This window comes from Phoxinus phoxinus (assembly GCF_949152265.1).
Source record: "Phoxinus phoxinus genome assembly, chromosome: 13".
Lineage (NCBI taxonomy): Eukaryota > Metazoa > Chordata > Actinopteri > Cypriniformes > Leuciscidae > Phoxinus > Phoxinus phoxinus.
The window spans coordinates 10,254,600-10,314,979 of record NC_136888.1 but is presented as its reverse complement, the minus strand read 5'-3'; the positions used below and the strand labels follow the sequence as shown (position 1 = coordinate 10,314,979).

At 40.1% G+C, this 60,380-nt stretch overlaps 2 protein-coding genes across 2 annotated transcripts; one reads left to right on the top strand and one right to left on the bottom strand.

Moving 5' to 3' along the window:
- Window positions 1-4,800: 4,800 nt before the first annotated feature.
- LOC307009345 (uncharacterized protein) lies at window positions 4,801-8,213 on the bottom strand. The gene is made up of 2 exons (XM_079633028.1): window positions 5,276-8,213; window positions 4,801-5,222 (listed from the first exon to the last, which is right to left on the bottom strand). Exon 1 carries the CDS (start codon window positions 8,183-8,185, stop codon window positions 5,369-5,371), a length of 2,817 nt encoding a protein of 938 aa, XP_079489154.1. The 5' UTR covers window positions 8,186-8,213; the 3' UTR covers window positions 4,801-5,222; window positions 5,276-5,368.
- A 5,587-nt stretch (window positions 8,214-13,800) lies between these two features.
- On the top strand, window positions 13,801-59,679 carry stxbp5b (syntaxin binding protein 5b (tomosyn); the record flags this gene model as incomplete). The annotated part of the gene is made up of 29 exons (XM_079632144.1): window positions 13,801-14,416; window positions 17,019-17,116; window positions 32,912-32,993; window positions 33,180-33,280; window positions 34,502-34,636; window positions 34,789-34,852; window positions 34,952-35,035; window positions 37,542-37,665; window positions 38,664-38,742; window positions 39,008-39,162; window positions 39,573-39,645; window positions 39,720-39,867; window positions 40,528-40,595; window positions 40,745-40,785; window positions 40,957-41,177; window positions 43,531-43,718; window positions 44,579-44,704; window positions 45,153-45,304; window positions 45,951-46,034; window positions 46,213-46,275; window positions 50,926-50,982; window positions 51,066-51,113; window positions 52,089-52,133; window positions 53,455-53,568; window positions 54,577-54,816; window positions 56,084-56,441; window positions 56,531-56,696; window positions 57,850-57,961; window positions 59,450-59,679. Exons 1-29 carry the CDS (start codon window positions 14,270-14,272, stop codon window positions 59,677-59,679), a joined length of 3,603 nt encoding a protein of 1,200 aa, XP_079488270.1. The 5' UTR covers window positions 13,801-14,269.
- Between the last annotated feature and the right edge of the window lie 701 nt (window positions 59,680-60,380).

The window sequence follows — 60,380 nt, the reverse complement described above, 5'->3', positions numbered from 1 at the left end:
CCCAGACTCCTCGCCCTGCCGGCCCCGCCTCTGCGCCTCGCCCTGCCGGCCCCGCCTCTGCGCCTCGCCCTGCCGGCCCCGCCTCTGCGCCTCGCCCTGCCGGCCCCGCCTCTGCGCCTCGCCCCGCCGGCCCCGCCTCTGCGCCTCGCCCCGCCGGCCCCGCCTCTGCGCCTCGCCTTGCCGGCTCCGCCTCTTCGCCTCGTGTTACCTGCGCCTCTTCCTGTGGTGGTTTCCAGCCTGGAGGCTTTAGCCGTAGATTTCCCCAAGTATTTTTTTTGGGGGGGCCGTAGGTACCCTGTGAGGGCCATGGAGGCGACGCCTACATGGACCTTTGCACGTCCACCTTCGCCTGAGTTCATGTCACTGGTCCTGTCCAGCCCTGTGCTCCCCACGCCCTGGTCCCCTGTTAAGTGTGCTCTGCCCTGGTCCCCTGTTAAGTGTGCTCTGCCCTGGTCCCCTGTTAAGTGTGCTCTGCCCTGGTCCTGTGTCAAGTGTGCTCCACCCTGGCTCCCTTCTGAATGTTCTCCGCCCTGGTCGCCCACGCTCCATGGTCCAGGCCCGCCTTGGCTGTGTCCTGGTCCCGTTCCCCTGCACGGGCCTGGCCCTCCATCCCATCCCCCGTTGACCTCCCCCCGGAGCTCTTAAGAGCGTCTGGAAGCCGCTCCTTAGAGGGGGGGTTATGTGACAATCAGCGGCTGGAGTGCCCGCATGAGCCACTGGAGGGCACTCTCTTCCTGTTATTTTCCACCATGGACTCATTATTGTTTAATTATGTTCAGTTGTGTTTGATTACCTGTTATTGAGTTCCTTATTTAAACCTGAGTTTTCCCTGTGTCCTTTGCGAAGTCTTGTTACACTATAAGCGTACATCTCTGAGCATTATTCCTTGTTTTAGTATTCCGTGTTCCCCTGGACTCTTGACCCTTGCCTGTTATCTGGACCGTTTATGAACCTGTGCTGCCTGCCTCGACCTAAGCCTGTTTTGACCACGAGTTACCGGATTGCCCTTCGTTGAACTGTCTACTTGAGTGTATGTCTGCTTCCACTGCTTGTGTGTCAAGTTTAAATAAAGTGCTGCACATGGATCCGACCGCCTCATTCCGTACGTTACACATACCAACATTGCTTGTTACATTATTTAAACAAGTAGCAGAAAGAGGACATGGTTATCTCCATTGCTATAAGGTAAAATCTAATGGACAATTCTAGTAATCACCCAAAACTAGACAAGCATTTTTATCGTAATTTCCCAACATATTTTGGAAATTTTTAAAAACCTTTATCCTTTCTGCACCATTATTGGGTGCATTAACAAAACACACATGAAAAACCCATTAAATTAACATGAACAGCCAACATTCTCCAATTCATTTCTTGATATAACAGTCATACTAATTTTCTTTAAGAACAAAATAACACCCTTATTATTAGCCATACTTTTAAAAAAGCACTCCCCAGCACTCATTGTCTGTCTCATTATGTCACTATTTGTCTCTTGTAAGAAAATTATGTCCATATCCTTATTTTCAATATATTCTTTCAACACCGCTCTTCTTTCACCATCCCTTCCTCCATTAATGCTAATTGTTCCTATATCTTTAACACAGTCTCACCCCAAAACGTCACATACTGACGCGTCTTGACCATTCGGCAACATACGACGAAAAGGGTACCCTTTAACGTCCATATGTGACGATTCGGGAATGGTTGGGTTTAGGTATGCGGTAGGGTACCGCTAGAGGGCGCTGCTGGTGCGCTTATGTCTGCGTCTCATATGGACGTTAAAGGGTACCTTTTTCGTCGTATGTTGCCGAATGGTCAAGACGCGTCAGTATGTGACGTTTTGGGGTGAATACTCCCCATTGAAAGAAAGGAAAGATCAGGAAAGAAGACAGAGAAAACGCCCCAAGTGACTTCATCATAAAGGAGTTGTTAAACCTTTTTCTTCTCAATTTCATTAAGTTTTTTCTCTAACCTCAATAGTTTTTTCCAATCGTCGCATCCAAGAAGTCATTAACCTCGTTTACAGTAGGCCTACATCATTAATCTTCACCAATTTGAGAAAGAATAGGTTATAATATCTGATGCTTCTGAAAAGTTATCATCATCCTCCATGTCATCTTGTTAGTTAACTGGGGCAACAACAAAAAATCAGTGTTTTGTGCGTCATTTGTCAGAACCTTTGGTAACCATCTTCCTACACTCGAATTGTCTCTCTTTTCAGTGCAATTACCAACTACGCTGCCAGTTGAGTTTCTTTTCCTATGACTCTAGTGACTCTTAACAGATTGTCAGAGTCAACTGGAGGCAAGTTGAAGTGAACCCAAATGCAACTTACTTTACTTCAAAACATAGTCAAACATAAAACAAAGGCATGAAACTCAAAAACAAGAGCAGGAATGCCACTTCGGAGCGGTATTCGAGGCTAAGCGTATCCCATAATCGAAATCGCAATCGAAATGTTGAGGAAAACATTCCACTGTAGCCTAAGTTAAATTAATTAGATATTACATATAAATTAAGTTTTATGTAACAAAGTTCGGGAGGAGCATGTTCAGGTAATCATCCAATCAGCACAAGAAGGAGCCAGTATAAATAAAGCCTTTCCTTACCTCCTGTCTCATGACAAATTTCTCAGCATTAGACTCCACCTTCGTGCAGTCATGTCCGAGTTAGAGCTCTTCCCCTCCGATGATGAATCTTTCATCACGGAGACATCTCCACCGCAAAACGCAGATCCAGCGACTCTTTCTTCTCCAGCAGCCAACGACAACTTTGAGCCTCCATCCTTAGGCAGGGGACGTCAGCCTTCCAGATCCTCTCCGCATACTCCAAGACGCCGAAGACTCCCCTCTCCACCGACAGCGAGAAACTTCATCATCATCATCGTCTTCCTCAGCGGCTTCCCACCTTCCAGCTCCCCCAAACATCCCTCCCATAGGGATCTCTTTTCAGAAATTCAGGATGCTGGCGCCAGAAGCAGACCCCACTCCAACCCCAGTATCTCCTTATTCTCAGCTGATCTTCCCATAAACCATCCGCTAAAATCCCTCCTGGACACGTCCATCGAATCCATCCTCCAAGCCGTTTCTCCCAGAACCCTGCAAACATATTACACCGCATGGAAATCGTTCAAATCATTCCACCTCTCTCACAACCTGTCGTTTCCCAATTTTTCTCTTTTAACAGTTACTTCATTCATATCTCATCTTCATAGTATCAAAGGTCTCCAAGCCGGATCCATTAAAAGCTATCTAAGCGGCATTCAATTCTTCCATAAATTAATCCACGGTAAACCTACAGCCGCAATAAATAACTCCCAAACGTCCCTTCTAGTTAAGGGAATCCAAAGATCCCGCCCCACGCGCCCAGATACCAGACAACCAATCACAATCGATATACTCACCAGATGCATCTCATCACTCCGTCTTGGATACCACTCCATCAACACCGCCTATACATTAGAAGCTATGTTCATCCTAGCATTCTTCGGTTTCCTCCGCTGTTCCGAACTGACCATCACTTCCTTATTCGACCCAAACATCCATCCCACTATTTCAGACCTTCAGGTCGTAGATAATGAAACCATATAATTTTTCATTAAACAAAGCAAAACGGACAAAGATAAAAGAGGTCACTTCTTATATATTTTCAATCTACAAACTCCCATCCAACCGTACCATGCGCTTTTTAATTACCTGCAGTTCAAACGTTCCACGTCCAATTCCCCACTCGACCCACTTTTCACTAACGACTCCAATCATCCAGCTACGAGATTCTGGTTCCAAAAGCATCTTAAAGCAGTCCTCATAAAATCCGGCGTCTCAGCAGAGCATTTCTCTAGCCACTCATTCCGCACCGGAGCAGCTACCACAGCTGCACAAAAAGGTCTCTCCAAACAACAAATCAAAACCCTCGGTCGCTGGTCATCGAATGCATTCAAAACCTATATTAGATCCAGCCGTTTTTACATCAGAAATGCTCACCAAGCCCTAACTAATTAGTCAATTTATAATTATCACCTGCTGCGCCTCATTTCAGTTACATCCGCTACACCAAACCTTCCGATTACATCCGGGCTTGCACGCTCGCTTAATATTCATAGGGAACGTTTTCAATCATATGCAGACTCCCCCGTTCGCACGCAGCGATGACTCACCCGTTCGAAGGCCGGGTTCCGTCCCCCTTCCAAAACGCCGGTTGAGCCCTCCCGTTCGAATTGCAGTGAGAGTCTGCCCGTCTTAGTCGCCGCCGGACGTCCGCGCTCGTGTCGCCAGGTGGGCTCCCCATTCTTTGGGACGTGAGGGGTCTTTCCCGTGCCCCAGCTCCCCCCCCCCCCTTCGAAGCGCCGGTCGAGCCTTCCCGACCGAGTCCAGCGGGCGCCCTCCGTCCAACCTGGCGAGGCTTACCCGTCCGATGCCGTGAGCAGGGGCGTAATTTGTGGGGGGGGGTTGGGGGGGAGATAACCCCCCCAATATTTATACCATGATCACATGAAAACGTACTCGGTTACTAACGTAACCTCGGTTCTCTCTAGGAGAGGGAACGAGTACTGCGTCGAAAGAACGCTACGGGAAAGATATTTCTTTGTCGAGATTGAAGCCAAAAATTAATCCTTAATTTTGTAATATTGTAAAACGCTTTTCTGAAGCATACAACCTAGGCGGAGCAATACAGCTCACCCATTGGCTGCTCTGCCAGAAAAGCACAGCCTATGCGAGGCCAGGACGCTGACCAATGAGGACGCTTCGCGCCCTTCTGCGTCACCTCCCGCCCAAACAGGCGTGGCCTAGGCCTATAAATACGAGCATAGCTGTCTAACACGCCGATTTTCGTCAATGAAGCGACGCAGCGTGGACACGCACGGCATGAGACGCAGTACTCGTTCCCTCTCCTAGAGAGAACCGAGGTTACGTTAGTAACCGAGTACGTTCTCTTACGTAGAGTTCTCTCGTACTGCGTCGAAAGAACGCTACGGGAACCCCATGCAAACCGCCGTGCGTGTTCTTGGATCGACACAGACACCTAAGGGCGCGCGCGCCCTGGTATACAAGCGCCTACCCCAAGAAGTATAAGGAGAGCGGCTAAAATAGCATCATCCCTTATAGTAGTGCCTCTCAAGGCATAATAGCATATATATGTAAATATAGATATATATGAGGGGTAATAGCATGCTCATGGGACACATTGTCAGTGAGTGATGCTTAAAACATTGAAGTGACCTGGGCCGCAGCGCGGGGCAGGAGCACTTATACATATTAGACATTGAAGTGACCTGGGCCGCAGCGCGGGGCAGGAGCACTTGTACATATTACCATTGAAGTGACCTGGGCCGCAGTGCGGGGCAGGAACACTTATACATAGTCTTCTAGACCGAGAGCAGTTTAGCCTGCAACGCAGGAACCTCTAGGTTATAGAACCTAATAAATGTAGACGGGGAGGCCCAGCCTGCCGCCATACAGATATCTTGTAACGAGATTCCGCTATACCAAGCCCATGAGGAGGCCATGCCTCTCGTGGAATGTGCTCTGATGCCCAAAGGGCATTCCAAGCCTCCAGATGCGTAGGCTAGCGCAATGGCGTCCACTACCCATCGAGACAGACTCTGTTTCGTTGCGGCTCGTCCCTTGGAGCGCCCGCTGAACGAAACGAAGAGCTGCTCCGTCTGTCGAAAAACAGCGGAGCGGGACACGTAAGCTCTTAATGCCCTGACCGGGCAAAGGGAGCTATTTCCGTCCTCTGAGGCCGGCAGGGCCGACAGGGAGATGACCTGAGCCCTGAACGGTGTGTTGAGGGACTTAGGCACGTACCCATGCTTCGGTTTCAACACGACTATAGAGTCGTTTGGACCGAACTCCATACAAGAAGCTCTCACCGAGAGCGCTTGCAAGTCTCCCACACGCTTCACTGAAGCGAGAGCCAAAAGAAACACGGTCTTGAGAGACAGGTGTTTCATGTCAACTGAGTGAATAGGCTCGAAAGGGGCCCCTTTCATAGCGTTCAACACTGTAGAAAGGTCCCAAACGGGGACTGAAGGAGGCCTTGGAGGGTTTAACCTCCTGGCGCCTCTCAGGAAGCGGACCACCAGGTCGTTCCTGCCTAGTGAACGGCCAAGCGTTGGATTAACGAACGCTGATATGGCAGCCACATAGACTTTGAGCGTGGATGGGGTTCTTCCCTTATCCAATAGCTCTTGCAAGAAGGAGAGAATCTCCGGTTCTCCACACTGAAGTGGTGACAGACCTTGATCTGAACACCATCCAGAGAACACCGACCATTTGGAAGCGTAGAGCCGTCTAGTAGACGGAGCCCTAGCTTGTTCGATCGTGTCTAACACTCCTCTTGGGAGGTTAGCGGGTACCCGTTTATGGCCCATACGTGTAGGGACCAAAGCTCGGGGTGAGGATGCAAAATCGAGCCCTTGGCCTGTGAGAGGAGGTCTCTCCTCACTGGTATCGGCCACGGGGCAGTACTTTTCAGTTGCATCAAAGCTGGGAACCAGGTCTGATTCGTCCAGAATGGAGCAACTAGCAGTACTGAGCATCCGCTCTCCCTGATACGCTCCAGCACTTGAGGCAGGAGTGAGACAGGAGGAAAAGCATAGAGCGGGCGGCGGGGCCAGACTCTGGCCAGCGCGTTCGTGCTCTTCGAAAAGAATTCTGGGCAATGAGCGTTTTCCTGGTTTGCAAACAGGTCTATTTCCGCTCTGCCGAACGTTTTCCACAGCAGACGCACTGTCTGTGTGTGTAGGGACCACTCTCCAGTGGGAACGTTGTTCCGTGAGAGTCTGTCCGGGCCTACGTTCAAGTGGCCTGGCACGTGCATTGCTCTTAACGAGCGCAGGTTGTGCTGGGCCCACACCAGTATGCGTTCCGCTAACCTGAATAGGTTCCGGGATCTCACGCCACCCTGGCGGTTTATGTAGGCTACTACCGACATGTTGTCCGAGCGGACCAGGACGTGGTGTCCTTTTATCCGGGGACAGAAGCGCCTCAGCGCAAAGTCCACTGCCATCATTTCCAGGCAGTTTATGTGCGGTAGTTTGGCTCGCTCTGACCACTGGCCAAAGAGCGGACTGCCGTCGAGCAGTGCTCCCCAGCCTGAGGTGGACGCGTCCGTGGACACCACCTTCAGGCTCGAGGAAGTCCCCAGGCTTACACCTGACCGGTACCAGTCTGACGCTCTCCATGGTGTCAGGGCTGAAATGCATTCCTGAGTGACCTTGAGGCGATAGCGACCGTGTAGCCATGCTCGGCGCGGTACGCGCGCTCTCAACCAGAACTGTAGTGGGCGCATGCGCAGCAGGCCCAACTGCAGCACTGTTGAGGCTGAGGCCATGAGGCCCAGCATTTTCTGAAATCTCCTGAGTGGCACTATGTGGCCGCTGAGGAAGGATTTCGCCATTTGCAGGGTATTTCGCCTGCGCTGTGATGACAGCTGTGCTGTCATAGACAGTGAGTTCAGATCCAGTCCTAAAAAGGAGATCCTTTGACTGGGAAACAGTGAACTTTTCTCCCAATTGACCCTCAGACCTAAGCACTCGAGGTGATCGAGTATTAGTGTCTTGTGGTGAGCGAGTTCTGACGGCGATTGAGCCAGAATTAGCCAATCGTCCAAATAGTTCAGAATTCGAACGCCCCGGAGTCTCAGGGGTGCCAGCGCCGCGTCCATGCACACTGTAAATGTACGAGGTGCTAGGGATAGGCCGAATGGCAGGACTGTGTACTGATATGCCCGGCCCTCGAAGGCGAATCTCAAAAATCGCCTGTGACGTGACGCAATTTGTATGTGAAAATACGCGTCTTTCAGATCTATTGCCATAAACCAGTCTTCTCGGCGAATTTGCGCGAGGATACCTCTGGTCGTGAGCATTCTGAACTTCCGCTTTGCAAGCGTTTTGTTCAGACGCCTTAGATCTAAAATGGGTCTGAGACCCCCGTCTTTCTTCGGTACCAGGAAATATCTGCTGTACAGGCCCCCTTCGCTCTGAGCTTGAGATAAAGGCTCTATGGCCCCTTTGCTCAATAGCTTCGCTATTTCGGCTCGAAGTAGATGTGCTACTTCTGTTTTTACCGTGGTTTCGACTTTTCCCGTGAAACGGGGAGGGCGTCGATAAAACTGTAGCGAATAGCCTCTTTTTATAGTCTCTAGCACCCATTCTGAAACCCCGGGTAGTCCTTCCCATGCATCTGCACGTGTGACTAGGGGTTGAATGTAATCTGGGCTCTGGTCGCGAAATGGCGGCGACACGAGAGCAACCATGTGCTGTGACATGGACGCCGTGGCGTCTGAGGCGGGGGACATGTTTAACACAGTATGCGTCCCGCGCGCGCTCGACTCTCTGAGTTGAGAGAGAGCACGCGGGGCGAGCCCTACGGGGCTCGTTATGTTTGTGAATAAACGTGGGCGCTTGGTGGCGGGCACATTTATAACACCGGGGACACTGTGTTTGTGTACTGACTGACCGTTCGTTAGTTTCGTTTTTACAGAAACCGCGGAACGTGCAGTGTGTAGTGGTTGTGGGCACTGGACAGTGGGCACGCTCACTACACGTAAAGCACAATCGGTGTGAGCCGATTTTATGTGTGCAAACCCTGTGTTGAACGGGGCTGTGCTTGTGTGAATGAATGGGCACTGGGTGGGCATTGCAGTTACACACATTACACCATCGGCCTTGGCCGGAACACCAGAAATTAAACTCTTTTTTAGATTTATCTGGGTCGCCGTGAAAACGGCGTTTGTGTGCAGGCAAACGGGCTTTACGGCCGGTTTGTTGGCTGCTGAGTACACTGGTACAAACACGGAACTTAGGGCTGTACAAGCGGGAATCTTTGGTGGAAGTCCGGCCGCAGCGGGACCCGAACACCGTCTTTTTCCTAGCAGGGCTAGGATGGCGCTGAGGCCTCGGGCTTGATTGAGATCTTGGGCCGAGGACCACGCGGTGGCGGGCGGCGTCCGGCGGAGCGAGACCGTGGTCTCTCTCGGGCCTGTTGTTGCTGGGCCGGCGCGGCGGGCGCGGGGCGCTGCTGAGTTCGGGCAGGCGGCTGTTTAGGGCGGCCTGTTGCGGAACTGGAGCGCTTTGGCAGGAAATGTCTCATGGCCTGCGAAGTTTTCTGTACCTCGGCGAATCGGTCCGCGAAGTCCTTCACGGAGGATCCGAAGAGGCCAGCCGGTGAAATGGGGGCGTCGAGAAACGCAGAGCGCTCGGATTCCGCCATTTCAGAGAGAGTCAGCCATAAATGTCTCTCAGAAACAGTAGCTGTGGCCATAATCCTGCCGATGGCGTGTGCGGCGGACTTTGTAGCGCGAAGAGCTAGGTCTGTGGCGCTACGCAGGTCCGGAACACTGATCGCGCCCGGGCCTTCCTCGTCTAGCTTGCAGAGGAGGTTGGCCTGGTGGATTTGAAGCACCGCCATGGTGTGCAGCGCCGATGCAGCTTGTCCGGCGGCGGAATACACGCGACCGTTCAGAGCTGAAGACGTGCGGCAAGCTTTGGATGGTAGGACTCCCTTAGCCCGCCGTCCCGCAGAGGGTGGGCAAAGGTGAGTCGCTACCGCCTCCTCGACCGGAGGGAGAGCGTGGTAGCCTCTGTCTCGAGCACCGTCCACTACGGAGAATGCTGGCGAGGCAGAAGTACGTACTCTGGCTGAAAATGGCGCCTTCCATGATTTCGCTACCTCTTCGTGAAGCTCAGGAAGAAACGGTGCGTGTCTGGAGGGGGGCGCAGCGCGGTCTCCAGAGAGGAAGCGTCCATCCAGCCGGTTGAGTGCAGGTTGTTCGGGCGTCGACCAATCGAGGCCGAGGCTCGACACGGCCTGTGTGAGCAGACGCATCAGTTCCGCCTCGATGCTGATCTTCCCTCCTCTGCGCTCTCGAACAGCGGGGGAGGGGAGGTCCACAGAGCTCGCCCAACCCTCGCTCTCCGAAGCGAGAAGCGAACAGCAATCATCATCTCCCTCTGATACAGCTTGCTGGTCGTCATCCATAACGGACAAAGCGGCGTGCTGCGGCTGTTGTCCGTCGGTGAGCGACTCGAGCGAGACGTTGAGAGGAGCTAGCGGCGGCGGCGGCGAGCTCCTCGTGGAGGGAGGTTCCGGGACCCGCTGAGCACGGCGCTTTTTACGGCGCGGCGCTACAGGGGGCGGTTGAGCAGCTTCGGCGAAAGATGCAAGGCGAGTCCGCAGAGTCGCGATTGGCATCATGTCGCAGTGATGGCAGCCGCCATCACCGAGAGCGATAGCTGCATGTTCCTCGCCCAAGCAGGAAACACATAACTCGTGGTGGTCCCCGTCGATGAGCGCAGCTCGGCAGGAGCCGCAGGAAAAGCGAGACATCTTTATAAAGACGCTCGTGCTCTTTTGTGAGGAAAAAGCGTGTGACGCGGTAGGCGAACACACACACAAAACACACACAAAACTGAAAGGATATATCCACGCCGGAGAAGCGCAGCAGGGAACGGCGGCTGAAGGCGGCGAAGACCAGCGGCTTCAGGTAAGGGCTCGTCCTGCTGAGGTGCTTGTATCCAGACGGCTGTGGTGGCTCGAATCAATCCAGCGATGCGTGCAGCTTCGTTGAATTTAAGAAAATCGGCGTGTTAGACAGCTATGCTCGTATTTATAGGCCTAGGCCACGCCTGTTTGGGCGGGAGGTGACGCAGAAGGGCGCGAAGCGTCCTCATTGGTCAGCGTCCTGGCCTCGCATAGGCTGTGCTTTTCTGGCAGAGCAGCCAATGGGTGAGCTGTATTGCTCCGCCTAGGTTGTATGCTTCAGAAAAGCGTTTTACAATATTACAAAATTAAGGATTAATTTTTGGCTTCAATCTCGACAAAGAAATATCTTTCCCGTAGCGTTCTTTCGACGCAGTACGAGAGAACTCTACGTAAGAGAACCCCCCCAATGTTCAAACCAAATCTACGCCCTTGGCCGTGAGCATATATAAGTTCCCATCGGACGCCGCGAGAGCCCTCCTAGGTGAACGGTTAAACTCGTCCACAAATTCACGCTCGCATAATTCTTGCGTCAGCGAGCTGTCAGTTCAACTGCAGAATGGGCTTATCCGTCCGATGCCGTGAGCATCCAAGTTCCCGTCGGACGTTGCGAGAGCCTTCCCAGTCGAACAGGCAAGCTCGTTCCTTGGTAAATACATACCCTTCACTTTTTGGGGGGTTAAATTCTACGCTTGCTGTCCTTCGTTTATCTGGCATTTGGGGGAGTACTCTGGGGTCGGGCCGAATTCTGAGCTCGGAGCCCTTCCCCCGGACAGCAAGCCAAATACGCATTATAATATTACATCAGATTTCATTAACATGTAAACTCGTGAAATGAAGTTTTATGTAACAAAGTTCGGGAGGAGCATGTTCAGGTAATCATCCAATCAGCACAAGAAGGAGCCAGTATAAATAAAGCCTTTCCTTACCTCCTGTCTCATGACTAATTTCTCAGCATCCCACCTCCACCCCTTCACCCCTCATTCGGCTGGGTCCGTTCATAGATACCTATGATCTCTAAAGTTATGGGGGGAGTACTCTGGGGTCGGGCCGAATTCTGAGCTCGGAGCCCTCCCCCCGGACAGCAAGCCAAATACGCATTATAATATTACATCAGATTTCATTAACATGTAAACTCGTGAATTTGGTAGTAAAACATAAAGTGTTGTACATTTTATTGGTGCAAAGATGAGCCGGCTATAGTTTCTACAACATTTGCAACTGCTTTTTATCACTTAATTAGAAGCACCACAATTTTACGTTGTCTTCTGTTGTATACATAAGGACTACTGACCAGACATTTATAAGTTTATTTTAAAATGCAAAGTATTGAGAATCAAAATAAAGCTCTGTAAACACTTGCATTTTTGCAACACTATGTCTCAAGTGTCCCGTCGGGTAATCAAAAGTTCTACACACATTGCAGTCTTCATGCTTGAACAAGTGCAAAGACTGCAAGTTTGGGTATTTGGACAGGGCAAGTGACAGAGAGATTAAGCGTGTGAATTACCTCAGTCTGTAGCCTACGTCTACCAGTTGTGGGTTGTTGTGGTTCTTTTGTTGTTGTAGTCTGTAAGGACCTTTGAAATACCGGTGTTGTGCCGAATTCTGACCCCCGCCAAATTATTACCCCCCTAGTATTGGTAGGTTTAGGATTAGTTGTGGGGGAGGGGTTAGGATTAGGGGTGGGGTTAGGATTAGGCAATCAGGTACTGACTTCAACGAGGGGGGTAATAATTTGGCAGGGGGTCGAAATTTGGCACAACAAATCATTCGACGAAGTGATACAGAACTGTAATGCAGTCGAGACCAGCCTGGAACTACTTTAGCCTCAGTAGCCTACATTCATCAACCAATCAGAATCAAGCATTCAACCGTCTAACGTATAACTAATGTTAAAATGTAGGCAATGTTTTTAAATGTAACCGTCTCCCTTTAAATACTTTGGTCAGTTCAGGAATAATTTATGCAATTTCATTTTATTTTAAAGAATTAAAAGAGCAGTTTCATGTCTATCATTGTATTGTTCAACTGGTCATGAGTTTTTAGAAGGTAGCTAATTAGTAGCCTAATAAGTGCAATACTTTTTTAGAAAGGGCAATTAGTACAGTAATGTAATTACTCTGTTGAAGATGTAATTAGAAGCTAATTAATAACTTTTTTCCTGAGTAACTTACTCAACAATGTTCAATCACTGGTTATACTCACTCTTTATTGCCTTAATTGCCTTTTTTCAAAAGCATTTTGAGCTCAACCCCCCCCCCCCACACACACACACAAACACACACACAAACACACAAAACAAATGACACAAAACAAGAAAGAACAAAAACATCCATTATTTCATCCAAGAATAACTGCCAGATACAAACAACTCGGAAACGACAAAATCTCATATCTCAAATGAAATTTGTTGTAAATGTATGTATAAACATAACAAATGTGAAAAAAACTATATCGCTAAGTATACTGGCATAGGCCTATTAAACAATAGTCCAGTTGCACTACAATTTTCTATAGAGTAGGCCTATAGTTGCCATCAAACCTGAATTATATTTTTAAGAATTCTATCACACTAAAAACACAGAAAACCACAATCAAAAGACATTATTTATAATGTAGACTTTTTATTTGTATTTTTTTATTGTATAGGTACCTAGAGTGTTTTTTGCACATTTAGTGGGGGAAAATTGCCACATTGTTATCAGGGAAAGCTGCCATGTGTATAGCTTTATACAGTCAATTACATCTGTTGTCCAAACATGGATATTGTGGATATTATGAATGGATATTTCTATATGTTGCTGTTTCATGACTTGTTCTTTGCTTAATTTGTTAATTTTATTGTAGTAGGCTATACAAGGCTATAAACTAATGGCAGATTCCCATTGCGACAATTACTTCAATTTAAATAGACAATTAAAACATTTTTTTTTTTTTAAATATTGGTGCAAGTTTGGGTGGGGGTCTTTAAAAAAATGGTTTTCCTTTGTTTGTTTATTTTATGTATAACATACTTTTTTTATAATTTGTAAGACTTTTCAACTGTTTTCATTGAGCAGCATTATTTTTATTAAATATTTTTATATATTATGCTAATAATGATACCAACATAATATAGTATGTGTTTATTAATATTGTTTGCTAATAATAGCTAATTAATAAATCAAATTGTTCCATTATTATTTCATTACCATTCCTCGTGATTCAATCAAATTGTATTAGGCTATTATTTAAGTGGAATAAAACCGAGGAAAGCCATCCTCATCACGGTGGGTGATTGCTCTCATCTTCATCATAATCCTCATCTAATGTTGATACTGTTGACTTTGCTGAAGGTTATTTTAGATAACTGTCATAGACCAATCGCACTGATCCTGAGTCAGTGCGCCGCAGCGGCGCGTCTCCTGCACATCCGGGTGTCGCGTCGACAGCGCAGACTCGTCGCGGGGATTGCAGCGCTCTGCGTTTCCGCGTTAGCAGTGGGGGGAACCAGCCGAGGGGAGGGAACGGAACACAGCGAGATTGGCCAAATCTAACTGGATTACGCTGTCCGCGTCGCGATAAAGATGAAAAAGAAGTGACATTTCGACCCTCCGGCCTTGTTTAGGAAATGAGCGTGGGATTATGACATTCGCTCGGGCACGAGACGGGATGACAACACTGCCTGACATGTGAGACATCAACAACAGTGCGCTTGTGTGGCTGTCTCCGCCACCTTCGGTTAATGCTCGCTCTGTTCATGCACATTTTGCGTTCGTTTCGCATTTGCTGGAGGTAATATGAAGAAGTTTAATATCAGGAAGGTGTTGGACGGCTTGACTGCGTCCTCCTCTTCCTCCTCCGCTGCCGCGTCCCCTCCATCGGGAAGCAGGGAGAATGACATGATTCAGGAGACCCTGCAGTCAGAGCATTTCCAGCTCTGCAAGGTGGGATTAGTTACTGTGATCTCACACAGGAGGCTGAGTGTGTGTGTGTGTGTGTGTGTGTGTCTGTGACTGTGTGTGTGTGGATGTGAGTGGCGCCAACTCGCCTCAATATTCTAATGATATTATAATGCATTTAAAAGCTGCTCGCCAAGGGTCGATGGTTTTCAACTCGCATCACAGTCGGTTAAATCACACACACACACACACACTCGTTTTTTTTACCGTCACCGACTGGAATAACCACCCAGAGGTCGGTCCATCGAGATAAATCAATCATGTGACGTCCGAGGTGACTGTTGACTAATCGGCGTTCGGTGTTTAAGACAGAATTCATTTTCTCTGTAACGTTAATTACTTTTTCAACGAGAGCTAACTGATTCAAGTTAGTATGAGGAATGAGTCATTATAAATGACAGACTAATTTCTGTCATGCCGAAAGGCGTGTCAGTCTCGTCTGTCAAGAAATACCTGTGCTTAATATCTTGTCTTGTCTAGCAGTTTAATTCGGATTTTAGAACAGTGTGAATGCATGGCTTATCTTCTAATTCGCTGCCTGTTGAAAATCGTAGTACCCAAACTAATGATTAATATATTTTTAAATATTTTAAATTATAAAAAATATTACATATTGATATTAATATGATAATTTATAAAATACTATTTTTAAATAATAAATATTGTTATTTTAGTATTATTTGATTACCATTTATTTATGTATATTGATGTAATTGTAATATTATTGAGTGTCACAGTGGAGTGATCCACTGGTGGATCTAGTCATCTTCTAATGTTGCTTTCCTGAAGATTATTATGCAAGGAGAGAAACTGATTAGTATGATATATATTTGACAGACTAATTTATGTCAAACTTGTCTGTCAGGAAATACCTCTCTTTTTTTCTGGTGAAAGTAAAGACATACATAAATTAAGAAGAAAGCCTAAATATTACCGGTAAATGTCATGGATGAATATTTACTGAGTAATCCACTAGGCTATTTTGTATAGAGGGGTCAAAATTACCTAAAAGTAAAAAAAAAAAAAAAAAAAGTTTGTGAGTTATAATCTAAAAGTATATTATGAAGAAACTTCGGGTAAAAAGCAAAATAAGTGCTTTTTCCCATTTTTGAACTGTCACCATTGGCACATAATGCCAAAAATATGCCAAAAATATTGTTAAATTCAACAGATTTTACTGATAGACCAACCAATCTCAGTGTAAAAGAACGATGCTGCCATCTTTCTAAAGTCATTTTACACCCCTGTTCCAAATTTTAGGTGAAAATTGTCATTTTGACCCCCTCACAAAATAACTCCGTAAATATACATCCGTGACTTTTAATGTTTTGGCTTTCATCACTATTTGTGTTCTTCTTTCTTCAGGAAAAAAATATTAACAAAATCCAAAATTTGAGCTTGGGAAATTTCTGCAATTTTGACAGAATTACATTATTATAATACAATTATGACCTTGCAGAAACGCAAAATAATGAAATAAATATGAGAAAATATGATAACAAACTATTTAACAAAAATATGGATATTTAAAATGTTCTAATTATATTTAGCCATTTCAATTTTCATAAACTGTGAATATACTGTAATTGCAACTTTTTAACTTTTCAAATGTTATATGATGTTTGGTGCTTTTAGGAATTATTGCGTTGTGGCGACAGAACTTTCATAAAACGTTTAAAATTGAGTTCAAAACAATCCCGCACCCTGTTCAGACCCTGTTATACATGCACACAGTATTACTTTAACTTTAGTAAGCATTTGACTACTTTGAAGTTCTTATCGCTGATAAAAAGAAAGGCCTTGCTGACTTTTAAGGATTTGTGTTTTCTGAATTGTTATTCCTTGTTTGTATTCCTCCACATGGCTTATTGATATATTGTTCCTTTTTATTTTTCTTTGTTTACCTCATGTATATATTGACATTCTCAAAGTATGATTATGATGATCATGATGATTATGCACTGACCTATAAATGTTTCCGCATATGCAATGTTTAAATAACATTGTGTTTTATTTGCTCAAGTCTTTCAGAGATTCTTTTGAATTATTGACATGGAATGATGTTATCTATCTGAGTATCTGTCTGGCATACTGTTTTCCAAAGGAAAGATTAAGTTTGTCAAAAAAAAAAAAATTATTGTTATTTACTGACCTTCATGTATAGTATTTCCAATGGAACAGAAATTGATCTTTTACATTAACATGTCTGTAAACTAAAGCTCTAAAAAATATTGTAAAAGTTCTTCATATTCTAGTCTTCTGAGGCTGCATGATGGACAGATTGGATTACTGGTTATTTTCTGAAAATATCAGCCATAAATTTTATTATCCAATCCACATCTTTGAATTGGTGCATCGTGTTTGGTCACAGGGAAGGTTATCAGCAAAGAACAACTTGCATTTCTGTCAGTTTCTCATCAAAGTTGCTTCTAAAGACTTAGAATATACAGTAGTGCACTCGATAGACGTGGTTAACACAAGTTTAGATCAAAATGTGAATGAGAACTTGCCTTTTTGTGTGAACTATTCCTTTAAGAACTCCACTGTCATATTTGTAGTTTAATGCAAATCATGTTCTGCTTCACAGACACTGCGACATGGCTTTCCCTATCAACCCTCTTCCATGGCTTTTGACCCTGTTCAGAAAATCCTGGCTGTTGGCACACAGAGTGGAGCTCTAAGACTGTATCCTTTTTTATGAAGAGCTGACAACATAGCTAGCCTAACTCACTTAGAAGAAGAAAAAAGTGTCAAATGTGGATGCGTTGTTTGTGTGTATATCTAAACAAAGGCAGTCCTACCACCCTTCTGTGTTGGAAGTATTGTTGCACATAGTAATTGTGCGGCGTGTGCGGCTCCTTTATTCCTATCTTCCATGCAAACATTTGATTACATAAGTCGCAAAATACAAGTAACAACATCCTTTGGCAAATAAGCTTCTAAGAGCCTTGCTGTTCCACCAGGAGAAATGAATATTTACCCTAGAGAACCGTCATAGGAGCTACTGTCTCAGCAGAACTAAAGGAAAACTAAAGGAAAGACACCCAAGCCTGTGGGAAAATAGCTTGAACATGATCAAAACATGCCTGGAAATCAACATGCCTAGTGTTATTGATAGACTGATGTGTGTTACTCAGTGACCGATGTTGATGCCAATATCTAGAAGGCAGGGTGGCTGATATCAATATGACATTAAGGCAATAATTATATTTTATTTTGGTAAAACACCCTTGTAGTACAACTATGTGACTCATTGCTTTTATAATATAAACGGCAGTATTTTGTTTGAATTAAAAATGCATTTATTCTCAGTGCTGTTAGGATGTTTTTAAATGTTCACACTTTATTATTCAGACAAGTAGGCAGAGTTATTGGCCAATGCTGACATTCTCAGATACACATTGGCCTGGCTGATAAATTGTGCATATCTAGAGTGCCTCCTCCATTGCTTGACTAAAAATCGAAATAAACATATAAACATTGAGCATTTTAAGAGTTATGCTTTATATGCTCAGTCATCAGTGAGAAGTTCAGTTGGTTCCAGGCAGTAAAAATCAAAGAAGCCAGTTTCTCAGAGTCATGTATTCGAGCAGCCTCATTTCAAAGGCACATTTCCTAGAAGCAGGGTCTTTATCCCGAGAGAAGCTGCACTCTTTAATGATATCCACTGTGGCATGAGCAGCTCTGTTGCCATATGTTGCAGAGCTCGTCTCATCACTGGTGCTGCCAGAATGCCACCTCGCACGTGCTGGAAACATCGCCAGTCCTGCTGGGCACGTCTGTTAGACACACACACACACTCAGCCAAGCTGCTCCAGCTTATTACTGAGTGTTTTCATCTTCAGAATCAGATATACACATTTCTGTCAGAGGAAACATGGCTATAAAGTACAGCTGGGTGGTGCAATAGTCGAAATTGGTTTGCTGGTTAAGATTCTGCACGACTCTCGTGGGTTAATATGTATTTTAGCGTACATCTTATGTTTGGTAACTGGTCACATAATTTTTTGACCTTCACTTTTTTTTAAATCACTCTGCAGTGTGATACATTTAAACGTTTCTTGAGTTTGTAATTTAATATGTAGTCATTAAAACTGAATGCACTATAAAAAAACATTTGTTTAAAGGGGTGATTGATTATGATTTCACTTTTCTAACTTTAGTTACATTTACATTTAGTCATTTAGCAGACGCTTTTATCCAAAGCGACTTACAACTGAGGACTACAGCAAGCGAGTCATCGTGAAGAGGCAAAAATAACGCAAGAAGTGCTCAAAATACAAAGTTCTGGCATTGCTCAGAGTAGCATAAGCCAAACAAGGGAGGATTAAAGAGAAGGTTTTTTTTTTTATTATTTTATTTTTTTATTTGTATGTCAAGTGCTCACGGAAGAGATGAGTTTTCAGTTGTCTTTTGAATGTAGTTAGGGATTCTGCATTCCGGACGAGGGTAGGGAGATCATTCCACCAGCAAGGAACCGTGAATGAGAATGTTCTGGAGAGTGATTTTGTAGCTCTCTGTGATGGTACCACGAGCCGTCGCTCATTGACCGATCGCAGGCTTCTGGTAGGGATGTAGACTCGTAGGAGCGAGTGAAAGTAGGAGGGAGCTGAGCCTGTGGTCGACCTGTAAGCGAGCGTCAATGCCTTGAACTTGATGCGAGCAGCGAGTGGTAGCCAGTGCAGAGAGATGAACAGAGGTGTGACGTGGGCCCTTTTGGGCTCGTTGAAGACAAGACGGGCTGCAGCATTCTGGATCATGTGTAGTTTAGTTGCACATGATGGAAGACCGGCCAGAAAAGCATTGCAGTAATCAAGCCTAGAGATAACCAAGGCCTGGGCGAGAAGTTAGTGTGTAATGTTGCTGTTTGAGCATAAACAACATCTGCAAAGTTACAACGCTCAAAGTTCAAAGCAAAGGGAGATATTTGCTTTTAAAGAAATAGCTTTTTAAGGACTACAGCAAACGGCTGGTAGGGACTACACGACATTCCTCCCGGGTTAGTGACATCACCAACCCTAAAATTTACATAAAGCCCGCCCCCTGAACTCGATTTTTAGATTATTTATAGAAATGTCCTGTTGCATTCTACACGTTGTCACTTTTTGAGTCTCTCCATCATTGATTCAGTTGACATCATCTGACTCCGGTTTGAACATAAAAGGCTAAAAGTTTTTTACATTTCCAGTGCATGTCTGTGTGAGGTAAAAGGACTCAAGCTGTTGTAGCTCCGCCCTCTGTGCCGGGAGCAGCAGCTCATTTGCATTTAAACGGACAGACACAAAACGGTGCGTTTTTGCTCCCCCTCAAAAATTGACAACTTTAACATGCCATATAAAATATCTGTGGGGTATTTTGAGCTAAATCTTCACACACACACTCTGGGGACATCAAAGACTTATTTTACATCTTGTGAAAAGGGCATTGGGCTGCATAACGATTAATCGCAACTAATCGTTTGCAGAATAAAAGTTTTTGTTTACATCATATATGTGTGTGTACTGTGTATAATAATTATGTATTTATAAATACACAAACATGCATGTATAATTTTAAGAAAAAAATCTATTTATATATGAAATATTTATAATTATATATAATATAAATTATATTTAAATATAAAAATGTATATAAACATGTAAATATTTTTAAAATATATACATGCATGTGTGTGTATTTATAAATACATTATTATTTTAATTTACACAGTACACACACATATATGATGTAAACAAAAACTTTTATTCTGCAAACAATTAGTTGCGATTAATCGTTATGCAGCCCTACATTATACCACCCCTTTAAAGTAGTTCTCGGGTATAGCATGTACTTCCCAAATGTATTTCATGTCATCATCTATTTTTTTGAAATACAGCATTAACGTGAAAGTAAATAATGGGTTGCAGGACTGATTTCCTAAATTCTTCCGTGGTTGGTTACTTGTCAAAACAATACCCGCGTTACTCGACTACTCGTGGTTTTTGTTTCAGTTTTAAAAAAGACATTAAAAATACATGTTTATTAATTGACAGCCCAATGTTTGCCACAATTACGCCTCTTTCATGTATGGATTTTTTTTTTAAATAGCACGTTTCATTTTGTATTTAACTTTGGCAAAATAACACGTTGTACAGTAAACTGACACGCAAAAACGTTGACATCTGCTTCTTTGACGCCAAACAATATCTGCATACATATATGTATAACATTAATTTGAACAGTTAGCCTATTAACAGTTAGTGTATTATAAAAACAATAACTGATCTGCATCACTGATATCTTCACCAGCTTAAACAATCTTCTTCACCGATGCCATAGAAATATACAGAGCTACAGCAAAATCGAAAGTTCGAACACAAAAAGTTAAAGATTGCTGCACACTTATTTGCTCATTTGCGCTTTCTGGTGTATAAGCTCTATATAATATAAGTTATACCGCCCATCCCTACTAAGGTTGCACGGTTGCAAGGCCAGACTTGGTGTTGTCAGATTTTAATTTTGAGAGTAGGAGTGCACTGGTATTGTGCTTTTGTAACGGTGTGCAGTGGATTGCCCATGACTTCACTGTATCAATGGCATTTGGTCCTTGTGGAAAGTCATAGCCACCCACCTGGTCAGTCGTGTATAGTTGAGTTGAGTGGCTCAGTCATCATGCTCAGCTGTTGCCTGGATGTGTTAATGTGCAGCAAGAGGTGATGGGCTTACTGTCATTCAGTCGATTGGGCTATTTATCAAAAGACAGAATGTATCGATTTGCCTCATTGCCCCCAGCATTGGGGAACACCGCCACAGCTCAGCAGACACAAACTCAATGAGCTGTTTACTAACAGTAAATATCTAATTTTACATGATTGGTCCCTTGTGTCTCAATCTGTGTGTTCATATAGAAGCCTTGCAGGACATCCAGGGAGGTTGGTGGAGTTTTTTAATAAGTACTAGCAGTTTGTTTAAGATGCTTGGCGGCATAAAAACAGTGAAACGCTCTTTAATATGCAGTCTCGCCGCTGCTTGGTGGTGTTTTTACAAACTGCAGTGCTAAGGAGCAAATGTTTTTGAGGTTTTATGCATGAATAATTCACAAATTGATTCTTGTTAAACTCTTTTTGTTCTGCTTATGCTCTGTGATCTGATGAGGTTTTGTGCATGCTGAAACAGACTTTTTTTTAAACCAAAAGTTTAGTGTGTCTTAAACATGCAGTGGTTTATTAAGTTCTTTATGATACTTGTTTAGACCATAATGAAATCAGAATCTTCTGTGTTTAAGACACAAAAAGATTTGTTCAAAAAGTCATGAGTCAAGCATCACATTTGAAGGAATCCCTCCATAGAAACCCCACAAACCACTGTGGTTTACCAAATGAGGAAGTTGCCATCTTATGCTTTAGAATGCAACTTTCTTTCATCTTTTCTTATTTTGCAGCCGTGCTGCAAAGTCAGGTGATGCTGTCATAGGGTTAAAAAGCTTGTGACTAGATTACTAAGCCAGAACATTCCTCATATATGAGACCTAAAGAGTACATTGATTTGATATACTAGTTCTGTTTTTTATTTTAAGTGAGTAAACTATATAATTTAGTGTAGATTGTGCTGCAAAATGTGTTATTTTTTAATAAGCTGATGAATGTAGGATTAGTGTATGAATGGCGCAGTTTGTCTCTGTGTTTGTGTTTGTAAGGCCAAATGTTACTATTTATAGTCCATACTTAGATATTCAATATAATGTAAAATATTACACTTTTGTGTGTAACTTATTCTGCATGTTTGTGGTGCAGACATAAATGATATCTCAAATCAGGTGACTTCTTGTGAAAAGGAATCTTTACAAATTTGTGCAGGAGGTAAACATCCATCACTCATGTTTGTTTATTCAATATTATTCTTTTGGTAATGCTTTCATCTCCCAACAAGAATGTAGTAATCTCAGCTCTGTTTAACATAATTAAGTATATTTCACAGAACTTCCTACCAAGATTGGTGCAGAAAAACTTATCAGATTCCATCAATCTGGTTGTTCCTGGGCTCCAGACTAACAGTTGAGAGCAGTAGCACCGGCGCCACTAAGTTCTCCAGATGGTGGCACCAGCACCTGATCTGGTAGCGCTGGGGGGATTTTTAATCATACAGGTAAATTAATTATAAAAATACTATTGTTTTTGCATTAATAAAATTACATTTATTTCTTAAAAATTCACATTTGACAGTAAAGCACTGAGCTTGAGTTGAGATGCAGATAAAATTAACTTTGATTATCCCAGTAACATGTAAAATCCACATTTTTATAGGGAAAAATGTTGTAATAAATTGTTTGGGTCATCACAATAATTTTTTTATTTAAATTTAATAATATTTTTAGCTTTGAAATGCTGTGAAAAGTGTGAAGCACAAAATCACATTCAAAAGTTTGCATGGACCCTGAAATGAATAATCTAAAAACATGTGACTATTTCTGACACAATACCATGGTTACAGTTTCCGTTGCTACATTTAATCCATGCATGGTGAATGTTGGTGATTTGTGGACGGAAAAGCCTTCTATAACTTGTTTGTTCATGGCGTTTCTTTTGGTTTCCATGTCAGCTCTGTTTGATCTGATGTCTATGATTTATCACGGAATTCTGCGCTGAACTTGAATGCTTCTCTCTAGATCTCGCAGCGATGTATTAATACTAATTCAAAACGATTTTTCTCAGTGGATCTCCCAGCGCTGTCTGTGTAGTAACGGTGTTACGTGATCAAGATCGGCCCACGAGTAAACCTGTTCTGAGCTCACGCTGCGCTGTAATATTGCTGCCACTGCGAGCTGATGAACAGTTCTCGCTGTGGAGCTCAAACAAGAATTACGGATTTGTTCCACTTTCGTTTCATTGCCGTTTAATATTTTTCATATGCAACAGAAATGGCAGCTCTTATCGGTTGGCCAACTTGGTGGTCGTACTCTAACAAAATGTTGTTGCACTGACAAGAAAAAATGTCGCAAAATGCAACCATTTGGTCACAGTTTTGAGCCCTGTTGTTAGTTTTCTTGTAAGTTAATGTTTTTACCTGGTGGTTGACATTTTTTAAGTCCCCCTATAATCAATAATTGTATTCATTCAAACTCACCCAAATCACATATTGAATTTTTTTCCTGTGAAAAAATAAATTATTGATGCCTTAAAATAGCTTGAATGCAACTCTACACCCTTGCTTCATTTAGTATATGTGGATTACATGAATATGCAAATTAGCCCCGCCTCCACTCACTCACACCAGCTCAGAGGTTCACTCAGCCAACCTACTGAGGTAAACACTGCACAATGGTATCGCTCTTTACAACGATGGACACATAACGTAATTATTACGATTATGATTTTGCTTGACTATGTCATCAAACAGCTAATAATAATGTGTTGCTAATGTCACACAACCTATGTTCCCGTTCGCCATCTTAGTCTGCCTTCTAACAATCATCAGAAACGCTTTGAACAACTCAGTACATCAGTTGAGAAAAGCATATAGTTCATCATAACATTGTATCGTAATATACATTATACACCCACAGCCCACTATATTGCTAAATACCCAATTTTTCATATCAACAGAAAAATATACTGGGATAACCTGGCATCTCTTGAGACTCCCCTGCTAGAACACTGTTAATGATATGCTAAAGCCTGCCGGCACGTTGACGTGATTGGTTACAAGGTAGTTTTTGACGTCAGAAACACCAGCGAATTCAAACCGTGTTTTTGAGACTGTCTTTAATTCACTGTAGTTTTAAAGAGAAAATACTCAGTAATGGTGTTGACTAATGATTTTGCACATGGTTTGTCTTAAAGCTACAATATGTAAAAAAAAATGTTTTTGCCACTAGGGGTCGCTAACCTCTTACAATAAGTAGGTGTAGGTTTATGACGCAGTGACGAGCTGAATGCTGGGGCTTGCTGTCAAGCTAATGGATCTAATGATGTTAATGGATGAGTGAAAACATTCATGTTTTTTAACATTACAGTGGTATGAAGCAGGTCGCGATTGCTAATAATAGACAGATATCACACGCGAGTCCTGCGGATATAAAGGAAAAAGGATTAATTCTACCGAACTACCCGCAACTGCTGAATTACTACTCGCACAGGTCAGTTTATTTGACGAATTAAACTTGTGAGGTAACGCAGCGCGTTAAGTTTCGCTTGGTCTAACGTTACACTATCATACTAAACGGCATGTATTAAAAGTTATAATGTTATTCTATGTGTTAGTTTGTTTGCTCTATGAAACTAGCAGCTTACTAGTAAGCTAGATCAACATTAGAATAACATACAGATCATATTCTAACATTTCATCATGTTGAGATATATATACCATTGATTTGTTTTATGTACATTTGCTCACCTGTCTAATAAAGAATGTTCAAGAGCAGTGTCGCTGTCAAGTCGTGACTCGTGAAGCTCTGTCAAGTCCAAGTTTGTCACGGACGTGGAGCTCTCGGCATCTCGAAAACACCACGCTGACATTGAGCCTCATTTTAGTTCTCCTTTTTTGTCCCAAAGTCTGCTTGCCATGGTCCATAATGTTTGGACAGAATAAGAACAGCGTGCACGTCTGTCGCCATGGTTACGTCATGACTATGGCAATACGAGCGGAAACCGAGGATAGCGTGGATATTGCGTCATTGACAGGCGCCATTTTTTTTCTGGGACGGGCCATTATTTAAAATTGGAATTTCTCTGAAATAAAAAATCTTTGGAGACTTTTGGGATATTGTAAGTACACAACTGCAGGAAATATATCACACTGTGCAAGTGATTTTTGGATATTTTATTACAAAATTCTTACATATTGTACCTTTTAAAGCATATTAAAAACACCACATAGACATATAAACAACATTAATAACTTGTTTTTCACCACAGTGGAACGTTAAAAATCGGAATGAGGAAGTGCCACGCAAGAACTGTGTGCTGAAAACCGATATCATCTTCAGCTCTCTACATGCTTATTTACACAGCCAACGACGCCTTACAATTCATGCTCGAAGAATTTTTTATTAGGCTTCAGCACGGTATAAATTGAATTGATTAGTGCTATTTTTAGTATCATCAGCGCTGTTTCTGTGTTGATTGCCCCGTAATCTATGACCCTCTCCTCTCTGCTCTTCTTGTAGGCTGCTGTTGGCAGCATCCAACTCCAAGTGCTTTAAATAACGGCCATTTGAGACTCCTCCAGTTTGTTTAAGGCACCCAGGGCCCGTTTGATTACTGTTCTTAATCTTGTTTGGACAGATCCTATCTCTACTTTATCACTCTGAAACCTACTAATGGCTGAAGTTCGGCCTGGACAGGGAGGCAGAGTGCAAGCCGTGGAGTCAAATAGCTCCATAATTTTATGTTTTGTTTTTTTTCATTGCGCAAAGAGCTTGTCATTAGTGTGCTATGTGTATATCTGTTTTCAGAAGCATGTTGGAGAAGGATGCAAGATTCTTCTGTAGATTGGAGGATATTAGATATTATTATGTTTAATATCTATAGCAGTGTCCTAGCAACCATTCAGAGCATATTAACAGCCACCTAAAAATGCCATTATCTATCTGTCTCTGTCAATAATATGTGACCCTGGATCACAAAACCAGTCACAAGTCGCACGGGTATATTTGTGGCAATAGCCAACAATACATTGTATGGGTCAAAATTATAGAGTTTTCTTTTATGGCAAAAATCATTAGGATATTAAGTAAAGATCATGTTCCATGAATACATTTAGTAAATTTCGTACTGTAAATATATAAAACATTTATTTTTTTGAGTGAATGCAGCACAATCGCGAACATAAATGAACAACTTAAGGCGATTTTCTCAATGTTTGGATTTTTTTCACCCTCAGATTCCAGATTTTCAAATAGTTGTATCTCGGAAAGCTTATTTATTCAGTTTTCAGATGATGTATACATCTCAATTTATAAAAATTGACCAATGTGACTGGTTTTGTGGTCCAGGGTCACATATTAGCAACTGCCTATCAACACCTTAGCAACAAGAACACCTTAACACCTACCTAGCAACACCCTAGCAACCACTGAGAAAAATTCAGCAACAACCTATCAGCGTCCTTGCACTCTGAGGCGTATATAATCTCGTAAATGTAGCTTTCAGGCAAGACTTTGTTAAACCAACAATCAAAGTCAGTCTTGATGAACTTGCTTTCGCTTTCTAGTTAATAGATTGTGTTTTTCATTAAATATATTTAAGTCTCCTTTAATGAACTACTCAAGCGTACTTGGCTAGAGAGACAGAATTTTAATTATCCTCTGACAACAGTTTTTTTTTATTTTATAGATGTACAACCTTGTGCTGTGCAAAACCTACATGTGTGTGGACAGTTCTCTGACTAGTCATCTTCTCCGTTATCTCATCATTCATATCTCCTCTCTGTTTTGCTCTTCTCCTCCTTGTTCCTCTTTTCAGAGCTGGTTTACTGCCTTGTTGGCACGGTTCAGTTTCCAGAAACAAATGTCAGTGGTTGCAGGGACCGTTGACAAGTTAGTCTGCTTCAGCTGCATTGTAATCTTTTGCACTTGAGTCCTGTATTATTAGGGCATATAGAATGACAGCACCCTTATCAGATTGCACGGCTGTTTGCTCTCAGCGGAAGCCCCTGTTGTTTGAAGTGAGTCATCCATTGTGGTCGGCAATATGACGCTTTAGAAAGTACAACTTTTGTGTTGATTTCCTAAACGTTACAGAGCTCTGTTCAGTTTGAACATAATTTATGCCACTTAAACCTTGTTGCATGTAAATATTGAACATTAATCCGAAGGATCAGGTCACACACCCTGACGAAGGCATGTAGCCGAAACGCGTAGGTGGATCTGTCACCATTTTTAATGTTTAGAGCCATTCATCAATAAAGGCTTTTTAACTTTTTTTCACATATTTCGAGTGCCTTGGAGTTCCTAATTTAACTAACTAGATTCTATATCCCATCCAAAGAGCACCGAGATTTTTACACCCTGAAGCAGCACTTCTATTTGCATCCTTTGCTTTGATTAATCCGAAGGATTTTAGGGTGAATCTCATGTCAATAACTCATCCAGGTCATATTTCACCCCAAAATCCAAAGAAAGAAAGAAGTCTGCTGATCATTGTCAGGATGAATATTATTGTACTACCGGTACCTTAGATTCTTTTGAGTTAAATCAGCATAGATGTTTTTCATTGAAGTTAAATTGTATTAATTACTTTGAGAAATTGTCATGAAAACAAATGAAAAGCAATGGAAAAGTTAAAGAATGTGTACAGAAGAGCACCAGCTTTTTGTCTTAGGCTGTTTTATACAGATGAAACCCCATAGATCAGCAAAGTTCTGCACTACAGACAGCAGATTTGTGTGTGTGTGTGTGTGTGTGTGTTTACTCATTGTAAAGTGTCCCTAGTCTCGAACCCAGCTGGAATGTTTGTTTAATTTGAGTGAATCCTGGTCCTGCACACTTTATCATCTTTTCCAGCATTTATCTCAAGCCTGTGTTTGTTTAGTGGATGGTCCTTTTTAGTTTAGTCTCACAATCCAGCCTATTCAACAATAATTCACCAGTGTGCAACAAAGTAGTAGTCATGTATTGAAAATATAGGGAAAATACATTTTGCTCAGTTTTTTTTCCCCATAATGAAGTGTAAATTTTTTTATTAGTTCTTTTGCATGCATATTTTTTTTGTATTTTAACTTCAGTTGCCAAAAATATTTTTGTTTACTAGTACATTTTGTTTTCTTAGTAGTAATATGCATGAACAATGATGACAAGTGTCTGTTGCTCTCTTATCTTGAGTTCTTATCTTGAGTTCTGTGGCTTTTATGTCTCTTCTCACAGAGTGTTATTTCATGTGTTCACACATACAAATAATCAGATAGAGTAAAAGAATTTGCGTATTTGGTGTGCTGTCCGAGGGGAGGGCTCCAAGCTGGCTGGGATGGGAACCAGCTAAAAGTGAGGTGGTGGAGGGATGCAGAATTTTTTTTTGAGGAGCATATGTGAGTAGGCTAAATGCATATATATATATATATAGGCCTAGGCCTCCTTTCGTGCTGATTGGGTAGATCATTTGAACATGCTCCTCCCGAACTTTGTTAATAAAACATCATATGTTGGATTTGTGGTGATCAAGATATCCAGTAATAGCACCGAACAGCGATCTGTTTGTTGGGTTGGTCTCCGGCTCGTGGAGCGTGACTGGCTGAGTCTGACCCTGGGCTCTGATCCAGCGTCACAGAGAGCATAAGCTGAGGAGAAACTGGCTGGTCAAGGGCCTGATGCTTACACTTATGAATAAATAATGAGTCAGTGGTCCACTGCAACTTATTTATAACAGCCCTTTATTATTTATTCAGTCCATTTGGCAAATATGGTATAGGCAAGCCTGTTGTGTAAACATCCCTGTTTGGTTTCCCATCAGGGCATCAAAACATGAGATGTGAGAGAGCAAATGCTTTTTTATATAATTTTTTTTTTCTTTTTTTCTTTTTACAGAAACTGAAATTCAAGTTTTTATTTACCCAAAAACTCAACTTTAATTTATGATTTTTAGAAATGAATTTACTCAGAGTCATGTTCCTGGTTTTTCCAATGAACAAATTGTACATATTGATACTCATTGCTGTTAATCATTATTGTTCCACATTGCTGGCATGTTTACCTTTCGAAGCATCAGAGAAGCTTTAAAACCTTACTAAAATCTGGCCCCCTCCCCTCCACCTCTGACTACCATATCATTTTGTTTAAAAAATGTGCAATGACAAACACCTGCAATAGTTTCACTTTGTCGTTGAATCATTGTTCACTGACTGGGCTGATATTGGAAGCAGATAATAATGCCTTTTTCTTTTCTTTTTTTACGTTGAAAGCATTATAGGCCTAATCTTTTTTTATGGTACTTACAGAAAAACCACATGAATTTCCCATGTTTTCCACATGTGATAACGTGCACAACGTCATCAAGTTTCACATATGATCACATGGATTTCACATGGGAACTATTCCAAAACCACATGTTTCCTATGTGCAAAGTATGTATTTCACTTGTGTTTTTGCACATGCGAAATTCTGTTGGCTTTTCTGTAAGGATTACTTCATTGGTTTTACTTCAAATTAGCATTATTTAGTCATATTTAAAGTTTGTGATCTCTTTTCTATACCACAGACTAAACCAGTTTTGGATTTATAATATGTGCTATACTATACTGTACTATTTATATTAGTATTGGTTATCTGTCATAACAAATATGGTGCACCATAATGGCCTGACAAATTGTCCATGCCCATAATATCTCATGTATTTCTCATATTTTCTCTATAATATAAGGCTAGGGCTCCATCGACTAAAAAAAGCTCACCACTATGATTTAGTGATGCCTTTTTACTCACTGAATTTGTAATACACAAGGTTATAAAAATAAATAAATAGGTACTGTAGGTTAGGGATTTGACACCAATATAATAGTGGCTGACTAAAGCCCTATTCAGACTGTAATTGTTTCTCATGGGAATGTGAGGTATTTTCAACATTTACAGGGGCTAGTCTGTGATTTTATTACTGTCCAAATTTAGAATGTCAGTTTTTCTCCCTCCAACCATGTAAACATCCCCGGCCAAATTACTTACTGTTTTTTTGATGAACATCAAGGTTGTGTGGTAATTTTAATTGCCGTGCCGAGTTTACAAGAGGAGATCAATTAAAAATTCATTGTTTAAAATAAATCCTTTTTGACCACTCCCGAGCACCATAACATAACTGTTGTGCTTCGCTGTCATTTTCATGCATTTTAAATATGTATGAAATGCTGGAAAGTATTTAAAAGAACAATATTTCATCACCACTCTACCTCAGCGAGTGGAGCTAAGAACAAAAAAGCGAGAAAGAGGAAAAAATCACGTAATCATTTGAAATGTGGCAGCAATACAATTTTTAAATATTATATATAATTATATACATTAAAAATGTAAACCACGCAGCTTTACCTCATGTAAATAAGAGGCTGCATTAACTTGATTTAGCTAATTTCCATATTTTTCAAATGACATCCCTTATTTTGAAATGGGCCTAATGCAAAAACAGAAAACCATTTCAAATATAGCATGTCTAGCTTTCTATTTTTAAACAGTAGATTTAGACAATTAAATAATAAATAGGACATTATGAATTTATTCATATTATTCCAAGCATATGACATTTTGTTTACAGCAGACAATCATGCGACTGACCACGTGAGCAGCGTGTTCCCGGGTTCGTACAGGATTACAACCGTGAATAAATTGCCATCCGAATGCAGGAGTTTTTCACTGAGGTCCCATGCAAATTAGTTCTTCACAGACATCCACATGAGAAACAATTACCATCCCAATAGGGCTTAATTGTAAGTTTCTGCTCTGTGAATCTCAAGTGCATTTCATATACAGGCTGTGTTACAGTGAAATATTAACAAGACTAAATGCGTAGGACATGCATTAGTTTTGTCTTGTTCTTAGTTTATTGCCCTCTTGTAATCTCTGGTGCTGTCTTGTTCGCAAACCGTTGTGTCAGCAAGGTGAGTTTATCTTCAGTGTAATGGCTCTGTTCCTGAGCACAGCCCTACCAATGTTGCTTACCATAATTGATCTGTTTAACAGAGATACGTTAGCTGGAAGCGGCAGGACGCACAGGGACGTGACAGTACAGCACAAAGTTAACATATCAGACACCGTGTGTGTGCTCGTAGGGCTCTCAGGTCTTATGTTTTCACAATAGCAAGTTACTCAAGAGGAAATTAGTACATTGCTGCAGGAAACGGCTGATTCAATACGGATGAGAAACCCATTTCCTGTTTATAGTGTCAACTATTTTAGAATTCCTTCCCTGGCATTAGAAGTGTGTTAGATGTCCTGAGGTAACAACATACAGTGTCCATATGTTGTTTTGCAGTGTTTTCATTTGGCACATGAGGAGCTTTCTAATCTGAGGTTATTGCTATAGCGCGAGTCTCTTTTTTTACTCGCCAGTATTGTATTTTGCATTATACATTATACAGTGTCTGGATGTTTTATTTGGGATTTCTTTTAAAGATATTACAATCTAACAGAGAATATAAAGAGCTCTTGTTGGTGTAAACGCACAACAACACAACAGTTTCTTCACCCATTGTGACGACCTGGAATCTGCAAACTGATATGGAACAGTACTCGCATTTGTTTCTAAATGCACACAGAAAGCATGCAATGCAGTGCAGTGCTGATGCTGATGAATATGAATGACTGTTTGACTGTAGACAGTCGCTGTTGTCCTGCTGGAGAAGGGGTTTATGGGAGCAGTTAGAGTGCTGTACTCCAGAGGGATGAAACCGCATTCACAGACATGACTTAAGACTCCGATTAGAGACTTTGTATAATCCTTTTAGTTAAGTCAATGGACAAGACCCTCGGTAATAATATGACGCACTGTCGTCTGCGAACACAGATTCCCTTTAGTGCTGCACCTTGTTGGTTTATTTACATAATTTTTTTTGTTGTCTACGGGTAAGTTGACAAGTAACATCACATTAATTTTTTTTTATCAGCAAGGTTTCAATGTTAAAATGTACAGGTGAAACTCGACAAATTAGAATATCGTGCAAAAGTTAATTTATTTCAGTGATTCAACTTAAAAGGTGAAACTAATATATTATATAGACTCATTACATGCAAAGTGAGATATTTCAAGTCTTGTTATAATTTTGATGATTATGGCGTACAGCTATGAAAACCTTTTCACAATATTCTAATTTTGAATTTGGGGTTTTCATAAGCTGTACGCCATAATCATCACAATTATTACAAAGGCTTGAAATATCTCACTTTGCAACAGCGGCTGTCTACATCAATCTGTATATGATCGTATAAGATGTATATATTTCGGTGCTGTGACTTTTTGCAGTTCATTTAACTGTAGTCCTACAGTACAGTATGTAGTCTCTATTATAGTCCAACTCTGTATAATTTTCTTTTTTGAAACACAAAAGGGGAATCATGGTAAGAAAGTTGGAGCTTTTTTCTGTTCAAAGAAAAGTGATGGTTTTTACGGCAAAGCTCCAAGAAGTTGCTCTCGAATATCTCTCAAACTTGACATGCATTAATCAGTGCTGTTTGCTGTAAACGCATGTAAGAATAATATAAATCTGAGGCTGTTCTTCACACAAATACATTGTATGACTTATGAAGACTTGAAAGCATATGGATTGCTTTTATGGTGATTCTTTTTTTTTTTTCGGGAAAAATCACCAGCCAGTTTCATAGTATCTCATCTCATCTAAAAATAATAATAATAATACTGCTGTTGTTGGAATTACATGAGGGTGAGTGAATGATGACAATGTTACTGGTTGAGTGAAATATTCCTTTAATTTTGCAATGCATTTTTATACAATAATAGTATTCTGGATTTAGCACATTTGACAGGTACTCTGAGGTGTTCAGTGGTGTATGTACCTTAACTGAGCCTGCAGATTCGGCCGAGCAGGAGTGGAGTGTTACTGCCAGCATGAGAGCGGATCGGCTGTCATCCAGCTGGAGTTTCTTGTCAATGAAGTGAGTTCTGCCCTGTCCACGTATGACCATTTCATATTTCTCACTTTCTCTCTTGGTTTTATCCCTCTTCCTTTCATTGACTGTAGCTTTTGGTTTAATATTTAGTCATTTAAAATGAATAATATGTTCAATATGTAGTGAATTACAGATTTAGAGCTCTCTTTTGTGTGTGCGTTTGGTCCATAGGGGGCACTGGTTAGTGCTTTGGCAGATGACAGTATTCATTTGTGGAATCTGAGGCAAAAACTTCCCGCCATTCTCCATTCTCTTAAATTTAATCGGGAGAGGTAAGCATTCTGCATACAAATAAACCATGCACCGCTACATTAAATACATATATGTGCTGCGTGTTTCAGGGTGAAGTGTGGCAACGTGTTCTTTTACATGTGAGCAGTTCATCACCCACCGGTGTTTGCAGCGTCTCAGAGCAGCTCGGTTCACAGTAAATACTGCTCCTCAAACTCCATCTGTGCATTTGGTTGCTTTAATGTGCATTTGGGAACGCACCATACTACTCATATTAACCAAACTTTGTATTGAGAAGCACATATCATCAAAAGAAAAGCTTTAAAACAAAAGAAAACCTACGGTTTTCCATCAAAATAAATGCTTGTTGGTTTGACGTTTAAAAAAATAAAGAATTTAGACTGTCATAAATTTTATTATTGTAAATATTATAGAGTTTTAGAGTTGTAATGTAAAATATTATTATTATTATTTTTTACAGTAAAATATGACTAGTATTGGTAGTATTTCTTATTTTGTTTATATTTAGTAATGTTTATATTTTTTATAAAATAATAATACTTTTGCAGCCATATTCATATATAAAACATTTTTTACCAAAATTAGCAGCCCTACAAACAAAAAATAGATTTTTTTTAAATCACTACCCCCCCCCCCCCAGAAAAGTTACAATTTCATTTTTTTCTCCAAATCGTGCTGTTTTAACTGTTACAATAGCTCGTATTTGAAGTTAAGAGTTTATTCGAAACATCCTAGCAACATGCTATCTCTAAAAACCTTATCAACTGCATAGCAAGACCCCAGTGACCACCCAAAATACTCTAGCATTTTGGCAGCAAGGTTTGCACAGGCAAACACCACTCACGTTTTCTTCAGGAAATGCAAAAGTTGGCCTTTACCTGGGCAAAGAGCCCATTTGACTGTTAATCAGCAGGCCAACCCAGAATAAAGCGTTGAAATGAATGTTTGTTCAGAAACAAGAGGGCAGGACAGTGTTCTCAAGTGTCCTCAAATGCGTAGAGACTTGATTGCTGTCCCATTCACAAGACCCACAATGGCAGTAATGCACAGTCGTCCACAGTAATACCAGTTGATTTATCAAACGTGACTTATTCATTTTGCCAGATTTCACTCTGCTGCTATTGCCATTTCATCCTTAATGCTTCCCGACACACACATCAGTCAAATGTTCACTATCGCATGAGATAATCGCAGTGAGTATTTCACTTTGATTAAGGTCAGTTCTCTCTGTCTTTTGGCAGGATCACGTTCTGCCATTTGCCGTTTCAGAGTAAATGGCTCTACGTGGGCACGGAAAGAGGGAACATTCACATCGTCAATGTTGAGTCCTTCACCCTCTCAGGCTATGTCATCATGTGGAACAAAGCCATTGAACTGTAAGGGTCTGACTCTCCATGTATAGACACCATGAACTCCAGTGATTCTAATTAAATGTCTTGTGCTCAAATATTTACACACATGATCTTTGCATCCAGCCTTTCTATTTGTCAAAACACTTTCCTCATAAACTATCACCTCTCTTCAACAGTTCCTCAAAGTCTCACCCTGGACCTGTAGTTCATATCAGCGATAACCCCATGGATGAAGGGAAAGTATGGAGATTAACTATATTTCCTTAATCTATATATTTTGGGAATCATGCTCAGCTTTTAGTTTGCACCATTTCAGAAAATTTGTTTCTTTTTTTGCAGCTTTTAATTGGTTTTGAGTGTGGCATAGTTGTCCTGTGGGACTTGAAATCGAAGAAGGCTGACTATCGGTACAACTATGACGAGGTGAGACATTGTTATTGTAGATTACAGTTGCCTCCAGTGTCATAAAAAGTCATAAAACATCTTAAATTTAATAATAAGAATTTTAGGCCATAAAAACTTCCAAAAGATAACCAATCACGTACACATTTGCGTGCTTTGTACAGTCACGGAAACACTCCACATTGTATATAAACAGTAAATTCAGTGTTAGGGAAAATATCAAATGCTGCCTGAAAACATGAAAATTTGCGTGAAGATGAGACCGTTTCATTTTTACATTTATAGACTGAAGTATCCATTCAGTATAAACTCGATAGTACACAGTCTGCAATATGAGGATGTGCAATGCTAGAGCTTTTATGTAAACGGGTCGCATGCTGTGTTCAATGACACTGACCCTGCAAATATGCAAATAAGAACGTTAACCCAGGGTTAGGGACTTTCTAGTTTATGAATACCCAGGATTAATTGTTAACCCCGGGTAAATTATGAGCAGTGTGAAACATGAAGCAAGATAACCCAGGATTCAGTTGACCCCGGGTTTAGAATGACCCAGGGTTAACTATTTCAAGTGTGAAAAGCCCTATTGTGCCATGAACAAACAAGTTATAGAAGGCTTGTTAGTCCACAAATCAATCACCAACACTCACCATGGATTTAATGTAGTAATGCTAACTGTAACCATAGTCGAATGTTAGTATTCATTTCAACCTTTTGAAAGTACAACCTTTTGAGAGTGAAAGTCAAGCACTTTTTTGCACCATTTCAAAACTCTACTAAGTTAAATGTTATTTTTAATGTGATGACCAAAAATATTTACATTTTTACATGTTACTGTTGTACATTTGTAAAAACAAAACAAAGTCTGCATTGCAACTCAAATGTGCACTTCCAAGAAACAATCATGTAATATTATTAGTTACTGCAACTTATTAATGCAAAACAATATTTACAAAAAATGTTTTATTACCCAGGGTTCCCGCGGGGTCTTGAAAAGTCTTAAAAAGTCTAAAATTCTGAACTTTAAATTTAAGGCCTTAAAACGTCTTAAAAACGGCCAGATTTTCAGCCGAGGTCTTAAATTTAATTTAGTCAGGTCTTAAAAAGGTTTTACCCTCGTTCATTTCCTGAAATGCTGGCCACAGAAAGTTATTACAAAGTAGCAAAAAAAGTATCGAGCCGTAGCCTTCAAAGCGGAGCTGTAGCAGGGGGTCTCTGACACGTCGCTCGCGAGCTACCAGCAGCTCGTGGCCTGATTTGCGGTAGCTCGCCAAGAGGCCGTTCACATATTGCGTCTTTTGCGCGCTCAAGTTCGTTTTTTTTTTTTTTTTTTAGCCGCGCGCCAAGCGCACTCATATTAGAAGCAATGCGGCCGTTTTTCCAGGCGGAGCGAGATAAAATAAAAAAAAGCTAAACTTTTCAGAATTCTGCAAGCGCACCGCAGGTCATGTGACAAGAACCAACCAATCAGCTTCACCCTTTCCGTAACAACATTGAAAGCGCAGTCAACATGAAGGATGGGGGTGCACCCAAACACTACAGGTGTTTTTCTCTTCTCCGTCAATAAATAATGGCTACAGCAAGCGTTTATCGGTGGTGGAAATCCATTAGCTACTAAAACTTCTTTGTCGTTGTGGAGAGCGCAGTGCATGGTTGCATAGCAACGACAGACGCAACGGGAAAATCGGACCAAATCTTACTATTAATAATAAAAGATAAGCTAATTTGCATTGTAAATGTCAGTCATTTATCTTTTTTTGACACATTAATTATATTAAAGATTATTTAAAGGCTGAAATACGTGAGGTTTATCTTTTTATAAAACCTTTTTTGTCAACTTTATTTGAACTTGTACATGTTAGTAGATAACATGTTGCAAGACACTTTTAAAATCTAGCCATCATTTTTTACGTTAGTATTTTAATGTTTATGTAAACAAAAAGTGCATATTAATGCTAATTGTATTTGTTATTTACTGGTTAATGCGTCATGTAGGTCTTAAATTTAAATCTTTATGGTCTTAAAATGTCTTAAAAATGTCTTAAATTTGACTTACTGAAACCTGCAAGAACCCTGTTACCTTTATGCTTAAAAATCCGCCCACCCCCCAACGCTACCAGATCAAGTGCTGGTGCCACCATCGGTAGAAATTGTTGCCATCTGTGCTACTGCTCTCAAATGTTAGTCTGGAGCCCTGACACTCAGATGTGACTGCAGTGAAAACAATAACTGCAATAATTATTCACTTTAGCACAATAAACTACTTCAATAACAACTGTACACGTTTTAATGCAAGGATTAGTTGTGACATCATTTTTGGCGGTAACTTGTCGTTCACATCATACATAAATGCAGTTTTATGGTGAAATACGTTTGTCAAAGTGGAGTGCAGAGTACTCAAATGAACAACTCTATGTCGTTATGTTTATTAATGTCGACTCATATTTGCGGTCACAACACATGAAGCGTAGTTTGCCTGACCTGGTTTTCTTGTGGTTGATTTACTCATCTTTTGTTTGGCCTGTAGGCGATCCACTCGGTGGCTTGGCATCATGAGGGGAAACAGTTTGTGTGCAGTCACTCAGATGGCACACTTACCACATGGAATGTACGCATTCCTGCCAAGCCTGCCCAGATCATTACACCGCATGGTAAGCTTCTGCCTAAACAAACTCCCGTTCCAAGTTCCTCAGGTTGAGCGCTTCAGGGTGCACAGAATAAATAAGTACCGTAGAGGTGAATTGTGTGTCATTTGTGTGACACTAGCAGCACAAATGAACTGGAAATGTTTATTTTTGAACAGGTTTTTCAAACGCATCAATGTTCTGTGTTTACACTTCTTCAATAAACTCTGCTACAATAATATGCGAGCAGCATGTATGTAAAAGTTTGTAGTTTTGAGAAAATTACGTTTATGTGTGGTTTGTGGAAGTCACTGAAATAAAACAACACTACGCAATCCAAATATACATAACGAAGGACAAAAAAGGCACATTATTGAGCACACTGATCTATTGTAAAGATCATTGGGCCATTCCTGAAACAGTTCCTGTTCAACATAACCTTCTTTTCCAAGGTGTTTGCTTTTTCATTTTGCCATGTTCATGTAGAAGCTTGCTGATGTTGGTACAAAATACAACACTTATGTGTATGACCAAAATCTACGGATTATTTTGAGTCTTTTTCGCACTGGCAAGAAACAAAGCGACCCCAGGGGTTTAATAAATCAATATCCTTAATAGCGGCAGAGCAAAACAATCTTTTTACAAATGCATCATGATTTTGAAAAACCTCAGACTCAATCCGTCCACAAAAATGAATCGTCTGAAATTTGTATTATTGTTAGTTTTAAAAATATGAATAATTCAGTTCAAATAAGGGATATGCGGGATAAGCCACCTTAATGTGTCAAAGAGTCTCTATACTGTTGCTGAAAGATGTACCAAAAATCTTTTTTTGGAATCAAATTGGGACTTCCTGAATCACAAACAAACCGAGAGATGCTTAAATATTCCTGCCCTTGATTTAGCGTGGTTCCCATGATTCAAATACACAGATACTGGAGATAAAAACTGAAGGGAGAAAATAAAAAAGTGAAGGCATATTTATACGCACACCTTGTTTATTAACATGCTATATTCTCTCCCAGGTAAACAGCCCAAGGATGGAAAGAAGCCAGAGCCTTGCAAACCCATCTTGAAAGTGGAGTACAAAACTACCAGGGCAGGGTAAGGCTCCGGGTTGCATTTAGGAAGCAAACAGAGCATGATGCATTGGTTTAAGACTTGTGCAGCGTTGCATTGCGAGAGACTGTCTGGCTTCTGTTTTATAGGGATGACATAAAATATAAAGCTAATATGACAATTCTTTTTGGAGATAAAAAACATGTTATTCATTCCACTCCTTCTGAATGAAGCACTAATTTGTTTTACTTCCGGCTTGGCTTCCCTTTGCATCATGGAAAATTTATATTTGTTCATTTGTTTTGTTAAGGGAACCATTCATGATTCTGTGTGGAGGTTTGTCATATGATACAGTGGGTAGGCGAGCCTGTCTGACTGTGATGCATGGGAAAAGCACTGCAGTGCTGGAGATGGACTACTCCATAGTGGATTTCCTTACGCTGTGTGAAACCCCATATCCAAACGGCAAGTCACTGCCCCACCTATCTCTGGATTTTCCCATAACATTTACTGTATATTCAGCAGTACCTTTAAAAACAAGAGGAAAAAATAGTTTCTTTCGTTATCTTCAAATCTTGACAAAATTAGACCTAGACAAAGTGCTGAATGTTTGGCTGGGCGATATAATGCATACAGTATAATATATATATAATAATATATATATATATATAAAAAATTATCTAATGAACTGTAATTTGGACCAAACAGTTGTTGAAAAGTAGATTAAAACTTTTATGCAAGCACTAAAATGCAATAAAAAATATAGTTATTAAATAATTTTCCACCAACAGTTTTTCACTAGGAAAAATAAATGGTATTTTGTAAAGATGTCTCATCTCAGTTTTAAAATAACTGTTCCTTCTGCATCTCCACAGATTTCCAGGAGCCTTATGCCGTTGTTGTCCTGCTGGAGAAGGATTTGGTTGTTATTGACCTTGCACAGATTGGGTGAGTAAATGCCAAACGGCAGAGACACTCTAATCTTTTGCGCACAGTTGATTTCTAAACAGCTCTCTGTGCAGGTATCCGATCTTTGAGAATCCGTATCCTCTGTCCATCCACGAGTCTCCGGTGACCTGCTGCGAATATTATGCGGACTGTCCTGCTGAAATCATTCCTGCACTTTACTCAGCGGGCTCCAAACAAAAAAGACAGGGCTTCAGTAAGAAGGTAGCGTTCTGCTCTCCGCTGAGGACCTATTATGCCCTTTTACAAAGTTTTGATTTCGTTTTGGGGTCTACTAGAATAGGTTTTCATGCTTGATTGTTAAAAAATAACACATTATTTTGTACATATTTAACATTGTTGCAGTACCTATCTTCCCAGTCTGTCAGAAACACTCTGTTTAGTTCCGGTCTCTATGAAACCCCTCCTTCCGAAAAGCGTGATGTGCTCTGATTGGTCGGCTGTACCAGTGTGCTGTGATTGGTTAACCGCTTCGAGCGTGTTTAGGAGATGTCCCGCCCCTTAAAATAACCACGTGTTTCAACACACTACTAACTAACTTAACCAGGCCCCGCCTCTTTATATTGAGTATGCCTTTGACAGGAATTATTTAAATGATAAATGTGATGTGTTCATTCCTGGAAGAAAACTCAAGACTACAATGGAGGCGTTTCAGGGAGTTCAGAAACAGTGGACACTGATATAGGGAATAACTCCCTCTGGAGGGACTTTGTGCTTTGAAACTTTACAGAGCTTTTTCATGCTCAAACAGCAACATTACACACTAAAGAAAGTTAATAATGTACAAAAGCATTATAGGTCCTTAAAAAAAAAAAAAAAAAAAGGATAGTCCTATATGACTGATATAAATCTGTGTTTATGCAGGAATGGCCAGTAAGTGGAGGGAACTGGGGCCAGGGAACACTAAGTTTCTCAGAGATCATCATCACTGGGTAAGCTGTACCGAAGCCTTTTCACGTTTAATAATTGGATTAGCGAGGGACGCCTTTTATACTCGTCGGAAGTGAAATGCTTTTTAATGCGGAGCCAGTATTTCAGGGCTGATATTGGTTTCTTTCTTTCTTTCTTCCTGAAACACCAGGCATGCTGATGGATCAATCAAGTTTTGGGATGCCTCAGCATGTGAGTTTCTGTCTCAGATATAGATAGATTCTATGGCAATGTTTTGAGTTGGACAAATATAAATCAGATGCTGACACACTCTGCGCAGGATATTTCTGCAGATTTTTTCTTTTGATTAACAACAGCTAATAAAGATAATTGGTAACACATTTGCTCTGTTGTGTCTGTCAGTAATGCTGCAGGTTTTGTATAAGCTAAAAACAGCAAAGGTGTTTGACAAGCCCCGTAGTAAAGAGGAGAAATCCAGCACTGACATTGTGGATGAAGATCCGTTCGCCATCCAGATCCTGTCTTGGTGTCCCGAGAGTCGTGTGCTCTGTGTGGCTGGAGTATCGGCTCACGTCATCGTCTACAGGTTCAGCAAACAGGAAGTCACCACTGAAGTGGTCCAGGTCTGACACATTTTAATACAGGATGTTTATATGTGTACAATATATGAACAAGATTTGTTTAAGATACATTTTAGATGATGTAGCTGGTCACCATTTGATTCATTCTTCACCACTTTTAATCTTTTATTTCACAACTTCATTTAAAATGGTCTAACTATGTGACAAATGTGACCCTGGACCACAAAACCAGTCTTATGTGTCAATTTTTTTAAATTAAGATTTATACATCATCTGAAAGCTGAATAAATAAGCTTTCCATTGATGTGTGGTTTGTTTCCGAGATACAACTATTTGAAAATCGGGAATCTGAGGGTGCAAAAAAATCTAAACATTGAGAAAATGGCCTTTAAAGTTGTCCATTTCTGTTGGTGATTGTGCTGCATCCACTCACAAAAATAAAAATGTGATATATTTACGGTAGGAAATTTACAAAATATCTTCATGGATCATGATCTTTACTTAATATCCTAATGATTTTTGACATAGAAGAAAAATAGATAATTTTGACCCATACAATGTTTTGTTACCCGTGCGACTTATGATACAGGGTCACAAATGATTAATATTAATATGAGGTCCTAAAATACTGCATGGTGATTATAATGCAATTAAAAGAATGCTGTTGAAAGCCGTTTTAGACTGAGTTTAGTATGCACACTGCAGGATATTTCATTAAACATTAAGTTGTTTTGACACATGATTTCCAACAGTTAAACTACCATATGCTGCATCCACACAAATGAGTAAAGCGCTCACATATTTATGGTTATTAATCCTAAAAACCTTGCTTTTTTTAATGAGTAGGTTTCACACTGAAGGATTGAATAAATTAATGTAGAAGTAACTTCACATAAATATTACAAATGTAATTAACAGCGGGGTAACACTCTCCTTCATCCTTTCATGCCTGGAAAATATCTTCCTGTCCTGATTAGCAGTGTTATATAATATTAAGGCTCCCCAAAAGATTGCTCAATTATAAATGAATTTTGTGTAGATTTGTATACATCTAATTTTTTATCAAAACCTTTTAATAATGTAGATAAATAATGTTCAAGCTAATATATACTCATTTGACAAAACAAGACAAGACAAATCAATCATCTCTAAAAAATACCCAATGAGATAATGCTAATATATTTAGTATTTCTAGACATACATTACCTGTCAAAAGTTTTGGATCATGAAGATTTTTATGTGTTTACTGCTCACCAAGGCTGCATTTATTTAATAAAAAAAACCAGCAATTTAAAATAACTATTTTCTATTTTCATATATTTTAAAATGTAATTTATTCCTGTGATGGCAAAGCTGAATTTTCAGCATCATTACTCCAGTCTTCAGTGTCACATGATCCTTCAGAAGTTATTGTAATATGCAGATTTGATGCTCAAAAAACATTCATTATTATTATCAATGTTGAAAACAGTTGTGTAATTTTTTTTCAGGATTCTTTGATGAATATAAAGTTCAAAAGAACAGCATTTATTTGAAATATAATATTTTGTAACATCATACTTTACTGTAACTTTTGATCAATTTAAATCATCCTTGAATCCCTTGACAAATAAAAGTATTGATTTCTTTTATTGATTTCTTTTATTGATTTTTTTTATTTTATTTACAAATTCTTACTGACCCCAAACTTTTGAACGGTAGTGTTTAATGTTACACAACCTTTCTATTTCAGATAAATGCTGTTCTTTTGAACTTTGTATTAATCAAATAATCCTGAAATAAAAATGTAAATAACTGTTTTCAACATTGATAATAATGAGAAATGTTTCTTGAGATTCAAATCAGCATATTAGAATGATTTCTGAAGGATCATGTGACACTGAAGACTGGAGTAATGATGCTGAAAATTCAGATTTGATCACAGTTATAAATTACACTTTACTATATATTCACATAGAAAACAGCTGTTTTAAAGTGTAATAATATTTCACAATATAATTTTTTTTTATTTTTTTATTTTTTTTATTTTATCAAATAAATGCAGCCTTGGTGAAGAGACTTCTTTTAAAAACATAAAAAATCCAATCCAAAACTTTTGACTGGTAGTGTATAATTTATGTCCATATCATTCATTTTAATACATTGCTGTAGTTTATTTTGAGGACAGTCAGATTTGTGGAAAATTCTAAAATATTACACAATTTGGATAGTACAAAACATTTTTTGTTGGACAAAGTCTGTGTACTTTTCTGTCCAAATAAATGATAAAAAATAAAATAAAAGAGACAAATTAATTGGAAAAGGAAACTGTATATCGATTTATAGACATGCGGATCTATGCATATGTTTATATAAATCTGTGTGCAGAGTTAATGACAGTTTTTCTGGTGTGTAGCTGCTGGAGGTGCGTATGCAGTGTGAACTGAATGAAGTGGAGTCTCCCGAGGGCGGAGGAGAGCAGGCGTCTGCCGTTTCCACCCCAGGAACAGCATCCAGCCCTCAGACCAGCCTGCCTCAGTCCCACCCCTCCACCAGCAGCAACAACTCCTCCGACGGCCTGCGGGATAACGTGCCCTGTCTCAAGTACAAACGGTTTCACATTTACCCGCCCCTAAACGGCATGTCAAAACAACAAAACGAAAACTTAAAGGGACAGTTCACCCAAAAATGAAAATTAGCCCATGATTTGCTCACCCTGAAGTCATCCTAGGTGCATTTTACATTCTTCTTTCAGACGAATACAATCGGAGTTATATAAAAAAAATGTCCTGGCTCTTCCAAGCTTTATAATGGCAGTGAATGGCCGTTTCTGTTTTGAAGTCCATAAAAGTGCATCTATCCATCATAAAAGTGCTCCACACTGCTCCGGGGGGTTAATAAAGGCCTTCTGAAGCAAAGCGGTGAGTTTGTGTAAGAAAAAAAATCATATTTAACACGTTACAAAGTCAAATTCTAGCTTCCGGCTAACGGCCATACGCAGTCTACTTACTCCTAAAGTGCAACTTACGCAACTTGTGGCTTCAGAAGTAGCGTAGTGCGTCATGGCGTAGCGTAAATATCAGCAGTACATCGCATTACTCGCATAAGTTGCGCTGTAGACTTAAGTAGAATCCGTATGTTCGTTTGGCCGGAAGCTTATTTTAGATTACAACGTTTTAAATATGAATATTTTTAGATAACTCCGATTGTATTCGTCTGAAAGAAGAATGTCATATACACCTAGGATGACTTGAGGGTCAGTAAATCATGGCCTAATTTTCATTTTTGGGTGAACTATCCCTTTAATATGGCCTTTCCAACAACATTTACGTACTAAGATGTGAATCAGATTTATTTATTTATTTTGCTCAAATGTCTGGCTGTGAGATAGAGCCTTAAGAATGACATGGTATGTGTTTTATATTAGCATGTAGTTAATTGTGTCCTGTGTCTTATTTGGCCAGAGTCAGGAGTTCTCCTCTCAAACAGTCTCCGGGTTACCAGGTGGAGCTGCTCATTCAGCTGGTGTGGGTCAGCGGGGAGCCGCCACAACAGATCACCAGCCTGGCCGTCAACTCTGCATACGGCCTGTAAGTCCACGAAACGACAACACCAACTCATTTACTGCACCAATGATGTGTTTACTGAGCAATTAAAAATGCTTTCCTTGCACAACAGCTGTTCATTATCTTTCAGACACGTTTTATGTGTCATGATTTATCAAATTTAAGCCTAGTAAAGTACTTGAATAATTGTTCTTAATTATGATAATTAAGTATTATTTTGTGGTATTTTAACTGAATTTGAATGTAACTGTCCACAAAAATGGCCATTCACAAAAAATAAGCTGATCAGCTTATTGAATGATTTCTGGAGGATAATGTGATGTAATGATGCTGAAAATTCAGCTTTGCCATTACAGGAATAATTCACAATTTAAAATAATTTTTCGATTAAACATATGCAGCCTCGATGAGCAGATCTTCAAACACATCCAAACGTTTGACCCATAGTGTATATCTGTCATGTGTTTTACAGAGTTGCATTTGGCAACGGTAACGGACTTGCAGTGGTTGATTACCTTCAGAAAACGCTTCTTCTGAACATGAGCACAGCCGAGTTGTACGGCTCAACAGATCCTCACCACAGACAGCCACGCTCACCCCGCAAAGCCAGACAGCCTTCGGCAGGTGAACAAAAATCTTCATACTAATAATCATAACCTCTGCACGTTGTCAGTCTATGTGTATCACTTTCTCTCTGATAAAGTAAAGCACATGCTTATTATGAGCAGTGTCAGTCTACGTACCATGATGCTCCTGCTGGTGGTCATCTCTGGTCGAGGAACCATCTGCTCCTGATCTTAGAAAATCTTCCGATCCATATGCTCAAAAAACAGGAGCGCCGATGTTTGTTCTTTTCTCTCCCTTGTCTTTGCATGTTCTTTTAGTTGTTCTCTCATCTGAGTTCCAGTCTTTGAAATACACAGATGCCAACAGACTGAATTTACGGCCCATGTGATATTTTACATTATTGTTAGCGATGATTTAATACAGAAAATCTGACCAATACCAATTATAAGTAGTGTTTGATAAAGCAATTTGTGCTTATGTAACAGTAATCGCTATTGCTATTGCTCATACTTGGGGTTATTTTGGTTTGAATTTGTATCACTCATTTATTGAAAATGATAAAGCAGAACAAATGCGTCCAAACGGTCCTGAATCCAGTCTCTGGAATCTAGGAGTTCAAAGGCCTTTCAGCTGTTCATTTGATTTTGTGTCATTGTTTTGTCTCACCCTTTCAATATTCGTCTCTCTCTGTGGTTTCGTAAAGACACTCAGCATAAGAAGTCTTGCATGTCCGGCCTCTCTAACTTTTATTCTGAATCTGTGAAAAAGCTTCATTCTTCTTACCTCAGTAAGTCACATGGCACTCATCAAAGGTCTTGTCCTTCTCTTTATATCTGTCTGCATTCTTCTTTTAGTCGTTGTTTAACACTATAGTCTATTTTTTTTTATCAGTTTTAAGTGTTATGTGATGTTTCCTGTATGAAGTCCATCTGGCTGTTTGGTTTAGACGTGTTTGTTTTCAACAGGTTTTTGTGATGGTAATGATGCATCAGCCACCCCAGAGGAGAGATGTAAATCACCAACTTCAGGTAAAGATGCCCTCATTGTATGACAGGATTTACTGGTAAAACATGAAGAGCATGAATTATGCTAGTTTTATAATGAGTTGATTGACAGACCTTTAAAGGAACAGTTCACTCAAAAAATGAAGCTTTTGTCTTGATTTACTCGCCCTTGTGTTGTTCCAAACACGTGTTTCTTTCTTTTGTGGAAAATAAAAGGAGACCTTAGGCAGAAAGTGTTTGTTTTTGATAAATCACCACCCACTTTCATTTTATACGGCCAAGCTCCAAAAAACATGTTCTTTTTGTCAAAATCCTTTATCCCTGAAGCATGTTTTATTATATAATATTGTGCTGGTTTTAACCCCGTCAGAAACCTTTTTTTATGTAGTGAACACTCTCAGGGTTCCCACGCGGCGGCGTCCTGGAAAATGAAAGACCAATTTTCCAGTCCTGGAAAACACATGGAAAATGGGAAAAAAAGTTAAATGTCCTGGAAACGTTTGCGTTGTCCTGGAAAATAATTTTAAATTATTATTTGCATTCAAACACATTTAGCTTCAATTCAATTCAATTCAATTCAATCAACTTTATTGATCCCACACGGGGCAATTGGTTAAGAGCAGCGTGTCAACAACAATAAATAATACAAATCACACACATTATCCACACAAGTAACAAGTTCATCGCACACATACATAACGTACAGCAGTACAAGTTCATCATTATGTGCATTTTTCCTTTCTCCAGGAACTTTATGCGGAATTTAAGAGTTTAATCGCATAAGGAATAAAAGATTTAGAATGACGATTGGTCTTACATGCCGGGAGCGCGTAGCGACGCCCAGAAGGCAACAGAGAGAATTCACCTGCCAGAGCATGGTCCGGGGCGGCCAGGATGCTCATTGCCTTCCGCAGTATTTGCTGGTTACAGAAGACATTTAGGTCTCTCTGTTTCACACCGATAATTTTAGAACAAATCTTTACAATATTATTCAGGCTATTCCTGTCTTTGATGCTCAAATTATGAAACCAGCAGATTGAAGAAAAATTTAAAAGACTCTCAATAAAAGACTGATAAAATCTGCACAGGATGACCGGTGAGACGGAGAAAGTATTTAGTCTGCGAAGAAGGTGAATTCTCTGTTGCCCTTTCTTTACAATGGTAGCACTGTTAAGATCAAATCTAAGATGCTCATCAAAAACAGTGCCCAAGTATTTATATGAGGAGACAATTTCAACCTTAGCATTGTGTATAGTGCTGTTAAAAACTGTATCTCGATTTCGCCCGAAGTCAATAATTATTTCTTTAGTTTTGGATACATTTAGTTCTAAACAATGGTTATCGCACCATGAGATGAATTCATTTAGAGCATTTCCATGATCAGATGATGGCCTCTGTAATAGTGACAGCAACACAGTGTCGTCGGAAAATTTAACCAGGTAGCTGTTCTCCTGGGTACTTCTACAATCATTTGTGTACATAATAAAAAAAAGGGGTGAAAGGACACCCCCTTGAGGAAGTCCTGTGGAGAGCAGTAAGGGATCTGATAATTTGCCGTTTACTGATACCCTCTGTTCTCTGTCGGTTAAGAAATTTAAAATCCATGAAACAAGTTGATGAGGCAGGTTAAAATCACTTAACATCTTATTAATTAAAATACATGGTTGTACGGTATTAAAAGCTGACGAAAAATCTGCAAACAGAAGCCTTGCGTGTGATTTTGGTTTATCTAAGTGCTTGTATATGCTGTTCAAAATAAACAACTTTGCGTCTTCCACTCCCCTCCCTGCTTGATAAGCGAATTGCAGGGGATCTAATCTCTCTTCTACATACGTTTGCATACAATTTTTAATGATTTTTTCAAATATCTTCATAATTAACGAAGTTAGAGCAACAGGCCTAAAATCGTTAAGTGTCCCTGGTTTGCTAATCTTTTTAGGAATTGGAATCACTATGGAGGATTTCCAAAGAGTGGGAACCACACTACACTTCAGTGACATCAGAAATATGTGCTGGAATACGCTGCTCAGCTGATCAGCACAATAGCGCAGTGTCCGCCCGCAAAGCAAATCGGGACCAGGTGCCTTCCTTATATTTACTCTCTTCAGATGGTCCCTAACGCATTCTTGACTGATTGTGACCTCATTTTGAGACAATATTGTTTCTCCTATACAAGTAATGTTTCTAGAAGGGTCATTTTTTTCAAAGCGAGAATAGAAAGTATTAAAAACGTTCGGGAGATTAGCGTCATTTGTCCCCATAATTGTTATAGGTTTCCTACTGTCTCCATTTCCCTGGGTGACTGAGGACATTTCTTTAATTCCCCTCCAAGCTGCCCGAAGATCTCCACTACTATACTTGTGCTCTATCTTATCTTTATACGCCCTTTTTGCTTTTCTTATCCCGTTCCTTACTTCTCTATTAATTTCTTTCTTTTCCTGGCTACTCCCTGTATAAAAAATACGTTTCTTTTTATTTAGAACGCTCTTTAATTCTTTAGTAACCCATGGTTTGTTGTTAGGGAATATTGTTATATTTTTACATGGGATATGACTATCGACACAGAAAGATATATAAGATGTCACAGTTTGTGTTAGTACATTTAAATCATTGCAGGAGCTGTAAAACACGTCCCAGTCTGTACATTCAAAACATGCCTGTAAGCTGGCAATGCTATTATCTGTCCAGCATTTCACTGTTTTTACAGACTTCTCCTGTCGCTTGCAGATGGGACTATAAGTAGGTATCAGGAGAACACTGTTATGGTACGATGCACCAAAAGCAGGTTTGGGCATGGATTTAAAAGCGCCGGGTACTGAGCCTAGGCACAAGTCAAGAGTGGTGTTGTTTTTAGTTGTTGCGCAGGTGATATACTGCTCGTAAGTTTTTAATGTCTTGTGAATCTGGCAATGGTTAAAATCTCCCATAATAAACTTTGGAGCATCGGGTGATATAGCATCGAGTCTGTTAGTCACTTCTGAGATTACGTGAGCAGCTGAGGAGGCGTTTGCACGCGGGTGTATATACACCAAGGTGAAGAATAGCTGTGGAAACTCCCTTGGAAGATAGAAGGGGCGAAGAGAGATAGATAGTAGCTCGAGGTCAGGAGTACAGATTTCCTCTCGAACAGTAACGGTGTTACAGTACCTCTCATTGATGTAGAAGCAGACTCCTCCCCCAGTGGATTTGTTTGTTGTTACAGGTGACCGATCCATGCGCACCGGGCACCCGAAGCCACTAATGCGCAGATCCTCATCCCTGTCAGCCTCTCCCAACCACGTCTCCGTGAAAGCCAGCATGCATGTGTCTCTAAAGTCGCGCTTAAACTTAGCATGAGCCTCTAGTTCATCGACTTTGTTACGGATGGATTGTACGTTAGAGAGAAGAATGGAGGGGAGCGGAGGGAGCCGGCTTCTATCGGCCAACCCGCATCTCCTTAGTCGGCGTTGGACACCCCCTCTCCTACCTCTCTTCCTTCGATGATTTTTGGGAGCTTTGTCGATATCCTCTGTTCCCACACTGTCCTTGCTGCAAGCCAGATAAGGGCTGTTGTCCCTAGTAGCGGGTGCAAATGGACGGAGTTCGAGCAATAGCTCACGGGAGTAAATAATCCTGTGACCAGCCCCGCCGTCGTCATCGCTTCCCCAGGTAAAACGATTAAGAAGTGTGATCAGAACGATCAAGTAGATGCAATTCATGGCTCCGGGTTGACAAAATGTTTTAAAGTTTAAAAGTGCGCATCAATGTAAACATGTACTTAAGAACATAAACAAACATAAACAAACAAGCGTTCGGCATTCACGCTGCTCATGGGTCGCACATCCGGTTGAGCGCCCCACATTCAGGTCAAATGGATAGAGCTTTACAAAAGGTCTATCCATTTCAGCAATATAATTGACAAAAACGGTTACAAAGATTTGATAGATCAAAATAATTTTTTATTTTGATCAAAAACACATAACTCATCAGTTTGTATTTCCAGAGCAAAAACAGTTTTTAAAAACCTGATATTAGATCTTCTATACATTTTTCTCACCAAGAAAATGGCCACGGAAGCTGGCATGACATACAACAAACAAATCAAGCTCCACAAATTAAAAAATACAACATTTTGTCTATATTTCATTTTTGTTGACGCTACACAATATCTGAGATTAATCCAAAATTTTAGACCATAAGTCATTATTAATTTTCTTATTACGTAAGATTTACTTGCACTGAATTTGAAAAGTGCAGCTTGCATCTATAGCATTATATCAACATGAGGGCGAGTTTATGAAAGACAAAATGTTTGTGTGGACTGTGCCTTTTAAAGTGAAATATGTAATTTCCCATGGCTTGGACCAGCTGGTAGTCCCACCAAGCTCATGCTTATCCTCTGGAAGTTCCTTTTGGTGAGGCAGAAATTACACACTGCAACTTAAAGACAGACATATTGACAAACACTGCAATGCCAGAGCATTGGATGTGAAGCTCCATTATAGTTGAAAAGTCTTTAGCACAGCGAAAAATGAAAACAATTCTGCAAGCATCATCAGCATTCAAGTCAGGTGTGCTGACCAAGGGAATTTAATTTACAAGGAATTCGACTTTGATATGCAGATAGTTGCCAAAAGTTACATAAGACCCCATTGGCTGTATCACATTATTATGCAGACTGTGTTGTTGCTATAGGCTCCGGTTCACCATGCAATTCTGATGAAGACAGCAAACACAAGTTCATTGACAAGGGTACAGTACATTTACACACCCATTTTCTGTCTTAGAAAAGCCTTTATTTTCTTTGATTTGGTTCTCTTCAACACATTTTCCAGTGATGTCCAAAAGCAAGCGGATATCCAAGAATGTTGCCAATGACTTTGGTACTGTATAATGTTTATATTACGGCAGTCTGGGTCTCTCAGTTTCTGTGCTAATGGGCTCTTGTGCACTAACCAAATGAACTAACCAAACAAATTAAAAGGGGTTTGCTTAAGTGCATAGTAGAGCTGGACTTGAGCTTTGTGCATCTGTTGCTTGGTGGTTAAGTGCGGCTAAAAATGGTGGACCAGTTTAACTTTTTACAAAGTCAACTTTCTTAATGTACATAACCTCATGTTACTCTAAGGAGATTTTTTTTCTTCTTCTTTTCCCTGAAATGGATTATAAATGCTGCACATGTTGACTTTATACTGTTTTAAGATTTAAAATGTTTTTATTCTCATAATATCAAAATTGAATCTCCTTGCAGGAATGCTTTTTTCTAACCTTGTTTAACATTACAGGCTTTTACTCTGCTCTGCTGCATTTCAAGGGTAAAAATACACCGGGCAATGGAAATGATGTTAGACTTTTAACACATCTCTGATTTTGAATCGTATGTTTACTCACAGATTTCTACTGAACATCTGAAATCATAGATCTACATATGAGCGATTACACACACACACACACACACACACACACACACACACACACACACACACACACACACACACACACACACACACACACACACACACACACACACACACACACGTCAGAGAGAAATGAGGCTCATGGTGTTCTGACTCTGGATCGGTGCTGGTTTCATTGCCACTAATCTCAATGCAATTTTCTGGGCATGATCAATTTGCTTCTGAATGTAACATACTAAATAAACAAATGTCTCTTTTTAAGGGCTCATGGCTGCTCTGTAGCTTTATTCTACATCATGATCCTCCAACTTAATCTTAACCTGCTGATTTCTGTCCTCTTTGACCCGTTGATTCATCCTTATTTAACATTTTAGTAACAATGATTTCCCAGATATGAACGGCTTTGATTTTATGTTCAGAACAATGTTTTCTTTTTTCCAGCTAAGATATCCCGGAAAATTAGCATGATTGCTGATCAGAAAGATGGTAAGCGTTTGTTCTCTCACTTTAGTTTCTAGGAGTAGCTGTGCATCTTTTGCAGTCTTCCACGCTTATGTAAACTGGGCGATATTTTAAGCATCAGATTGAAAGGGCAGCTCTTGAAGTAGCGGTGTACTAATACGGTGTTCTCAACCCTAATGAGCTGCATCACTGTCTAGGGGTTGAACGACTTCAGATTTTTTTAAAGTCTAAATTTATGTGATGAAAGTCGTGTCGACGTCGACTCGTCGCTGATTAACAAATAAGCCTTGAGCCGAGACTTGAATGCGGGTTGCCTTGTGCACCGCTATGGCATATTGACACAGCGCTGCCCACAAGGCTATTGCTCCTACTTAACAGCTTATCTTTACCAGTTCTTTTGTCTTTGGGTCGTTACATTTCTCACAGATTTCTGCTCGTTCTAAATCAGATTCAAAGAAAGCAGCACAGTAAAGATATGAATGCATGAATGAGAGAGCGATTGCGTGTGAATTAAATGTACCTGGCATCGTCTCTCTTCTAATAGTGAAGCTGTAGGTTTAAGTTACTAAGAAATATATACTAGAACTTCAGTTTCTAAACTATTTTATTGATAAATCACAGAACAGCTGACAATACATTTCTGTACTACGGAATGATTCGGTGTGTGTGTGATCTGCGCGTGAGTTATGCTACTATCTGTATGTGTGTGCGTTACAATGCAGCAGCCCATTTAGAACAGCGATTAACTTACATGTACAATAAGCTGTTTAAAACATGACAATTTTTAGCATCCAGATGGTATAATCAAACATATCTCGTGGCACTCTCTCAGAGAGACATTTTAACTGTTGGAAACAGAGAGTAATAGTGGACTTCAAAGATTTCTTATCCTATTGCGCCCTCTATAGGCCATGATCAGCGACTAGTCGACGCCAAGCTTTAAAGCGACATGGCAGAGCATTAAAGTCTGTGCAAGCCCTAGTGTCTACCTATATCATCTAAATTATTATACATCTACATAAACTATCTCCATGAAATCTGGTCTGGTTTGTAGCGTATTCTGGCCTAGAACCGCCTTAGTAAGTCACAGTTTTGTTTTTACGTTGAGTTTGAATCAATCTAAAATAGTTGTCACTACAATAATAAATGGAGTAATTTTCGCAGGCAATAAACAACTTTAAATCCTACGCAATTTCAGAGGTACTCCAGGTATTGTAGACCTATAATATATGTAGGTCTATATAGATTGTAGACTTGCATGCATGATTGTTGGTACAAATGTATTTAGGTGCAATTTATACATGAGCTAGCTAGTTAAACTTTACGCTCACTGTTCTGCGTGTAGAAAGGAGGGTACGCCGCCACTGCTCTCTCCCTGCTAAGAAACAACCGAGTTGTGTGAAGGAAATGAAGAGGAAACACACAGCGTCTTTCCGTGAGACCTCACTATGTGACCTCAGTGAGTGGCCCTGTTACAGGCTGACCTGACCTGCCCTGATTTGGACTGGTTCATACTAACTCACTGGAGCTTACCGTGTGCAGTTTGTCTGTTGTCTTGAATGAGGGTGCGACTAATGTTTAATTCCTCACCTTTTTTTCACAGTTTTATTTTAAACTGATTACAGATTAAGGTTTAATATTCTTAGTGCAACACACAAGTTGCACAAAAAAATTCTTTCATCATCCCGAAACAAAGCAGATTATGGATTTTGGCCTCATAATACCGTTCACATTTGCTGTGTAATCCTTGGATTCCTAATGATGTGATCGTAGCACACTTTATATTTTTCAGCTGGTTGTCTACAGCTGTATCAGACCAGCAATAACTCGTGTCGTATTAACTTCTCCATCTTTGTTTAGCTAGTGACTTTTATGAGCTGTTGTTGTTGTGTGATTTACTAACCAATTGCAGACATTTTACAGGTGAATCTCACAGACCAATAAGCTTCATCAAGAGTCATGTTTCACTAAAAATTCAAAAGAAGAAAATCATATGATTTCATGATTAAACTTAGAAGATATTCAGTACAACAAACTCTTATGTATAATTATTTGTATTGATAATTATTTTATTCATTTCGAAATCGAAAATTCTTTATATTTTGGGATGAAACATGAGCCATGAGTTTTGGTGAGATTCATTGCTTTTTGAATTTGCATTTATACTAAAAATTACTGTTATATAGGTTTGCCAGAAATGCATCTGATTGTCTGAGAGTCAAATGAAACCACAAAACAATGTTCTGTAGCTGGTGACTGCTAGTTTTGTGGAAATGTGTGATTTCCATGCGATGGTTTGTGTCCAGTACCTGTATGTTTTACTCATTCCTCACTACATATTTTATAAGAATATCCTCAATATACTGAATGAACTGCTTTTGGTTTCAGGTGTCCAGACTTGATTTTACTTGATAGCGTCATGTTAATTGTCCACTTCTGTTGTCTTTTTGTCCCTGATGGTTCTCAGATGCCAGGGACAACTCGTTCAGCCGCTCGCGCAGCTCCAGTGTGACCAGCATCGACAGAGAGTCACGTGAGGTCGTTTCCTCCTTATACTTTTGTGACTCCCTTACCAAGAAGAGTGAGACGTTGGCAGTGCCCAGCCTGTGGGTGGGCACCTCATTGGGCGGCATGATGGCCATCACCCTCACTGTGCCCTCCACGCCAGAGCAGAGGATGCAACAGCCTGTGGGCGTCTCTTTCTGTGGTAAGACTTGCTTTACATCTGTGTGTAAAAAGTTCGTTTTTCTTCAATTTTCTGTCTTCCATTAAAAAAAGGATGTCTAAACAATTTACTTCATACAAATGTGAACAATTCCATGTTTATTAAACTTTTAATAATAGGGCCCTATGCATTTTTTCCCCCTGAAATTCTGTTTGTTTTTCGGTTATTTTAATTCTTTATTTTTTATTTCATAATTTTTTTAAATGTAAACAAATAAAAATTTTGGTAAACAAATTGCTGCACAACAGAGGTTTACTGTTTAAATTAAATCATGGAATGAAAAGTTTAGATATTCCTTAAAAAACAATGGTTTAATAAACAATGTTTTATTATTATTGGTAGTATTGATTAAGTGTCAAACGCGAAACGCAAGTAACTTTGTGGGTGGATCCCGGGCGCTGTTGCTATTATACCGGCGGGATCAATGACTCTTGTGACAATGACAAATGACAAATCTAAATTGGGTTGGTCTGAAGTAGCTACATTACTCGGTGTGGTTTGGGCGTAACGTGCAATAAACCAATCAGAGCGTCATCTCACATTCCTTTTAAGAGCAGGTGCGCTTGCTCCATGGCGGATTGCTATTATAACGGCGGATTCGCAGGCGAACGCAAGATGATCGTGTTACTATTACATGATAGTAAAGTTGATTTTGCAGTCTTCAGAATTTTGTTTCCTGGTTCTTGACGGACAACCCACGTGGTCAGATATCCTTATATACCGATGTGTCTTGCCACTATTGATCAAACAGGTTTGATCCGTCATTACTACAATTAGCCTGAATAATTTGGGTAAATGTGTAAGCTAGATTTATGCCTATTTTTTCAAATCTTCATGACACCACAATGATTTCTCTCGTGTGGTAATATTTGTCCTTGTAATTGTGTATGGTTTGCAAAAATATGAACTGCTGCGTCTGTGTAGATGAGAGAAGCAAAGTGTATGCGCGTTGTGCACACGCTACATTATTGCCAAGCATGCACCCTTAAAATAGCATCTGAATAACGCGCCACTGACTTTAGACTAGGTTTTTCCTGGTCTGTGACGGAATTGTTTTCTCAAACTGCAAAATAGCGCCAGGGAACGTTTGCGCCGGAACAAGCCGCCTCTTTTCACTGAAATGTTCCACGTTATACTGTAAAATCCGTTTTTATGACTATTTCGAAATTCCATCTGCTTTTTTCGCATAGTGAAAATCACTATTGATGGAAAAATACACTTTTTGGTTTGCCGCTTTCTGCCTTCACAGGTTCAGTAGTGCGCTTGAAAGGAGGCATTCTGCGCATGGCCCAGCTGGATGCCAGCGGGACCCTTCTGCCCCACGTTTATGAGCCCTGGTTTGAGCCTAACGCCCCTGAGGAAGAGAGAGAACCGCCACGGAGACGCCGGCCCACCTCCCTTCCTTCATCTCAGGAGAACCAGGACTGTCAGTACGTTGTGGTTTGCTCAGAGAAACAGGCTAAGGTGGTGGCGCTGCCGTCCCTAAACTGCATCTACGAGCACAACATCACTGAGGCCTCCTTCGTGCTCAGAGCTGATGTGGTGACGATGACCTCCGGGGTCGGCTTGGCCTGTTTCTGTGCCAATGGCCACATCATGACCCTCAGGTAAAGTAAAAGACCGTACATTCAATGCCACTGAATATTCTTTTCCTCTTTGTTTTTTCTTCCTTAACCTGTGAACCATCTGTTTTCAGTTTGCCCAGCCTGCGGCCACTGCTGGATGTGAACTACCTTCCTCTGACGGACATGAGGATAGCCAGAACCTTCTGTTTCTCAAACCAAGGCCAGGCCCTGTACCTCACATCGCCCACTGAGATCCAAAGAATCACCTATAGCCAGGAAACCTGTGATAACCTGCAGGTCAGAATGTGCCCGTTATTCTTTTATGTGTGCAGGATGATTCAAATCCCATTCATTATAGAAAGTGATTTTTAGCGACAACATATAAACCTTTTAATTCAGACTATGGCTGCATGATAATGGTTGAACTGATCACAATTATTTTGCTAAAATTTTTTATTCGTTACACAGATTACCAAAGACGTTAGTGTTACCATGAAGCGTGAATTAAATAGGTTGTTCTGTGTTTTTTTGTAATGACATATGTGACCCTGGATCACAAAACCAGTCACAAGTCGCACGGGTATATTTGTGGCAATAGCCAACAATACATTGTATGGGTCAAAATGATAAATTTTTCTTTTATGTCAAAAATCACTAGGATATTAAGTAAAGATCATGATCCATGAAGATATTTAGTAAATTTCCTACCGTAAATATATAAAACATTTATTTTTGTTAGTGAATGCAGCACAGTCGTGAACTTAAATAGACAACTTTAAAGGCGATTTTCTCAATGTTTCGTTTTTTTTTGCACCCTCAGATGTTCAAATAGTTGTATCTCGACCAAATATGGTCATATCCTAACAAACCACACATCATGGATTATTTATTCAGCTTTCAAATTATGTAGAAATCTCAATTTCAGAAAATTGACCCATGTGACTGGTTTTATGGTCCAGGGTCACATAAAATAATATGATTTATAATGAATGACTATAGGTCTATACAATAGTTTTACCATTGTGTTATTAATTATTTATTTCATTTTCATAACAACAATCAATCAAATAAATAAACAAACAAACAAACAAAACCCCACAGCAATACAATAATAAGACAAGAATAATAGTGCAGTGTAGACAGTCAATCAGTAAATGGAGACTTCATACAACTGCAAAGATTTGATATGCTCTAAAAAGCATAGCCAAATTCCTTCATAAAGGCTGTATACACACAGTCTGTCTTGTTTCTTGTTTTGAAATGTGATTATTCTTGGAGTGGTTCATGGCTTGTCTTTATTGAAGAATGTAGAAAATGAATGGGAAAAATACTTCTAGGAACCAAAGCACCTTAAGAGTGCTTTTATTTGCAGTGCCTTTAAAGACTCAGACATAGGTTGTATTACATCAGTCTTCATATCCATTTATTGTGAGGTGCTCATTTTTTGCAGGAGATGCTTGGAGAGCTGTTTACCCCAGTGGAGACACCAGAGGCTCCGAACAGAGGCTTCTTCAAGGGCTTATTTGGAGGCGGCGCTCAGTCCTTGGACAGAGAGGACCTGTGTAAGTATTATTCTGTCATTTACACTATGTTTCTTAAATCACTAAATAGAAGAAGCGATCTGATGTTAAAATTCTGATTGTTTTGGCTGATATCTATACTGTTTTCATTCAAATGTTCATTTAGTCCAATATCCATGTCCATTTTCAATCAAACTTTTAAAAAACTTAATAATAAAAAATGTCAATGTATAGTACACTTAAACGCGTTTAAAATTAATTTAAATATATGAATATAACTCATTATTTTTTATTATTAATACATTAAATAAAAAAATTTGCACCACCTCTCTTGTACGTATTCTGTGTTTGTTTTGGAGCGGCCAAAGCCATTTCTCATTGCGCTGAGAAATACAGACTGAACTGCGGTTCAAAACACCCAACCGCTTCATGAATTTAGGATACGCAAATTACATCTCTCAGTTGGATTATGAAAACCAGTGTTGCTAATAAAGTGTTGATGGATGACGATTGTAATGAAGGTAAAGATGGCGTCGAACTAGACACGTGCGAGTCCGTTATGTGCACAAACCGTGTATGTGTGCTCTCGGCTCACTGATCGGTATAACATCGTATTTCTGCATGAACAGTTCAATGTATTTGCGTAGTTGTCAAAATGAATCAAATGAATCCGTTTCATAACAGATGTTCGCCGAAGAAGCTTACTTGTGGAAGTTTGTGAGGATCAATGGGGTTTATGGACACGTGCATCAGTCGCTCCAAACATAGACAAAAGAAAATCATGTTCTGTACGATCAGTAAATCTAAAGCGCTTCTCATTTTGCGAAAAATGAAGAAAACTGTGCAGCGTTTAAAGGTCATTTCTATTGATTGACATCAAACAGTTTACCAGAATTTTGGTTCTGATGTGTGAATTGTATCTTAATGGTAAAAAGACAGAACACCGTTGCTTGTGTGAGCAGCTCAATTGTGTATTTACCTGAAAAGTAAATCTGGTAATATTATGATAATTTTCCATATTTAATGTGTGAAAGGACCTACTGTATTGATGGCAAAAAATATATATATATATGTTTTTTAAGAGTATAAGGAAGAACAATATAATGAATCTCACAAAAAGAAAAAGCCATATTTCATCCCAAAATAAAATGAAAAATATTTTAGTTTTTAGGCACAATAAGATTTTTTTTTTAATTGTGGCAATTAAGCAGATTTCACTCCAAATTCTCATTATGTAATGCAGAATTTGTTTTATCCTCATGTATTCTTTCCCTTACTATATCCTATATACATTTTTCTCTTTTATTCACACATTTCTTGATATTTTATTATATTTAATATGTTCTATATTATATTATATATCCATAATTCCTTGTTGGTTCTGTTTCTGGGATGAGGAACAAAGAAAAACATTTCACTACATTACATCATATATGTATGTGACAAATAAGGATGTCTTTTCATACTTTAAAACTGATACGGTCAGACATTTGGCTAGTTTCAAGATCTCTCGTTTTGTTCTGTCTGCAGTTGGAGAGGTGACTGCTGGGAAGGCTTCACGCAGCCTGGCGCAGCACATCCCAGGTCCAGGTGGCATGGAGGGCATGAAGGGGGCCGCGTCAGGTGTGGTGGGAGAGTTGGCACGGGCCAGGATAGCTCTGGATGAGAGAGGGCAGAAACTAGGCGAGCTGGAGGAGAGGACAGCGGCCATGATGTCCAGCGCAGACTCCTTCTCCAAACACGCACATGATGTGAGATGATCTCTTGTGATTCAACATGCAAATTTCATGCGAAATCAAGCAAGCTTGCTTCTTTTTTTTGTTTCCGCAATTGTTCTGCAAAAAAATGTTAACCTGAAGGGGGGGAAAGCAATATTAGCTTAAAAAAAACCTGGTCATTTAAAGTCCAAACAAATAAATCCGAACACGTTCAAGTGTCCTACCACTGCATTGCAGTGAATTGCATTGTGGTTTGTACCAGGACACCTGGTTTTATGTGAGTGTTTTAAAAGGAAAGAACATTTCTGTTACAATGCTCATTTGAGCGACAGATAGGGTAATATTTAATATTGAATGATATCTCCCAATCATTCCTCACGGCATACACTTGCCTATTGCCATTTAAACCGGTTCTCTTCCAAAAGCTGCAAGAGAGACACAGCTGGGTCATTCCTGCAGCTCGGTGGAGTTTATATCCCCATTACACAGTACTGCATATTTTACATAAAATGTTAGTAAACTTTCATGCCACATGGTTTATTTATGCATAGATGTACTAATAACAAAAAGTAATAATGACTAGTATCTAAGAATCATTGATTTTACATTTTTACAAATTCAAAGGAAAATTCCCTTGTTTTCTCAACTTTTTTTTTTTTCAAAAATAAAAGTTTTGAAAGGTTACATATATATTTATAAATTAGCAATTTAGTAAGTATTGGTATTTATTAGATTTGAGTATT

Bases quoted from the DNA above. Each gene is read 5' to 3' on its own strand.
- LOC307009345 (XM_079633028.1), bottom strand. From the start codon at position 8,185: ATGGGAAGGACTACCCGGGGTTTCAGAATGGGTGCTAGAGACTATAAA.